Genomic DNA, 69,213 nt, shown 5'->3' with positions numbered 1-69,213 from the left:
CAGGGCCTCAGCCTGCACAGTGGCTACCAAACCCCTGTAGGTGATGCTTTGGTGGTGGCCAAAGACCCCACACTGCCCATTTACACAACCTTGGGATTGGCAGCAGGGAAGACTGGAGGAAAGCAGGTGTCGGATCCAGGGGTCACACAGGAGGAGCCACAGGCTACCAGCCTGAGGTGTCACTGAGGGCCAGAAGGTCCCTGTGCTCAGGTGCTTGGGACAAACTAAGCCCAGGTGTCCAGAGCTCTGCACCAACACACTGAGAACAAAGCCAGAAGCCCCAAAGCTGAAATACCTCCTTATCTGTGAAGTGGGATTTGTCCTTCTCTTGCTCTGGTGTCAAATACAGGATCTTCTCCTCTGAGAAGGGAGAAAAAAATAATAGTATTAGTTTGGATAAGGCTACAAGATGCAGTTTTAAGACAGCAGGAGACTGAGCACAGCCAGCAACAGAGGGCCTGGGCACTGCCACTGCCTTCCCTCCTCTCTGAAGCTCTGTGGGCAACCCAACAGGGCACAGCAGCAGAGAGCAGCTGCAGAGCCACCACAGAGAGGGACAGGTCCTGCTGCAGGCACAGGGGCTGTCTGTAGGCAGAGGTGTTGTGTTTGTGGCCACAACGTCACCTCAGTCTCCCCTCTGGCACCACACTGACACAGCTGAAGCAGGATCCAGGCTGGCCCTGTGCCCAAGTGCCCCCTGGCACTGCAGTTCCCTCTGTGCACTGGAACCCTGCTCGTTCCAGCTTTTCCCCCACAGGGGCTGGGAAGCTGCAGGTCAGGATCTACCTGCAGAACACTCCTGTGATCAGACCCCCTCAGGGAGCTCCTCCAGCAAACCCGTCCCAGTGAGGCACCTCAGGTGTTCAACCCTGAGACCTTTCAGTGTCCCAGAGCACCACGTACCCTCCGTGCCTTGGCAGTGCAGGACGTATCTCATGATATCCAGGTTTTCATAGACTATCAGGATCTCTACTGCTCCCATTTCCAAAGCTTTTAGTGTATCTTCCACACCAAAGCAGTACTTCCCCGTGTCCTGGCTGATCTCATCGAAGTATCGTCCTGCAGGGCACAGAGAGCCTGCCATGAGCACTCAGCACAGCACCCACACTTCAAACAAGCTTCATCTGAATGCAAGCAACTGGGAGAAGCAGCTGCCACCAGAAGGCCTGGAGCTAAGGTGTTCTCTGATGGAGGGACAGAGAAAGTCCAAGAAGTCTGGTGGGGAAAAAGACACCAACCAAACCCCCCCCACCAGCACCTGAGGTGTCCAGGTGACAAAAAGAACCTCACACTCTCAGCCAGGATGGCAGGGCTGGGGCAGCACCAGGGCTCTGCCAGGAGGGTAAGAGCAAGACCAGCACACTCAGTGCCACACGCCTGGCTCGGGAGGAGGCTGCAGGGCATCACGTACCTATTAGTTTTTTCTCTTGGATGAATTTCACATTGGAGAGGACCTCAGTTGACAACTCAATTGCTTGATTGAAGCCATTTTCTCCTCCATATGAAATGTCAACTAGTTTGAGCACTTTGGATTGCAACCGCTGAACGAGAGAAGGAGGAGACATGAAAACATAAATCCACTCCAGAGCAGGGCTGTCAGACTCCTCACCCTGCCATGGGGTCACTGCACTCATTACTGCACTTCACCTGAGGCAGAGGGACCTCTGAATGCACTGTATTGAACCACAGATTAGCTTTACTGGAGTTTAATTGCAGTAAAGCTTCTGCTTTAGATTTGGGAACACAAAGAATGGGAACACCAGTTCCAAACCAGGGAGGACAGATTTCTTATTAGCCCTGTTTTAAGAAAAGGAGTTCTCCGCTCCTTGCAGGAGGTATTAGGAAAGGGAGACCTCTTTGGACACATCACATTTTTAATCAAATCTCTTGGGACACCAGAGTCACATTCCTCTTGAGGAGCATCTCGTATCAGAGCTCCTGCTACAATCACCACGTCACCACTGACACTTAAACACTTGGGTATGCTCAGGAAAGGCCACTCACCTGATCAAACATGTCAGATTGACTTAATTCAGTTTTGAAGTCAGCTGATCCAGCTAGGACGAGCCCAGCCACGTTGACCTTGTCCCCGGAGATGAAGAGCTGCACGGCTGTCTCGGCCACCTTCCGCACGTAGTTGTGCCGCTTCTCCATGCGCAGGCGGGCGAAGCGCAGGGCAGACTGACCTCCTCTGCCTGCAGGGGGGATGGGGCAGCCATGGGGAACCCACTGCATCCCAGGAGCATCCTTAGGACACAGCTGGCCCGGAATAACCAAAGCCAAGAGCAGCTGCAGCCTCCTGAATTACGTTTGCCACGAGCCCAGGCAGGGGCTCTCATGGAACACTCAGGGAATAAAGAGGGTTCATTTCCACCAGATTTTTCTCCACAGAGGAAAATGTTTCTTTTCTTGCTATAAAGACTCACAACTCTGCAGAAATTGAACATCTGAGCACATTCTCTCTCCTGCACCTTCATTAGAAGCTTTCTCTTTGTACACTGCCTCAAACACTGCTGACGCAGCGCGGCCCAGCAGTCTCTGCTGCACAACCTCACTGGGGGCAGTTTTTATTTCATTTTGTCCCATCCACTCTACAAAGGACAGTAGGCCAGGAGTAACCAGCAGACAATCTGCTGAACTCATCAGTGGCTGGCTACAACAGCACCACAGAGTGGAACTCAAATTTTCCTTGCTCCATTAGGCCCTGTGCTTCCTGCGGAGAGCAGCTCGCTCCTCCTCGCTGTGGTGTGCACACACCACCAGCACATCAAACCTGAACGACTCCATCGAGTGGGATTACTACTTGTGCTACTAATATTTAGTTAGAACTGTCCCAAAACCAAATAAAGGGTCAAATGCAGCAAGAAATAAAAAGTGCCACTTCTAAGATCAACTGCATATTACTGTGATTCATTAATTCTGACAGAAGGCTCAGACTGGAGGTTTTGCTGTCAGATTCCAAGGGAGCACAGACTTGAGCAGAGCTAAACCCCCACAGGCCAAGTTCCCCACTTCCACCCTCACATCCCACCCCAGGACAGGCTGCTGCACTCAGCAGAGACAGGCTAGTGTGTTACCATGCTTCTTTGGAAGATCCACAGTGAATTTGTGCAGCACTTCTCGCGTGTTTCCTTGGAGAGTTCCAAAGAGTGCCCCACTCCCATCTATTACAATAAAGCCAAACTTGCTGTCGTCGGAGAGCAGCGCCGTGAGGGCCTGGAACAGAGAGTGAGGCTGTCAGGGTGGGGCATGGCTCACACAGGGCACCAGAGACAGCACAGCTCCAGCAGTCTCAGCTCACAGCTATTGTTTTATAAATGAACTAGAGGAAAAGCAGCACACTCAGGAGTTGTAACTATTCCAGATCACTACAGAATCCCAGAGTTGTTTGGGTGGGAAAGGACCCTAAAGCTCATCCCATTCCACTCCCTGGCTATGGGCAGGGACACCTTCCACCATCCCAGGCTGCTCCAAGCCCCAATGTCCAACCTGGCCTTGGACACTGCCAGGGATCCAGGGGCAGCCCCAGCTGCTCTGGGCACCCTGTGCCAGGGCCTGCCCACCCTCCCAGGGAACAATTCCTTCCCTACATAATCCCATCCCACACGATACTGTCAAGAGCACAAAGGAAAACCAAGTTTAATTCTGATCACGACTTCCCAGCTTTGCCAGTTCCCCACCTGAGGTCATGGGCAGGTGTGACAGCAAAACCCCAGAGAAGGGCTCTGGAGAGTGTGAAGTGAAATGGATCCCACCTCTCTGAGGCGGCCTCTCCGCTCTGGCTGGCACAGCTGGAGGATGATTCTGGCATTCCAGCCAGGAAAGGAGAACTAGCTCAGTTCACTGTCAGTTCAGTTTTGTACTCCACAGCACTGACACAGCCTCCCTACCACAACCACTGGTCTGCTGCACCCACTGACTTCAAGTCCCACAGGCAGAATGATGAAATAAATCTACAGTGCCTGTGGCAAATTCAGCCTTACAGAGCACAAGTAGCAGCAGCAATAATTGTTCTGTGCATAACTGGCTGTGGAGAAGATAGCCAGAACATTTGCTGCAAAATGAAGTTATCCTTCAATTTTCCTCCCTTTAGAGAAGGCGTACGGTCATTTAAGCTGACCAACCAAAGCACTGAGCAGTATCAAGGCTTTTGAGTTGATTTTGCCCAAGCTCCTGCCCAGCCCTGGGGCATCCACAAGCACCCAAACTCGACACTCCTTTCTCGAGGCAATCTCTCAGCTGCTGTTCCCCCAAGGGCTGTCTGAGTGGGCAGAGACATCCAGCACACACACACACTCCTGCTCGCTTACACATGCCCAAAAAAGCAATAGCCAGAATCCTTTCTGGCTGGCAAAACCACATCAGTAGGATGGGGAACTTGTCAAAACTCCAGATTGCTTGAAGTCACCAGTTTAACACTGAAAGTGATGGTGCTGGGTTACTGCACGGGACCTTGAGCTGCCTGCAGGGCTGTCAGCCTGATTACTGGGCTGAACTGAAAGGATAAAACCCATCAGTCATCCTCTTCCAAAATCCACATAACCCAGGCTGCAGCTCTCAAGCTTAGAAGAAACAGAGGCTAAGGTTTAAATGGAATCTCCTGGCCAAAGTAAATATTCTGTATTAATTCCTCAGCAGTGGGATGAATGAGAGGAGGAAGTGGCATATTACACTGCAATCTATTTAACTGGGACAGAGCCAAGCTAAACGTGTGACTGGAATGAATGCTCCAGCCAAGGTATCAAAATAAGTCACTGTAAATCCTACCCCTCAGACACACATCAGGGCTCACAGCCCCCTGGGGGAGTTACTTCAGTTTCACACAGGCCATAAAACATCTACAGGAAATCTTACCACATGCTCCTGCCAGGCAGCAGATGACTACAGCTCTGACACTCCCAATTCCCTTTATTTTAATACAGCACCAATGATCAGTGATTCCCTCAGTGCCCCTGATCAGCTCTGTCAGCGCCTGCACTGTGTGACCTGTCCAGCACCAAGATGGGACTATTGCCTTTCTTCTGTTCCTTCAGCCTGCACTGAGCTTCCTCTCTGCAGCTTTAGCCCAAAGGTGAAGATCACCTCCCTCTCCTGCTCCTTCACACCCCCTCACTTTCCCAGGAAACCTGTGGGTGCCCCAAGCAGCTGCCCTGGCTGTCAGCTCAGCTCTACAGCCAGAGAGAGGGACAAAGCCAGAGCCCAGTGCTCACAGCCCCCAGCAGGCTGCTACAGCTCCAGCTGACCCTGCACTGCAGGCAATCCCAAGCGAAATAACCCCACACTCCACAGACAGGGGAGTGCACAGAGCCCGTGGAGGGAGGTGCTGGCAGTGATCCCATCAGCAGGAGCAGCAATTCCCACAGACTCCACTCAGGCCACTGCCACTCTCACTGAGCAGTGCCACACAGCAGCACCAGTGGCTGTGCAGCTGCTCCTGGAACAGCCTGCTGGGCACTTCTGTGTTGAATCAGTGCCCCGAGGCAGCAGCTGCTGAGGAGACCCAACGAATCCATCTCTTGGCAGGACAGGAGGAAACTCAGCACCCTCCCACTGCCCACAGCAGCAGCGACAAACACGTCCTGGGCTTGGCATCCTGGCTCTCTACTGAATTCTCTTATTTGCCTCTTGCTTTCACTCATCTACGGACACATGGACCCAGCAGAACTCCAGACCTGTGCCTGTGCACAGGTTTTTATTCCTGGGAGGTCAAGGACGTGTTGGGATTTCATCCTTTGGGGGAGAGACAGAGTAGTAGGGATGGACCTCACCTGTGCAACAAGCACACCTGTCCCTGCTGCACTCCTGCCCTCTGGAAGCCACTCATGGATCACATCTCCACAGACCCCAGCAGACAAGCAGAGCTACATCACTGGAGGGCCTGTCAAGCCCACGTCACACGGGTTGACAACAGGCAATTAAGTCTCAGGCCACACATTTATCATGGGGAACATCACAGACGTGAGGGGCACTGCAAACATTGAGACCTCTGCACCTGCCAGAGCCAAAACAGACTCAGAGGCAACACACCGGCTGCTATAATCCACATTTCTTTAAATATGCCTCAAACCATTCATTTAACTTAATTAGATGTTGGATAAAAATAATCCCACTTCCCCCCAGACAGATTAGGCACACGCCAGTTCTCCATCCAGGCTCTCAGTTAACACATCTGATAGCCAAGACTGGCAACACTGATAGTATCTTGGCAGTATTTTAAAGCCTGGCTTGGAATAAGATCTATGGGCCTCTGTGGTTAGGAACACCCTTCCTCCAGCTACAGAGAGGAGCTCCTGTCTGTGGGTCACACAAACTCAGCTGTGGGAGGAGCTGGGCAGCCTCTCAGCTCCTTCCAGCAGGCATCCCCCATCTCTGGCCAGTCCCAAGCCATCCAGTGGCCTCCCCAGGGCATGTTCCTGCTGCTCTCCAGGCTCAAGCACACCAAGGTTGTGCCCAGACCTTGGTTCCTGCAAATAGGTGAGTCCTTACCTCCGTGTGGAATTTGTTGTCACACAAATACAACGACGTATTGATTGGTTTGAAAGGTTCAAAGTCAATGTTGACTTTCTTCTCTTTTCCTTCTTCTGTCACAATTGTTCCACAGTAAACAACCAGACCATTTGGAGGTACTACAAACGACACAATGCAGGTTTAGATCACTAAGGAACGTAGCAAGCTGTACCCATCAAAAACTGACTGCCAGCCCTTGAGACTCATAGCAGAGTTGAAATTCAAGTTCCCGAACTTTTAATTTTCCCTTTTCCCCACCTCATTCCCTCTACAGTGGAAAACAAACTCATTTAGTGCACCTGCAGCAGACATGCACCTGCCTGTTAAACCCATGAGCTTGCAAGCTCACAGCACCCAGAGAAAGGCTGAGCAGCCCCTGAGGCTTTGCTGGTCCCACACAGGGATTTACAGAGTGACCATCCCAGGGAAGGCCAGGGGCTGGTGCAAAGGCAGTAACAATGAACTCTTCCAGGGCTCATCTGACATGGCCTGGGTTTGCTCCCCCCCAAAATGATGGCAGCTGCTCATGCCATGCATAAGGCACACAGAAGTTTCTGCTTGATAGAAAATCACTGCTTTAGTGCAAATGAACTACTGCAGAATATGCAGCTCTTAAATCTGGCCACGTCTAGCAGAGTCAGCACTAAGAACAGAATCATGAGCCCACTCATTAAAGACAAGGACCACCTTACTCTTCTAGTCCCAAAGTCCACCCCTGAAGTAGCCATCCAAGGGCAACATACCTGGAATATCAGTGCAAAACAGCAGCACAGGCCAACAGATTTGATTAGCAGAAAACTGCATAGTGCAGGAACTTAAGGCTGCTTCCAAGAAAGGGAAGTGTGCCAGCATCCATACAAGCTAGAAGTTACCTTTGTTATAGAGTTTCAGTCTTTGCTGTACAGATGTAATGGCTCCCAGTACTGAAAGGCGATTCACTCTTGACTTTATGTTGGAGGCAGTGCCAAACTCGTCCGCTAACATTTTTGCCACTCGCGAGATCTGGTCTTTGGGGGGAATGATCAACGAGATCATGCTGGTACCATTGCTGGGGAGGGAAAAAAGGGATGTGAGCAGGCAGCAGAGCAACAAGCACCCTCACACCATGTTCCCTGTACACAGTTCTCTCCTCCCTCCCCCAAAGATGTTTCTTCACTGCTGCTGGTGTAATTCCCCTTCTGCTGGACAATTATGGGAGAGAAAAGACAAGAAAACAAAACAGGCTCTCTTCAGTGCTCAGCCTCTACCAAGCAAGTCCTCCAGAAGCTGCTAGTTTACTCTGGGATACTGCTCTGGGAAGAAAGAACACACGTACGGACCAAGGGCTGCGAGCAGAAGGAATGGAAGCAGCTCCCAGCAGAGATTATTTAAAACAATGCAGCCACATACTTTAAGGACATCTTAAAGCCCACTCCATTTGTTCTCAGACAGCTGGAGCACTGAGCAGCCCAAGTGCTGCCTTAACATGTTGTTTTCCTCAGATTAATACAGAAAACTGAACTGGAAGGATCCCTTTGTCACAGTGAGTCTTTTCTGCTTTCCTACTATCACTTTTCTCCCCAGAGCAGCTCATCAGCTCTGGCAGCTGCTTTAACTGAACTGTGCTAAGCACACACTGCTGCTTCACCAGCACCAACCCCAGGCACAGAGTCAGGAGATAAGACCCCACAAATCACAGAACAGGCGTAAATTAAAAGAAAATAAGTTTGATATTCGTTTTTCCTAGGGCTTTGGGGTGAGTCCTGCAGAAATCTTAATCCCTAAAGCCGCCTTGTGGTTCAAATCCGTCCAAAGCCAAAAGGAAAATTGGGGAAGTTCCCATTTGCCTTCCAGCAGGTACCTCCCATTTGCCATTAAAGCATCCCAGATGTCTGAAGTGCTGCCTCTGCACTGTCTCAGATTTAACCCAGACCTCACACTTTCCGTTAGAGTAATGGCATAAAAATCAAATCCCTCATCGTATCCTCCAGCCCTCTCAAGGGCAAACCAGCTAAGCTCTGTGAAAAAGCCTCTTCTCAGGATTCTGAGTCAGAGAGCCAGCAAAGTGCTTTTCAGACACCAAACCCCAGGGTTTTGCTCTCTTACATTTCCTACGGGAGGAAGAGCCGAACCCAGCTCCTGCTTGCTGCTGTTCCAGGCTGTCACGCACCAGCGTCCTGCTCAAGTGTTTGGGCTGCAGAGGCAGCAGGGAAGTGCTTTAAAAAGCACCACTTCATTAGCCTCCTTACAAAAGTTGTGCAGCCCTCTCCCAAAGATCCTCAATCCAGGCCAAGTTGAAGCAGAGGCTGGTAGGTCAAATAAGTCCCTGACCTTAAAGACAACTAATTGGTTTTAATATCCGAGCTCCCCATCCACACCAGTCGAGAAAGTCACAAAGCGGCTCTCGCCCGCGTTACTCCCAGGAGGAGCTCTGAGCCACGCTGACAGCTCTCAGGCTTCCAGGTCACCCCAGCCAAGAATACTCCATAGCCCACTCAATTAAAGCAGTTAGCTACCCCAGTGAATGGCACCAGCCTTAGGGGAGAGATAATGGCTATCATTCCCAGCAGGCTCCTTTGAGGAAGAGGCTGATCAGAATGAAAGCAGCTCTTCCCCACTTTTCTGAAAGCAGCACTCCTGAATTATCCCGTCCTCTGAAAGAAGAAAGTCCTAAGACTTCCCAGAGATTAGAAAGCTCTGCCCATCACACCTAACTTCCTGCATCACCTAAGGGCATCCCAGTGTGGCACGTGGGAGGGGGACTGTTATGCCCCTTGGGCACTCCATGGCTCTCCTGCTAAGAGGAGATTTCATACAGTTTTTCCTGAATTGAGGACAGAGGGCGAAGAGCAGGGAGTGAGTCCTGTCACAAGCTGCCTGGAAGAAGAGGCTGATCCCCCCCACCTACAAACTCCTTACAGGAATTTGCAGAGAGAAAGGTCCCCCCAAGCCTCCTTTTCTCCAAGCTGAGCCCCCCCAGCTGCTCCTCACAGGACTGACTGTCCAGACACCTCACCAGCTTTGTGCACAGCAAGGAGGAAGGCTGGGCGTGCACTACCAAGAGCAATTCTTCAGTACAAAGTCATTTGTAAAGCTCCCTTCAGTTTTCAAATGCAAGTCACCCCTCAGATGCCAGCCCTGGCCTTGTGCTGTGTTCCACTGCCCCACAAACACCGGTGCCAGCACTGAGCACCCACTGGATCCTACTGGGACCACTGGAACTGGGGATTATTTATCCTACACACAGCACCTTGCCCACCAGGCAGGGTCACAGCACTGCTCCTTCGGAACACCCCACCCCAGGGAACACAGTGGCCTTCACAAGCCCTGGTGATATATTACTGCAAACAAATGAAAAGGGTCTCTCAGAGGAAGCACTCCTGCTCATTTAAATCTCCAACTGGTTCAACACAGCACACCGCTGTGCCTGGGCCAATCCTTCAGTGAATTCCAGGCTGGATTTGTATCCAAAAGCACCTTGCCCTACCAACATCAAGTGCACCCCTTGGCTTTGCCATGCTGCACCACTGTTCACACAGCCAAAGCTATTTCAGGCTCTAACCAATTCCTGCAGAATCCAGCAAAATAGCTGGCATGCAGCTTGCCAGGGGAGCACCTCATGGCAACCAGGCTGCTGGAGGCCTCGAGCACAAGGAGGAAGCCAGCGTGTCACCATGTCCCCAGGTACCCAGCACCCCAAGGGGTCACTAAACCACCAGACAACCAAAGACTGAGACCAGCAAGACACCAGCTGAAGCAGATGGGCACCAGCACTCAGGGTGGCTGCAGAACTCCCTCACACACTGCCAACACCTTGTTATCCGACCAGGGAAGAGCAGCTTTCTGCTCTCAAAGCAAGCTTGTACCTGTATGTGACCCTAATGCAGCATGGCAGGGTCTAAAAAACCCTGTGGTGCATCTGCTAAATTCACCCCAAGGAGACAAAACGCAGCAAAGAGTTTCTAAGAAAGCTGCTGTTCAAAAACACTCAGAAAAAATAGGTTACTCTGCAGAGTAAGACAATTTCCAGGTCTCCTCTGGGTCTTTGCAGCCTCAACAAGATAAAAGGTATTTCTGCAAATCCCACCGTCCCCTCTGGAGCTGAGGGTTCCAGAGTACACGTACCTGGGAATGAGGTAAGGAATTTCCCCATAACCATCCTAAGGCCTCCCAAAAGGGGGCACAACCAAGTGCTCTACCCAGACCAGGGGCGCTGCTCACACTGGCAGCTCGGGGTCAAACATGCCAGGAGCTAGGTCTTCCCTGAATCACCCACAGCACTCTGGAAGGATCCAGACTACACCCCGATTTCACAGCACTGCTATGGTTTCCCCCCAGCTCAGCACACCCAAGTTCCACCAGAGCAGCTGGGAGCTGATGCTGTCAGACTGAGCTGAGCCAGGGGCTTGCAGCAGCTCCAGCCAGCTGCTGTCCCTGTTCTGGCCAAGAGCTGCCAGTGCCACCCGAGGGCAGGATGCTCCGAGATGTTTGCTCTGGAGGGGAGCAGCACCCTGGCCCATGGCAGCAGCACAACGAGTGCCACTGCTCAGGGGACAGGGGCAGAGGAAACAATCAGGAGCAAGACAAGCACCAGCCCACACACCACAAAGAACCAAGGGGGCAGTTCAGTGCCAGCTTGGAAAGGCAGAAGGCCTGCCCTGCCTGCACTGTGGGTACTGCCAGCCCTGCGAGGAACGGACTATTAGCTCAGATTTATCACCCCCTGCCATGAGCAGCATTAGCTATCTCTAGGAGAGAAGATGAGGATCAAGGCTCCAGCTTTCCCACACCACAGCAGGTGGGCTCTGGCTTTCTCCTACAGCCTGCCAGAGGGCTGTTTGACGGAAGAGGGGAAGCAAAAATAAGCACATTTCACTCTCTGGAGACAGCAAGTTCTTCAGAAAAATCAAGGTTTGTGGATCGGACAGCCTTTCTATTATTAAAATTCCAATGTTACCACAGTTGGAATTTCAGAGAACTGTGCCATGAAACAGCTTTCACAGACACAGAGAGACCTCAGAGCAACTGCTGACAAGTGATCACAGCGAGTGGGCAGTGCTGAATCACCACTAACCCAGTCCCAAAAAGCTGGAGGGGACAGCCGTGCCACTCTTCCTGCAAGCAGCTCCTGTGGCACCCAAGCAGCTCCTGTCCCTGCAAGGAAAGGAGGGATCACCCAACAGCCCCTCCCTGTGCTGTGTGTGCAGACCAGGACAACCGCTGGGTCCCCTCCAGGAGCAGGGATGGCCCAGAGGACGCTGGCACCAGCTGGATCCCCGTTCCCAGCCCACGCCACACTCGGTACCAGGAGCGGGGCCCTCTGTGGACGTGCTCTGTGCTCCAGCACGAGGGAGGCACCAGAGCAGGAGCTGAGTGCACAAAGCAGGCACTGCACCCATCTGGGATGGCTGCCACGTGCACCCCCCTGGCTGCTTTCCATGACAGCTGCCAGAGGAGCCTCCTGCTCTGGGTGACCATCTCCACCTGCAGGCCTTTGTCACCACGTTTCTACTCTCCTGCCACCAGAAGGAACAGCTGAGCAGATCTTCAGACCTTCAGCTTTCAGCTGGTACTACAAAGTGATGTAGGGGTTTTCCAAAAGGCTCCTACCACCTTACACAGCATTGTGCCACCGAAATGGGTCCTGCACTGCCCCACCCCACACACCAAACCAGCAGCACCGACCACAGCTCCCCTCCACCTGGCAGACAACCACCAGCACTGCGAGGAGGAGCAGTCAGTCAACCTGTCTCCTGCAATTTGGGCTATGTGCTGGCACGGGAGAGCACTAATTTCACAGACTGCTATATAAATAGCAGCGACTGGCCTGCCCTGTGGTATCAGAGGAGACCTGACAAACAGCAGCTGAGCCGTAGCTGTTCCACAGTGAAACATTTCACACTAACAGCACACTGTGGAATGTGGGATACAGAGGCAAGGGAGGGCAGTCATGCCCTAGGACACAAAATGGGCTTATTCTCACAGGGCAGAGCTTCATGAGCATCCTGCTCTCCCCAGGAACCAAGGGCAGCATGAGGCCTGTGTGTGACTGCCAGAGACTGGAAGGAGCACAGAGCAAACAGCTCCCACACAATCTGATCCCAGCCACATTCCACAGCTGGGAAGCTTTCTATGAAACAACTGTTGCCACACACTGCTCTGAGCCATGTTACCTTCCCAAGGTAACCTCTGCTGGTCTCCTCCATCCAGGACTCTGGATTACTGGGCAGGCACAACATATTCCAAGGAGCCCAAGCTGCCCGGACAGCCAAGGCTACCCAAGTTGTATGATGGCTAAATGAGTTCCCTGCACAGCCAGCTGCAGGACAGATGCCAGCAATATCTGTGTAACCCAAGGCAGAACTCCATCAGGCACACCCAAAGAGCTGCTTCTGAACCCACATCCACAGCGCTGCAGGCACGTGGTACGTCAGTGAAGGACTAAGTTCAGGGCACAGTCCACAAAATCAGTGATGTGAGTAAAGAATATCTGAGGGGTATTGATGCTGCATCTGAGCAGAGATGTTGAATGCAGTGCTATAGAAAGGGAGTGTCCTTTGGTACAGGCGAGTACCAAATTGCTGGTTTGGGTTCCCTTACAACAGCCAGGCCATCAGACACTCCCCACTCATCCCCGCCCTGCGTGCAAGAGCACTGACCTTGCCAGAGGGAGCTTCTACACACGCTCCTGCAACTTATGAATTATGGCTGTGAAGCAAACAGGTCACAGCTGTGCCCTTTAAAGACTTAATGTCTTTTAATAAGACAAAGCCTTCATCAAACAGAAAATGGCTCAAGTCCACTCGAGATGCCAAATCCAGAGAGGCAACAGCAGATGCAAGAGCTGCACAACTTTTCCTGGAAAACCTGCTAGGAAAGAGCAGGGAATCTCAAGAGTCCAAGATTCCTCGGTGCTTCAGAGGCCACATCACCTGGAAGCTAAAGACTGCATTGCCTCTGAGAGTATCAGCTGAATGCTCTGCAATAAACCCAGCCAACACACCTCAACCTGACTGCTGCTTGGAGGCAACAATGTCTCGTGATGCCTCCACCAGAAACAGATGAACTCCCCCTCCTGCTCAGCCCATGGGCTCCCAGCACAGCTCGAGCAGGACACGAGTACTGCACCCCTGACAGAGCACGCAGCCCTGGGGAGCTGAGTGGGACCCGCCACAGCTCCTCTGAGGTTTCACGTGGAGCTGAGCCAAAAGCCAGGCAGAGCTTTGTACAGCACTATTTCAGCAAGAACCTCACAATCCCCCACAGGCATCCTGCATTTCACCCCAGCATGCAGCAGAACTCTGGATCAGCTCCTAAAAGGCAACATTAACACACACCATTCCTCAAAGGCTCCCACATCATCCAAAGAAGGGTATGAAATATGGAAGGGACCAGTTCCCAAGCACAAGTGAGGCAGAGATCACCTCTCTGATCCACTGACACCTCAGAAGCGGAGAAAAAGGACAAGATGGGGGCAGGGTGGTTATGAGGAGAGGATCTGCAGATTTAGGAGACCAAGCAATTCATTCTTCAGGAATCCTTTTCAGCATAAGCATTAATCGAAGCAATTGAGGCCCCCTCTCCCCTGAATTGAAGAAACACCCCAGACACCAAATTCCTCCAGCAGCCTTTAAATGCCACCTCTCCCCTGGACAAAGGAAAACCACTCAACTGCACAGCGTGAGACCGTGCAGCTATTCCACCATGGCTCACACAATGCCAGGCTCTACTGCTGTAGTCCTGCTCCAAAGCCCAAGACAGGAATCTTGTCCATCATTCTCCTGTAAAGCTGGCAGACTCGATAGAAAAAGCACTTCATGTAACCAGAACCAGCTTGAAGGCAGACACTCAGACGGTCCTGGAAAGGCATCCTGCCCTCCTACCCTCACCCACTGACCTTCTCAGAGAGGAAAGGCCTCCAGATGCCAACCAAGCTCTGAGTGCCAGCCAGGGAGAGAAGCACCCAGCCAGAACCCACCCTGGAAAACACAAGTGAGCCTCATTTCTTCAGTGCACCCCTGGCTCCAGCAGCCAGGGAGAGCTTCCCACAGGGAGGCAGCAAATGGCTGCTTCAGCAAAGGAGCAGAGGCAAGCCTGGCTGGAGCCTCAGCAGGGTCAGGCGAGGCAGTGCTTCCCGCTGAGTAGCCGCCGGCCGCCTGCCAGGAGCTGCCTCCTGAGCTCAGCTTCCCTCACTCCCAGGACACAAAGGAGGTGAGACAAGAATCAGGTCACGGACTTCTACTCCTCCACACAGCACAGTTTGGCAGCTCTCGTGCGTCTGAGGGCTGCAGAGGTAGCAGGTGACAGTGAGCCCGTGGCCCCTGGGCCACCACGCACCACCTGCTCAGAGGGACACATCAGCAGCTCCATCCCCAAACTGGGGCCAGCTCCATCCCCCCAAACTGGGGCCAGCTCTGATACTGCTGCTCAGGCCACCACCAGCACCCACATCCCGAATGAGACGTGCAGCTCCAGGAGCAGATCCCAACTTCATCCCAAGCACTGAATCAGCACAAGTGGATCCTGCGCACCCCACGGGGAAGGTGAATCAATGCCTCTCCAAAATCCTTGGATCAAAGGCAACACACCACAAAACATAATTGCATAGGCATGTTTTGAATAGGCCCTATTGGCTGCATCTGACCTCATGCAGAAAGCCCGGATGCCCAATTACTGGGAAGTGGAACAGACATTTCTGCACTTCAGACATTTGTGACTCACTGGGAGGCTCAGTTTTGCCACAGCTCCCCTGCCCTCCCTCCTCCTTCTCCAATTATTAATGCTCCAAGTTTAAAAGACTTGTTGCATTATGCTAATGGGCCATTTGGGTACAAGATGTACACTGAGGGACTGAAACAAATCCAGATTTGCTTATTAAAATGCTAATGCCCCAGAGCTACATGGGAATAGGTGGCTAACAGTGGGGAAAAGAAATCCAGTTGCCACAAAGCCAAAAAAGTCTGTCCTCTTTTGAGGTGCTCATTCCCATCTCCTACCACGTCATTCCTCAGGGGCTCATTCATTAGCTCCATGTGAATGATGATCTGTGCATGAATCACACAGCTCACTAATGATTCACACGGTTGTAGAAGAGGTACCAGGCTGCCGAACAGCCATGGGCTGTCAGACACTCGCTGCAGTTCTGATCTGGAGCCACTCTTCCAGCTCAGGTCCTCCTCAGCCACTTGCTCGTGAGTACTCTACAAACAGCACTTCCTAACTGTTGCTGTAATTCAAAAGGAACAGGTACAGCAGGCAGGTGAGAGCCCAGGAAGTGTTTCACAACAATTAGACTGAGGCAACCAGCAGGATGTCAACAACCCTTTGGACATCTCCCTGGCTCCAGCTGTCCTCCCACGTGGCACAGCTTTCTCAGACCACCCACTCTCAGCACCACCAAAACACAAGAGACACTGCCTTTGTCCTGAGAGGTCTGATCAGCCCTGCTGACATGAAATCCACATTTGGCTTCTACCCCAGCACTGAGGACACTGGCAGCCTGAAGAGACCCAGCAGTCATAGCAGGGAAATGGTGTGGAAGCAGCTGCTGTACATCCCACGTGGTTTCCTGCCATGGTGCCCTCAGCTCTCCCTTCTGCCCTGGACTATTTCTATTCCAGCCTCTCTGCAAACACCTCCTCCTTCTCCTCACACCACCAGAAGCAAAAGGCAGTATTAACATCATAGCCTCTACCTCTCACAGAAACATGACCTCCTTTGGGAGCTCCCCCTGCCACAGGCAGCATGAGAAAGCACGACTCAGAGGAAGCAATCTGCCTCGGGTAAGAACTGAAACCACAACCTCTTCCCTAAACACTCCATACGAGTGGCAGATCACCAAGTCAAAGCAGAAAACTCACTGTCAGTAAAGCTCAATCTCTGCAGACCCTCCTCCTCCAGCCCCTGTCCCACACCCATGTCTCACATTTCCCACTGTGTGACAGACAGCCCAGCCCAATTCCAGCTGGAGCAGGACTTTTCTATAAGAGAGGTCCACTGCAGACATCAGCTTGCAGGAGAGACCCTCAAGGCCATCCCACAACTGGCACTAGCACAACATATCAGCCCTGCATCCTAAACACCACAGCATGAGCTGGAAAGCCAAGGACCACCTTGGCATGGCTCTGCCCCTCCCAGATGGACCAGCTCATCCAGGCCTGGGGCAAGGCCTCCATCCTACCCCCCGTCCTAAGGTGAAAGCTGCAGAAATAGCTCCTGTATCAACAGTTAAACTGACCCACAGCTCAGATCCGAGGCACAGCCACAATGACAAACAGATCCTGATAAAGAAGGCAGGGAAAGAGATCTGCTGCCAGCCGGGGAGCAGGGGAGGGAGCCTCTGGACCCACACATCTCTAGCAGTGCAGCCAGACACCAGTCACAGTGCTCACAGACCTCACTGAATGCTCCTCTGGGGGTATGACACCCCTCAAGCCAAGAGAGCTGCTCTGGTACCTGCCTGGGCATGGCGGTGGTGTCACACTCACTGAAGCAAGAGCACACCCTAAATCTGCTGTGCTGTGTCCTGTATGGAGCAGGAGAATCCACACTGGAGTTAACACATCTATGCTATTGTCCCACAGTCATCCCAGCACAATTCCACCTTCAGCACCACCAGCAGAACAATCCATCCACAGGAGAGTGCTGCAGGAGCTCTGCCTAATTCAGGTGGGAAATACAGCTCCCTGAGGCAGCAGCAGAGAACCCCAGCACCATGGTTTCCAGGACTTTGCTCACAAGAAATTGGGAACAAGGCAAACTTTTACAGGACACACCTGTCACTGCCCCCAGTCATCCCCGACCGCCCCCAGCAGTGGTGCTGCACAGCTCTCCCCACTGTGGTACCAACTCACAGCAAGGTGGGCTCTCAGGCCACGTCTGCAAAGGCCCACCACCCTCACAGCGGAACAGGCCAAGACTACCTCACTCCCCAGAACCACCAGGTTGTCCAAACACATCTCAGCCCTGCCAGCTGCCTGGTCCCAGAGCAGCACCATCCCAGAGCAAGGTGTGGAGAAGAGCAGCCTCCTGCTCCTGTTCCACGAGGCTGGGAAACAGCAGCAGCTTGTGGCTAATTCCAAGGCTGGGCTTTTCCATCAGGACCAGCAAGACTCTGGACAGACTGCAAGAGAACCCATCTGCAAATGATGCTTTCTGCAACACAAGCTGGGCAAATCTTTTCTGTAAGCAACAGGTGAGCTTGCCCGCCCTCAAGCAGAACTGTTTCATTTTCCAGGAACTCAAGCAGAACTGTGTCTCTCTTTGCAGGAATTCCCACGTATTTCCAGGCCTCCATCCTTCCTGGTGACTTTATTTCTCTCACTTTTTGTTTCTCCCATATATTAGATGTAAGTCTCAACATGGCAGAATCCAAACCCAGGCAGGAACCGCATCACTTTGCTTTCCCAAGGCTCTGGAGACACCAAGACTTCCCCTTCTCTTGCCATTTCTCCCTCGTCCAACTTTGAAACATTTCTTCCAGTTACAACTAGAATAAGTTACTCGTTCAGACTTCGTTTCTGCACTGGCCCTGTTTGACCCACCTTCCAGAGCACATAATTTGGAAAAATGTTCTTCCACACATCAGCCTCAGTTGTGTTTGCAGGCAGTGCCTTCAGAGACACCTCGATCTTCACCTCCTCTTTTCCTGTTCCAGTAAAATAACCAAAAAGGGCTACTGCTCCCAACAGAGCAAGCTCAGGGCAGGGGAGATGTCTCAAGAGAGCTCCTGAAGTTTTCCCATCATAAGGGAGCTCCACATCCTGCACCAGCTGCACTCTCACCTGGGGTCTGGAAGCCCACCTCGCCACGGAGGTGGCAGTGCCATTTCCAAGCAGAGGTGTTTGCAGAAGAAAGTGTTTCTAAGAGCTGGAGAAGTTTCCAAATATGATTCGGATGTGGCATCTCAGGTCTGCTTGTTGTTGCTGGTACTTGATTTTGCCAAGCATTTACAGCTTAGATTAGCAGAAAACTCTGCCCGTAGCCCAGCTAACTATTCAGAACTGCAGAGACCAAAGGAACAAAGAGAGATTGTCAGTTTAGCACTGACACTGGAAAACTGCATGAAGCAACAGCAGAAAAGCCCCGAGAGAGAGAGAGGATAAAGGAAAAACAGAGTGGTTAATGCTGCTTCTACTTGGGCTGCTGCAGCCTCCATGGAGAAAGACACAGCTGCAGCTTCTGGGGGGCCCAGTGTTTCCCCAAATCTGTCCTACAAAACTGAACTGTGGACTGAAAGCAGAATGAATCCCTCAGTAGGAGGGAAGCAGAGATGTCTGATGAAAGTCTGAGCACTCCAAGCTCTCAGAGATGAGTGGCAAGGTTAAACTTCTGACAAGGCCACAGCTGGCTCATGAGCAGCCTTTTACTCCCATCTTCTTCTGGCCACAAAGGTTAATTGCCTGCAGTGCTGAACTGAGCCCCTCTGCTCCTCCTCACACCCTGTGCAGAGCCCAGCTACCGCCCTTCACCTCACCAAATCAGAAACACCAACTCAGCCACCCTGCACAGGATCACACAGTTTGCAACTCAACTTTGGAAGAGCTGGGAGGAGGTAACTTCTTGTTTAGGAAGTAAGACACAGATAACAGCTCCTTCTAGTCCCTGTGAGCAGAGACAGGGTATTGAGGCGGGGTCAGGAAATTAAAAATTATTTTCCATTATTTTGAATTGACAGACTCTTTCTACAGAGATCAGTGACAAAGCCAGCTTTCCCTAGCAGGGCTGGGAAAATAACACAGGGCATTCCTGCTAGGATGTTACCTCCAAGTTTGAGAGGCAGACCTACCCCTGCTGGCCTCCAACTGATCAGCTTCTGGGAAAGCTGAAGTTTTCATCTTTCCCCTGCGTGCTCTGACCAAGCACTGCCCCTTTCCTCATCAATCCATAAAAGCACTTCCTTGCTCTCCTGCCCACTTGACTTTTGTTAACAGCCTGCAGACTCCAAGGAGATTTTACCAGAAGAGCTGGATAAGAGCAGAGGTGCCCCAACCACCACATGCCAAGGGAATGTCTGACTCCAGCTTCCTCCATTTCCCGTCCCTTTGATCCCCTGCCGGAACAGCCGGCACATGAAACTGGGACACTGCTGCTGGGTCACTAATGGAGCACATGAGTAAGGGAAGGTGGAGACGCCAGCGAGGCCCTGGCCCTCCACATCACCCTGTTTGAAGGCTTTGCCCCCTAACCCACCCCAGAACAGGTCTTCCTACTCCACAGGAAGAGGAAGCAACTCTCCCAAAGGCCGGAAAAGCCTGTTCCACTGCCTCACACCTCCTGTGCCGGGGAGCCTGAGCCTTCTGGGGGCTGAAGCTGCAGCACCTCTTCTCCTCACTGGTCCCAAACCAGGATAATTTTGGCTAGAACTCACTGGCAGACACAGAACCAGCATCACCTTGCTGAGAGCAGACTTGCTGGCACCAGCATCACCTTCCTCGGGTGCTGGTTTAGTAGCTGGCACAGATTAAATTAAGGGACAGCAGCATCACCACATCCAGGAGATGTGCTGGGTCCAGGGGGCACAGCAAAACCCCCTACATGGATCCAACTGTGCCTGTGGCATCTATGATGCACAGCAGAGCTGTTCCAGGGAACCCTGAAGGGGATGACAGGGGGGACACCTGGGCTGTGGCCCCAGGAAGCCGATACCAAAAGAGACACCTGCCCTTCAGCCTCCCCTCTCTCAGGAGCTCTCCAATACCTGCTGGAACCTTCTCTGCAACACTCATCTATCCCAAACAACACGAGAGCTGACACTGGACTGGGCACACTTCAAATCAGGGAGAGAGAAAACTCCAACTCTACATTTCCAAAGCCCACAGGGGCTCCCTCAGTGCTCTTGAACAAAGCTATGTCACAAGCTCCAGTGGATGCCTGGAGCTTCCCAAGCCCTTTCAACTTCCTGGGACCCCTGTGAGCACAACCCGTGCTGCCCACACCACACACAGGCACAGCCCAGTGATCAGCTGGGGTAGCCAAAGTCCACTGTGCTGCAGGGAAGAGCAGCCCAGGCTCTCCACTCCCTTCTCCCACCTGCTATCCCCACACAGCTGCATCATAAATCAGAGTAAAATATATTTAGGAAGACCTGTGGCTTGGGTTCCCCTCCTGCCTGGGTTAGCTTCCAGCTAAACGAATCCACAAGCTGACTCTACACACAGAAGAAGCAGCAGCATTAAGGACATGGCAAGACAGCAGCTCAGCCTCTGCCAGCTGGCCCCAAGCTTTTGGGGGGCCACAGAACAATGCCAGTGGTGCCCCAGCTACAGAACACCTGTTCCGGTGAGCCTGTGGAAACTGGAGCCGCAAGGGTGGCTAAGGAGTGACCCTTCATTTTTATTTTATCAGGTTGTCTACCAACACAGACCTTCTTTGCTATTCTACAGCCCCAGAACCTTGAGGTCTCACAATTCCTCAGGCCCAAGAGGGTTCCCAACCGATGGAACCAGCCACTGCCAAGCTGCCCTCTCAAACAGGCACCTCTGGCATGGGGCAAGCTGCACGAACAGACATTCCGGTGGGGGAAAAAAAAATTAAAGTGCAAGGATTAAAGCTGGATTAGAGACTTTAAACTTTCCAGTGTCCAAACTTTGGAAGAGCTTGCTTTCAGGGAAATGGAGCTGAGCACCTTCGCTGGGAGGGGAAGGGGTGAGAAAGTTCAAACAGCCGTCAGTAAGAGAAGCTCCGAATAAGTGCTGCCTCAGCCCCTGCCTCCCTGCCCTCACCCCGCCGCCTTCCCCAGCCCAGCCGCTCCCTCGGGAGAAGCCCAAGGCTGCACGGGGGACAGAGGAGCGTCTCCTCCGGCTGGAATCCGCCTTTCTCCGGTGCCAGCTGGCACGGAGCGGCCGGACGGGCCGGGAGCGGGGCCGGGGACACGCACCTGTGCCACCCCCGCCGGGGCCGGGGGGAACCGCCCCGTGCGGGGCCGGGTGCGGGAGCAGCTGCGGGGCCGCGCCGGGGCCGGCGGAGCCCGGGGCAGCCACGGCCCTTTTCCCTTTTCCCGTGCGGGAAGCGCGGTCACGCTTCCTCTCCGCGCCCCGCACGGCCCGGCCCGCCCTCCCCGCCGACCCCCGGGCCCGAGCGGCCGCCGAGCCCCGCGCGGCCGCACAAAAAGGGCCCCGGGGCCGGGCCGGGGCTGCGCCTCCCGTCCCCCCGCGCCGGGCGGGCCCGGGCAGCGCCCCGGCCGCGGCCCCGCTCCAGCCGGGACACCCGGCGCTCCGGGGCGGCGGTCCCGCGGGCCCGGCGCTCACCCGCGGGCCGCCTCCAGGCTCTTGATGAGCTTCTTGATCTTCCAGATCTCCACGTTGCGGTCGGCAGCGCTGGGATCGTCCGCCATCTTCTCCTCGTCCTCCTCCTCCTCCTCCTCCTGCTGCTGCTGCTGCTGCTCCCGCGGCTGCAGGCGCTGCGGCGGCGCGGGGCGGGCGGGCGGCGCGGTGCGGGCCGCTGGGGCCGGCTGTGTCCCGGGCGGTGCCGGTGCCGCTCGGGCCCCGCCGCTCGCTGCCCGCTCCCCCCGGCGCGCGGCGCTGACGTCGCACGCGGTGCTCGCGCTCCCCCGCGCCGCGCACCATGTGTTGCAATCGCCTCACATGGGGGCCCTGACGTCACTTCCGGGGGGAGCCGGCAGCGGGGCGCCGCGCCATTGGCCGCCGCCCCTCCCGCGCGCGCGCGCGCAGGGCATTGTGGGGCGCGTAGTCCGGGGACAGCCCGGCGGGGCGGGGCGGGAGCGCGCGCGCGCGCGCGGGTCTCGCGAGAGCTGCGCGGAACGGCCCGCGCGCGCTTAAAGGGCCCGTGAGGGGCGGCGGGGCCGGGGTGGGGCCGGCAGCGAGGGGATGGGCGGGAGCGGGCCCTGCTCCGTCCCACAGCACAGAACTGTGCCCACACAGCTCCGGAATGGCCCGGGGAGGGACACTGCACAGCCTCTCTGCAAAATGTGTTCAGGGCTGGGCAATGCCCAGGGCAGCAGTTCCGCCTCCTGTGCGGGGGAATTGCTGCGCTCAGGCCCTGCCCGGTGCCCCGTCCCTCCTGTGCCCCGTCCCTGTGGCTGCCACTGCCCCAGGCCAGGCCCTCTGCCCACATTCTGGCAAGGGCAGTCCCTTGCGGCCTGTGAACATCAACATTTGGAGAAGGCCAAGAGGGGCAGAAAGCACAGGACAAGGAAATGGGGAGACATGGAATGGTTTTTTTGAGCCACAGGGTTCTCTCCATTTCTCCTTTCCCTGAAGTGTCACCTTCCCGCTGTCCCTGCCGGGGTGTCCGAGGGCAGGAGCCACACGTGGTGCCCACAAGGATCTGGGCCAGCGCTGCCTCGGAGGCACCAGTGGAGTGGGGAATGTCCAGGGAAGGGCAGCCAGGCTGGCCAGAGGCTCGGGAGAGCTGGCAGCAGTGCCCAGAGAGCCCGGGGAGGAGGCTGGTGCCCCACAGACAAACAATGAGCTCCCAGTCCCCTGGCACGGCCAGGGCACCCTCCTGCAACCGCGATGGGAAGCGCCGCAGCCATGAGCGACGGTGCCCTCCTGCTCTCTGCACTTGCCCTGCTGCTGGCCACCGTGGCTGTCTGGTGGGCCACTGGCCCCCGGGCACCGCGGCGGCGGCAGGCCGGGACTCGGAAGCTGCGGCAGCGCCCCGGGGCCCAGGCCAGGGGCCCACGGAGGAGCCGAGCAGCCCCTGCGGCTCCCAGGGCCTCCAGGCCTCGGCCGAGCCCTCGGAAGCGTCCGGATGGTCCCGCCAGCCCCCCGAGCGTCCCCTGCAGCTGCGGCCCCTGCGTCAGCGTGGCCAAGGAGCTGCAGGAGCTGATGCTGCTGCTCTGGGCTCCACGTGGGACACCGGCACCGCTGTACGCCGGGATGTGGCGCGCGCTGCGGGCACGGCTGGAGCAGCTGGGGAAGCGAGGCCACCTGCCCTGCTGTGCCTCGTCCCGCTGCTCCAGGCGCCTCCGGCCCCGCAAGAGGCTGCTCCCACCCACAATGGCCATCCCTGGGAGAGCCTCCGGCCCGCCGAGCACATTCCGTCGGAGACCGACCATCCCTCCGAGAAGCTCGGGCCGTCAGAGATCTGCCAGCATCCCGGGAGCCTCCACTGCCTCTGACGGCCCCCAACCCTGCAAGAACCTTCCTGTGTCCGACCGCCTCCCTCCCTCTCAGAAGCTCCCTCCCTCTCAGAAGCTCCCCGTCGCCGAGACCCCGCGTCCCTCTGAGCTCCTCCCGGCGGCCTGCGTTCCCGCCGAGATCCTCCCGCTTCGAAGACCCTTCGTTCTCCGCCAGCTCCTGCCTCCCTCCCAGAGCATCGCTCCTGGAAGCCTTGATCCCTCCCAGAAGCTCAGGAGGCCCTGCCGGCCTGCGGACACTGAGGAAGCCCTGGACAGCTCTCCCTGCTCCCTTGGAGATCATCAGCAACATCCCGTGGAGATCGACACCACCGGCGCATCCCAGAGCATTGACACGGCCAGGGAAAGCCGGCAAGCAGAAATGGGAGCCCAGCTGCAGCCACAGAAGCACTCCCAGGAGCAGGTGGCAGAGCCACAAGTGTCCTGCAGCCACCAGTGTCCACCCCAGGGCTCCCAGGACGCTGCGGCCGAGCCAGCTGGGAACAGCCCGGCCCCGGTGGCAGAGGCGGCCCCCAGGAGACCGTGGAGGTTCACCGGTCTGCAGGAGGCTGCCCCGAGACGGCCACCGCGCCCCAGCCCGGTGTTCCCGGTGTACGGAGAGCCCTTCTGGGTTTAGGGTTCAATAAATTAGGATTCCCCCAAAGAGCCGGCTGAGTCTTCCTGCTGCTCTGGATTTGACTGGGACAGGGCCCCTTTCTTCCCAGGAACTGGCTCAGTGCTGCGTTTGGATTCAGGCTGGGAATGCTGTGCAATACCGAACTACCCCATTGGATTTAAAGTCCTATTTCTCCTCTGGGGCTGAGCAGGTTTCAGTTCCACCCCTCACAGGTATTTTTTCCAAGTGCACCTGGTCCCACAGCCCTTTCTAATCCTGCGGGGAGCAGTAGGACAGTGGATCACACGGGGTTTAGGAGCTGGGCTGCTGCGATGGAGGTGCCTGTGCTCGATGTGCCGGGGCAGTGCACCAGAGGGGCCGGAGAACAACGCACCCCGCGCCTCCCTGGCAGTGCCGCCCTCCCGGTCCCATCCCGGGGCTCTGCTCCGAGGGGCCCCGCTGATGTTCCGCCTCCCCCCGCAGCTCCCACGCTGCCGGGGCGGGTCCTGCTCCCGCCGCTGCTGCCGGTTCTCCCACAGCATTCCCGGCTGGCTGACGCGGGAGCGGCTCAGCGCTGCGGAAGCAGGAGGGAGCAGAACAGCTGAACTCCAGAGAACGTTCTCCTCGTGTCTCTTCGGAGCGGAGTTTTGGAAAGGAGCCGTCCCACAGCACGGGACCGCCCTTCTTGGGAAAGACTCCATCTCTCCGTGCTGCTGTGCGGCGCTGGAAGCACTTCCCGAGGCAGCCGAGCCCCCGGCGGCACAGGCAGCACAGCAGCTCCCGTCCCCACCCCGCACCTGCGGCTGTGCCGAGCTGGGGAAGAGGCTCGCGGGAGAGGGAAAGGAGCCGCTGCCAGCACGGGGATATTCGCGTGCCCGGCTCACTCTCAGCCTCCCCTCGCATCAGTCAGGCAGCAGCTGTGAGCTGCGATCTGCTCAGCCCCGTTTGTGGCACTGACCCGTTTTCAGCTGACAGAGCCCAGGCTGTGCCCGGCCCTGAGCCGCTCCCAGCACAGGGGACACCGAGGGCCCCAGGCAGGAACACAGCACAGACATCACTCAGTGCCTTTTTCCCGGAGTTCTGCAGAACTGTTCTTAATTACTGCCAGACACAGACCAGTAATTTATTGCAGAGGTGCAGCACTGCTGGAGCTACGGCCTTCCTAGGGTATTGGCCTACATGGAAAATGGACCCCGAACAGCCTTTCCCCAGTGCTGGCACTGCCTTCCCAGCGGTGGGAGGGCAGCAGCCACTGCCTCGGGACAGGAGTCACTCCTCCCACCTCTGCCTTCCTGGCGGGTTTTCACAGCAAGATACCGTTCTCAGCATGCCACGCATCACCTGATTTCACTGTTCCTTCCCGAGCTCAATAACTCAGCTTATAAAGGAGGAACTAAGAATAGCACATTAATAAATAAAGAACATCTATGAAAAATGTATTTAAACTGTGACAGGGACAATAATTCATTGAAGAAGTAAAGGCCAAGCCTGATCAATTATTTGGAACCCTGGAGGCTCTACGAGCCCAGCAGACAGGAAATGGCATGGGAGCATCCCCCTGGCCTGGGCTGGCCCTGCTGCAGGAACAGCTGCCACAGAGGATGGCTCATAAAGTTTCACTTAAGGACATTTCCCTCCAGCACCTGAAATAATCACTCGCTCTGCCAGTGCATTCCTTCTCTTTTTCTGTACTTTTATCCAGGGGCTGGCTTTGGCAGGAGCAGCAGCAGAAGGGAATTCAGGACAGAAGTCACCTGCGATTGAGCTTTGCAAAGATCGTTCTCAGGAGAGGCACAGCCACTGCTGCTGCCAGCGGCTGGCCCAGGCCCAGAGCAAAGCACAGAGGCTGCACACCAACACCACACCCAGCTGGATGGCACAGACAGCTCCTGGCAGCAGCAGGTGCCACGGACACACACAGCCTTAGCCAAATGCTCCTCAGAACTTCCAGGGAAGCACCTGGCCACGTGGTCCAGGGACACCTCAGCCTGCCATTACCTGCCTGTGACAAACAGATCTGCCACTTAACACAATGGCCTGGACGCACCCACTGTCACTTTGTGTCACTTGTACACCCCTGGGACATCTGTGCTCACACACTCAGCCAGGTACCAGTCCCACAGGCAGCACTGTGTCCCCCATCCAGGCTGGAACCAGCACCCCTGCTGAAAGCAAAGCACTGAATGCTGGGTTAAACTCCTCAGTTACCTGCAGAGTAAGGAGCACAACACTCCAAACTGCTGTGAAGAGCCAGGGCACTGCCCCTTCCTCCCCCAGGGGCTGCACCAGGCCCCTTCCGCACCAGGCCAGGTTTCCAGCTCCCTCTCCCTTCAGGTAGCTTCTCACTACTCTCTCAAGGTCTTAAATCTTGGTTCCTTCCAGTCTGTAGCTTAACAGAGCTCACAGAATGAGCACTTGTTGCTTTCCCCAACACCTTCTCTTATTCAGGAAACTGTCTTGAGTGCCAGAACAAAACCCATCCTTTCCTCCCTCCTAAATACTTGAGCTGGCAGGACAAAGCAGCTGCAAACCCAGTTTTCTTTCCAGTTGATGAGACACAGAGTAAGACACAGCTACATTCATGCACCGCCCTGGAAGGCTGGGCTGCTGGAAGCCACAGGGGGCAAGTGCTGCTCAAGCCCACAGCCCGTTTTGCAAGGCTAAGCCCAAGCACAAAGCGCCAGAGGGTGAAGTCCCACTGCTACTGCAGTCACAGGACTTGAGGCACCTTGTGAGAGCAGCAGTGACACTCTCAGAAGAGCCCAACCTCAACCTTTGTGCCTGTGAATGAAGCACAAGTTCCAGAAAGCTACAGCTGCCTGACCGTTCCCTCTGCAGCTCTCACAGGCAGTGAAGTGCTCGTGTTCTCCAGCAAAGGCCAGGATACCAGGAACTCCATGTTGGACACTTTTCTGCTTTTATTTTAAAAAAATCCAGAATGGATCCAGTAACAGTTTTATTATCAATGAAATTTTTTTACCATAAGCAGAGAACAGACACAGGATGGAGCAGAAGGCTCAGACAAGCAAAGTATTGAAGTTCCACACTGCCTCTTCTGTAAGAAATAATGTTACAGCTGAGTCTGCTGTACCTTTCCTTCAGAACAAGGGTACCAGCCTAGCTCAGGGCTAAATGGTCTCTAGCAACATCACCAGCCTTGCCCCTGCTGCTCACAGGCCTCCACCTGCTCCCAGGTACTCAGATCCACCAGGAGGGGCCATGCAGGCCTTACTGTCCGCCCCATTCCAGCACAGCTTCCATCTCCACCCTCCAATTTAGTGACATGGTTTCCAAGCTTGGATCTCGGATTTACTACACCATTGTGTCAAGTATTAAATGATCAGCCAGTCCCCAGGTGCTCAGGGGAACACGCTGGGGCCAAACTCGTAACTTTGTCTGGCATGAATTAACTTTCAGCAAGTGACAATTTATCTAGCAGACACATCACTAAGTTTATACATTAAAGAATTTTATATATAGAATACTGCAAAAACACAGTAAGTCTGAATTCTGCCCCTTGCTGCTCAGGAAGGTCCCTTCTCTCCCAAGCATCAAGAAAATCAACCTCTTCATCATTCTCCAGTCAAGGCAAGACAGAAACTCCTTATTGCTTCTCTTCCTTCTGATCTCCTGGACTTCCAGAACCCTCTCGCTCCGAGGCCATCTGTGAACAAATGGGTTTATTACTTGTGGTAACAGCAAACTGCTTCTCCTGGACGTTTTTCCCTGGCTGGCTGCTCCAGTCAGCTCCAGCCTGCAGAACCCTCCTTCAGTGCAATGCGCAGTGTCCACGGGAGAAGGGAAATCTTCATCTCTGCCTGAGCTCTGAGAGGGAGGAACAATCTTCCCATTATTCCCTTTCCCAGGGGATGGCACAGGCAGCACCGAAGGTTTGTTTGGCATCAGGAAAGCAGCTTTCCCCAGGAAAGAGAGCTCAGCACCAGCAAGGTCACCTGGGCAGTGTACCACTGCCAGCCTGGGAGACCTCCCTGCACAGGTAAACACACCCTGGCCAGGTTCCAGTGGCTGGGAGGGCCTTTCACTGGAAAGAGGTGGAGAAGAAAATCCCAATGGTCTTCTACTGTGGCTTCAGGTGGACTGAACAGGATTCACATTTTACAATCACCCTTAAGTAGGTTCAGGAGTTACTTTACTCCTTCAGGCACTCCATGCACTGAGGGGAAAGCCCTCTCCGTGTTCTTCTGGATGCTCATTAGGAGCTTCTCCTTTACCATGGAATGCTGCACAGTAACAGAACACCCAGCCTGGAGGCATAGCCAGATTTCAGGCCTCCACCTCTCCCTGACCTTCCACAGCTGCCCCTTCAGCCAGTGTCAGTCAGAGGCAGCTGCACAGAGGCTCAGCACCACCTCCCAGCCTGGCTCTTACCCAGGTTCAGTGTCCTGACTCCCCCTTCCCCATCCAAGGGCCCTGGAAGTGCACTGACCATGGACCTACCTTCTTGTATGCCATTTCAAAGAGTTTCAGGGAAGCCTGCTGCAGGCTGGTTGCTGCCTGCCTGATGTTCTCTCCTGTTTCACTGTCTTTACGAGCCAGAAGTTCTCTCATTTTAGCAATTTCTTCCTTCAATTTGTTGCACTGCAAAAAAAGACACAAAACCCCAAGGTGAGATGCTGCACTTGGTTCACTGACAATCTCCATCCTGTCACTCCACCACCTACTGGCCACAGCAAAACTACCTTTTCATGCCAGAAGCCATGAAGTTAAGCCTCAAAGTGAGCCTGCAGGGCCTAGGACTGTGCCCAGTTCCCAGTGGGCACCTGTCCACTCCACTAACAGTGTCCCAGTTGGCATTAACGGGGCCTGTGTGCTGTCTGGGCAGAGGCGCCAAGGACAGAGCCCTGCAGGGCCTGACAGCTGGCCAACGCCGTGCTCTGTGCCTGGCACAGCTCACCTGGCACAGCCATGCCAGGGGCAGCGAAGGGAGCAGCAAGCTGGTTTTCATGGATATTTAAGGCCTGTCAGGGAGCCAGCAAGCAGGGCTGCTGTGCCCTGTTAATCCCTGTGCTGCCCATGGGAGCAGGAGCTTGGAGCAGACCAAGAGAGCAGGCTCATCCCAGCCTGGAGCCATCTGTCAGTCCCTCACACAGGCTGGCACTGCCTCCTCTCCTGGCAGGCTGCTGGAGAGACAGCAGGGCCCCACCTCCCCAGGGAAGCCATAGGGAACAGTCCCTGCAGGGAACAGGGATTTTGGCTCCATACTCCTGTGAGAAAACTCCAGTGATCATAATTCCAAACAGAGCCAGCCAGTATCAAGGAATCACAGAATAGTTTGGGTGGGAAGGAACCTTAGAGATCATCTCATTCCACCCCCTGCCATGGCCACTCAACCAAGTTCCAAGCCCCATCCATCCTGGCCATGGACACTTCCAGGGATGGGGCAACCACAGCTTCTCTGGGGCCTCGCAGGGGAGAATTTCTTCCCAATATCCTGCCTAACCCTGCCCTCTGTCAGTTTAAAACCACTGCCCCTCGTCCTGTCCCCATCTGCTGGCAGAGAAACAGCCTTTAACTGACCAGAGGCTGCTACCAACAAACCATAATCGTGTTCCCTCAGACACCTCAGAGACCCCAGGAGCCCTCTTATTCTGCTTCCCAAAGTTGTTAAATTGGTAATTGGGCACACGCTCTTCTAAACTTGGCTTTTGAAATTCACAATACACTGCCTCAGAGTGGTGTGAAAAGCACTCCTGGATATTAAATATCCACTTCATTTCAAAGAGAAAAACTGGAGTTAAGTGGACACTGACTTCTGTTGCCCCCAAGTTCTTGGGTGCTGTGCATGCGCTGCCAGGAGAGCACAGCAGCTCTGCCCCTGTCCCTGTGCTGACATGGACAGGCACTGTCCACAATCTCCAGCCTTGAGCAAACCCTCCTCTGAGGAGCCAGCCACAGCACAGCCCTTATCACAACACTGCAAGGCCATGCAAAGGACACAGCTCTTGCAGAAACCTCTCATCAGCAGCTTCCCAGGCGCTCAGATCCTCAGTGACACCAACCCTGCACTTTGAAATGGATTATTTGCCATCACCCAAACCCTGCTCCTCTAAAGATGTCCATCCTCCCCTCTGCCACACCCACCCCTCCCATCGAGGGCCACATCCAGAGGTGCAGGGCTGTGCCACCTTCACCCAGCATGGAAACACAGCCAGAGCTGGTGCCACTGGCCAGAGCCAGCTGGGAGTTACATGGGATGTGAGCAATGATTTCATAAGGGATTTAGCTTTAGCACTCCAGGATCAGGAACCACCCACCTCATCTGCTGGCAGCTGATCCTTGAACTCTTCCATCTTGGACTCCGTGTCGTGGATGATGCCCTCGGCCATGTTCACGGCCTCCACACGTTCCTGGGGAAGACAGCTCATGAGGGCTGCTGCCACTGGTGACACAAGTGGTGACATTCCATGCTCCAAACTGCCAAGCTCCGCCCAAGTTCCCACCCAGGGTCCTTCTCCATGGCAGCAGGGCAAGAAGAAACGCAAGCAAACCATTTCTAGGGGCACTGTGGCCCCACAGGGCCCTGAGAGGAGTCAGTGCCAGCCTGCCCTCACGAGTGGTCACACTCACATGCACTCCCCTGAACTGCAAGTGACCAATGCAGCACCACTGCTGGCACATGGGCAAGGACAGAGACCTTGGGGACAGCGCAGCACACTCAGCGCCTTGGGAAAGCACCAGAGCTTTTGGAGAGTGTCCTTAAGCTTCTTCAGCACCAGGGGCACTAGAGACAACTCAAATGCTGGGTGGAACTCATGTTCCCTTACTACAAAAACTCCCATTTATGCATTCCTGATACTTTCATGGCAGTAAAACCAGGATCAGAAACGTCTAATGAGGCAATTTTGAAAATTACAGTTACACAAGTCAAGTCAAAAGAAGTGTTAGGTAAAATAACCTCATCAACCTTCCTCTGAGAGTTCACTGGACAGGGGTGAGTTCCACTTCAGGACTACAACAGAGAGGAACTTGTCCAGCAATTTAAGATACAAAGTAAGGCAGCAGGACAGTTTCCAGTGCAGCCTCTTTAAATGCCAGACCTCCCCTACGCTCCATGGAAACGATGAGGTTATTGAAACAGTGGGACTTTCAGAGCAAGGTCTTTGAAGGTTCTCCAGATAACCTACAAATGCCCATCAGCCACTGCTTTGTGGCTTTAGAGGTTTTGAGGCAAGGCAGTGCTGCTTCCCGAGAATTTATTCCACGCCTTCTCCCCCCTTCAGTCCTCTTCTGATCCCTTCCCTACTGGGGGCAAGATGTACAGCACGGCCTGGACACCTGAGAAGGCTCCTACAGACTGAAGGACACAAAGTGGATCAATTCCATGTGCCAGTTTCAGCAATCACTAAACATATGCTGCTGCCACATCCCAGAGTCAGCCTGTGCTGTGTCTGCTTAAAAATCAATGCTCTGTATTTAGTTGCATAAGTCATTAGTACTACCCTCATTAAACCAATTAGTTCCAACCATTAATCCTGTGTGTATCACAGGTTCAGTTGCTCCCCCATGGTAAGTGCCAGTCTTGGGAAGATTTCCATCACCTCCTCCTGGCCTCACCTGCACCGAGGGCCAGCACTGCTCACATGGACACAGCATTCCAGGTGCCACACTGAGACCTGGCCCACTGTGGCAAGCAACTTCCCACTTATGAAGGAAGAGGCTGAGGTGCTGCTTTGTCTGGCAGGTTCTATAAATTAAGCTTTAAGCTCAGAAAGAGTAGCTTAACTAAAACACTGCTCCATTTAACCCGAGCACGGCTGTGAGCACCCAGGCTGGCTGCAAATGCACAGCTGAGGGGGACAGTGGAGAGCAGCGATGACAAAAACCCTCAGCAGAGCTGCAAAGCTGTTTGCCATGAGCAGCATGGCATGGGTTTGCTCCCTGCTGCCTCCATGTTCCAGGAATTCCTCAGGGAGCAGTAAAGTGCAGTCACACAGGGCAAGGTACCCAACCCCAAGACCCAAATGCCTCTGCAAACACTTTCCTGCAACCCTGGAGTGTCAACTGAACGTAGGGAAAGGAGCAGATGCTTGGGTAAGAGCTCAGAGAGAGAGCCCAGAGCCCCCCAGGGGTGGGCACAGCTGAAAGCACAGAATGGTGAAAGCAGCAGGTCCTCTGCACCCTGGAAGACCCCAGAACCCCCTGTTACCTTTCTCCGCCTGTCCTCCTCCGCATATTTCTCTGCATTCTTCACCATGTTCTCAATTTCATCTTTGCTGAGGCCGCCAGAGGACTGGATAACAACTGCAGCAGAGAAGAACATGAATAAAGGATCTGCTCTCACCTTTGAGAGGAGGATTGTTCCCCAACCTAACAGCAGCAGCCTCGCTCAGAGACTCTGCACCTGGGGAGGCCCCGTGGGAAGGACAAAGACAGCCACTCTTCAAAGAGCCACTGATGCTGCTGGCAAGGTAAAAGCCTCATCTCTTGGATCTACAACTCCCCAGCTCTGCCAGACACTTCCTGCCTGCTGGTCTGCAAGTCACTTTGGCCAGTCTTCAGTTAATCCTCCTGGAAAGGGAAGGTGCACCAAAGTCTTCAAACCAAAGGAGCATCCCAGATTAAAACCACAGAACTAAAAAAAAAAAATCAGAACTAAAATCCCTCAAACAAACAAACCCTCCAGCAAAAACCCAACCAACAAAAAAACGCAAGGAGAAGGAATGGTTTCACCAAAGATTCCTTTCCCTGTTGGAAAGCAGCCCAGGCTGGTGGCAGGGTAAGACAACATTCCCCACCCCGCTCCTCACATTGCCCTTAATAAGGAAATGGAGCACGATTCTATGGGCCAGCTCTTACACGTCCCCTTCTTGGTCTTTTTCCCTCTATTAGTGTCAAAAAACATAGTCTAGACTTGGGCTTTACTGCAAGAATTAGTGTAATTTCACTGCAATAGGAGCATCACAATGCCCATAAAAGTGCATGCTACAAGCACCATTTAAAGGAAGTTTTCTGTGGAATATCTGTCAGTGGTACAAAACCCTGAACAAAGATCCACGGAGAGGTGTCCTTTGGATACCGATGTGGGATGAGCAATTCAGCTTTGTAATTAGGACCACATTTACATAGAGGTAGGCAGCTAAAAGTAATTCTGGTTGCCTGTTACCAGGAGCCTTTTACTCAGCAGTAGAAGGCTGCCACACATCCAAGATCTCCAAGGAAATCAAAGTAACAAGCAGGGTGGGTTTGGTACCAAACTGCTGCCAAAAAGCCAAGCAGTGTGATGAGAAGCAGCACACACCTTCCAGATGTGCATAGTTAGTACTTCTGCTAACTGGAGCATTTCACTGTTCAAGGGTTCTCTCCAAGAAACAGCTGAAGGGCAGTACAGAGGCTTCCAGTTTTAAGGGAGAAGAGAGATCTATTCTCTATCAGGGGAACCTGTAAATGCTTCAAATTAATCTCCTGAACCCACCACAGAGCTTTAGAAACCATCGACTGTGTCATTAATTACCCCAGCACACAGGGCCCAACACTGCACTGCACCACAGAGCAGAACACACTGACAGCTTGAAGTCCCTGAGCCTCCTGCCAGCTGGAGACACTTCCAGCCTAAGTGGATGGAAATGAACAAGGTGGTTACAGGGAAAACCTGCTGCTTCAAAATATCCCAATCTCCAGACCTTTATAATGGAGTAATTACAAACAAACAGGGTCCTGGCACAGGGCTGGTCTGCTCAGGTGTACATGGCACACCCTGGAGTCAGAGATCATCCTGATTTGACTCCTCCCTTAAAAGCTGGCACCTTCATGCAGCCAGGCTCACTAACAGCAATCCCTGTGTGCTCCCAAAGGAACAGCTCTCTCAGCAGCACAGCTCAAGGACAACTCATACAAGGTACTGCATTCCCAAACCTCCATTTCTGTCCCTTCAGAGTAACACAGGGCACATGTGACTACCCCAAACACCTCAGTGACACATGACACCCCTGTGAAGCAGCAGGAGCACAGCCCACCAACACCAGCGACCCTCAGTAAGCCAACCTGTGTGCCCAGCATGTGGGCACTGGGACACAGCTGATCCATGCAGGAAACCCTGCACTCTGCTCAAATGTTGCTGCAATTATTCCAGATGGCAAGACCAAGGCAGGACTGTCACACAGGGCAAAACCACTTGGCATGTGGTGAAACTGTGCCACTGAGGGCTGCCTTGACTTGGCATAGGCAGGTGTTCATCTCTGCCTAACATGCAAGGAGAGCATCCACTGGCAGCAGCCTCTGTCAGGAGGTTACTGGGGAAGGCAGAGGCTGTGAGCTTACAGAAGCTTTACTACCTTAGGACACACCCACAGCTCAGCTCTCACCTCTCCCTTTGCCCACCTCATCAGCCTTTCCAGGGCAGACAGGCTCAGATGACTTCAGCTACATCTGTGCTGCACTGGCAATAGACTGAAGAGTAAGGGCTACCCAAGCATCGAGCCCCAGGCTCCATCCCCACCCCCGACTGTGGGATGCCATCCAGGCAGCACTGCACTCCCCCAGAGTCACTCAGTGTCACCCCAGCGCTCCCTGCTCCCCTCCCTGTCCCGCCCAGAGCACTCACTCTGCTGCTCCCGCCCGGTGCCCTTGTCCTTGGCTGACACGTGCACGATGCCGTTGGCGTCGATGTCGAAGGTGACCTCGATCTGGGGCACTCCCCGTGGCGCTGGAGGGATCCCGACCTGAGGAACGACAGGGACAGAGCTCAGGGGACGAGGGCTGGGCACATCACCCTGGGGATCTGCTACTGAATGCACCACTAACCAACCCTCGGAGCTGAGTCCTCTAAGTACCTGGTGGCACCATGTGTGCATTGGTATCCTGACAGATTTAATGCGATACAGGTTTCTGCCCTGGACAAGTGCACAGAAACGACAAGAGAGAACCCCCAGGTCTGGTTCCAAGGTGGTACAAGTTCTGTTTTATTGCTACACAAGCCCCTCTTCCATAGCTGTGGCAGGATGCTCTGTTTCCTCAGCTCTGGACACAGACTTCACTGGCCACCTCTGAGGAACCATTTTAAGACACTGAGAGGCAGCACAGCTTCCTCCAAACGTACAAAAGAAAGGCGAAGCCCTTCCTTTCTGCAGGGCTCTTCCTAGGAAGTTCAGACAAACTTGAACAGTTTAACAGTGCCAATCTTTGCCAGCACTGACCAAACCCATTCTGCTCAGGGAGCTGGTTGGGCAGCCCCCCTCTGCTCCCAGCAATCCTGGAGCACAGCTGTTCCCCAGGGAGCAGGGCTTGGTGCTCAGTTCACAAAGTCTCCACAGAATTCTTCAGAATGATGTGTTGACAGTTTAACATCACAGCACACACCCTGCAATCCCAACCAGGCCACAAACACCCTGGGATACCACAGCTCACACTGGCTCCACTCCCAGGGGGTCACTGGGCTTCGAGTTCCCCTGGGGACTGCAGGTGTCCTGGAGCCTGCTCCATGTCCCATCTTTGCTACACCAGAGGAAAGCCCAGCATTCAGGTTATCTGCTGGTACTGGTACTGCCCAGGGCTTTTTATACCCAGAGAGTCCTTCTTGGTGACCAGGCCCTAAAGCTGCAGCAGCCCCAGTGCCACATGAGACTGCTCAGAAACTCTGAGCTCCATCTTCAATGCCAGTTGGTCCCCTGCCACAGAAAGGCGGCCCCAGGGCCAGGCCGTGCCTCTGGAGGCTGCTTTTGTACTAAAAACAGGGTCAAATGTCTTCTGTAAGATGACACTGCCTCAACACTGCCTTCAGGGAGCAACTGAAATGGAGAAGGCCCTGAATGTCTCCAAGAAGGTCAAGTCTAAGGTCATGAATAGAGAAGGCAACGCACCAATGTGAACTGGCCAAGCAGTTTGTTGTCACTGGCCATCTCTCTCTCTCCCTGGCACACTTTGATCTCCACTTGTGTTTGCCCATCAGCAGCTGTAGAAAACACCTATGGAAAAGGAACAGGAAGTTACTGTACAGCTAACTGGAACACACAAACGTCTGCAGTCACAAGCTGACTGAACAAGGAATAAAAGGAAGCTACTTAGAAGGGAAAATCATGAAACGCTTGCTGTTCTCATGTTCCTCTGACAAAACTCCAAGGCATCAAGGCTAGCAAGAGCCAAGCTCACCGTAATCTTGTCCTGTAGGCACCCAGGCACACAAAACCTGCCCCTCCATGGCAGCAGCAGGTTCCAGGGTAGCCACACAGCCCGAGAACATCTCCCCCTGAAGCAGCAGGCTCCAGCCCACGCCCCAGGCAGCTCAGGTGTTATCAGAGAGAGCACACAGCAGCAGGCCCAGACAAGGCCAAGGGAAGGAAAGGATCACACCCAAGTTACCAGGACATTACAATGCAGAGAAAAGATAACCCCTTCCGAGGCACAGAGCCAAGCAAGGCGCTCTCCCACGGGCGTGGTGCTCAGAACCCGGAAGGTCTCCACACAATTCTTCTTCAGAATGATGTGTTGACAGCTGGCATCACAGCACGCACACTGCAACAACCCTGACCGGGCCACGAACAGCCTGGGATATCTTGGCACCCATTAACTCAGCTGCCCTCCCCTCCTAGGCACACCAATAATCAGAGATACTCAGTGGCTGACATCAAACCTGATTTCTCCACCGCTTCTCTTGCCATCTACTTGGGATGCTTTGGGTGGCCTTTCCTGAGCTGTCTGAGAGCACCAGCAAAGTCCCACCCACCCAGAGTCAGCTCTTACCTGGCTCTTCTTGGTGGGGATGGTGGTATTCCTGTTGATAAGCTTTGTGAAGACACCTCCCAGGGTCTCAATGCCCAGGGAGAGGGGGGTTACATCCAGCAGCAGCACATCTGTCACATCACCAGCTAACACCCCACCCTGGATAGCTGCTCCAATAGCCACGGCCTCGTCAGGGTTGACTGCTTTGCTCGGAGCACGGCCAAACAATTCCTGCACAGTCTGCTGCACCTGAACAGAGACACAGCACAGCTCATCCGTGGGGGAACCACCATGGCCAGAGCTGCCATGGAAGCCTGTGGCATGAAGGAAACCCTGAGCCTCAGCTCTGTGCCTCTCCCTCCGTGCCCATCCTCCTGCACAGCACTGAATGCCCTCACTCCAGCCCAGACAGCCCCTTCTGCAGAGGCTCTGTCTGCCAGCTGCAAGGCAGCCTCCACCAGTGCCTCCACACAGCCCAACCACACTCAGAGGGGATCATTCCAGGCTTATCTAGGAGTCAAGGACTGCTCCCTGGGAACGGTGCAAGCCAACACAGAGCAGGACACAGCTGCCAAGGACAGCACAGATGTGGAGGCTGAGCACAGGGAAGGTAAAAAATCCAGCAGCACAGTTCATGGTGATTGTGTGCAGTAAAGGAAAAAAAAAGGGAGTTGTATGTAGAACAGTACTTTCCAACTCTTTATTTCGTGGGCTGTTCCAGCAGAGGTGTGCTGTGTCAGCACTCTGAGCTCTGCTGTCAGCTCTGCTCGGCCCATTCCCAAGGACTGTGCTTATGATCCCAACAGATTTCCTGCCGAAGCACCCAGACAGGAATGCACCGAGGGTCTGCCCCAGAGCACAGCTCAGAACTGCCCTCCTCTGCCCTACAAGGGAAGGCTGTGGGCTCCTCTCTGAGTACAGGTATTGGGCACCCCAGCACAGGTGAGTGAGATGTGCCTGGAAAATTGCTGGAAGCAAACACCCAACTGTGCACCACAGCCAGGAGACACCGGCCCAGGGTGCTCACTAGAGAAGAGGACTCTATGTGTGAGCACGTAATTAAATCCAAGTCTTTCCCTCTGGAGGTGTATTTTACAGTACAAAACAATACTTGTAACCACCCACGGGCCATCTCCTGCAGTGCTGGCCATGGGAGTGCTCCAGAGAAGCCACATTCCCTCCTAGGGGGGGGAAGAGAATAGAACAAGGTGCCCCAAGAGCAGGTTTGGGCTGTGTCCAACACGCTGGCACATTTCAGAGGCAGAGCTGTAACTCAGGAAAGCATTCTGCCAGCTCAGAGCCACACATGCTGGGGGTTATGAGGGGAAGAAGGAAAAATAAAAATCAGTATTTAAGTCCTGTCTTCCACCCCTAAAGGATACATAATGTTTCAGGAAAAGGCTCTGTGTCTGTCAACACTTTATATGTAGGTAATCACACCATTTTTCCTTCATCCAGCTGGAACATCAAGGACTTTGGGAATGTATAGCAGAGTTACTTCACTTGAGCTTTGGCCAGAGCAGGAGCTTCTGTTTATCTTGCTGCTCTGGCTCCCCTGCCTGGGTGACCTTCTGCTCACACCAGTATCACCTCCAGCCACCAGGCTCATCGATACAGGAAGGAAAAACCCTCCCACCAAACCCCAAAGCAACAAACAGTCCAAACCTGACTGATCCCTCTGGAGTGAGATTTTGGTGCTCTCTGTAGGAAAGGACAGGCTGTAGCCCTGGAGAGAGCAGTGTACATCCATGTTCAGCTCTGGGATGGGGAGCAGCAGCAGGCATGGCTGGAACAGGAGCAGTAAATCACCTGCAGACAGCACCTTATCGGCAGGACTGTGCATGTCAGCACAGAAGGCTTTAAAGCTACCTGCTGCTGCTTATCTCCACAGAATGTAAGGGCCAGGCTTCAGATAAGGAGTGTCTGGAAGAGCCAGGTAAACAGGCCTGCCAACAGCAGCCTCCAACAGGTAGCTCTGAATACAGAACACCTCTGAATACACACAACCAGCAGGTATCAGTGCTTCTGCTCGTCCAAGTTCTTCACAGCTCTACGTGCTGGAAATCCCTCAAAAGGCACAGATCACTGAGAAATGGCTGTCATTGAAGTGTACCTTTACCACACACTGAGTCCACAACAAGAGGAAATGCCCTGTACTTCTCAACAATGCTGCTCATGTCCAGTGCACACCAGAATGTCAGGCTGCAGCTGGACTTTCAGCTCCCAGCATCTCCCACTTGACTCCATAAAGTGCAACTCTGCACCAGCTCCCAGCTGAGCTAAGTAAATGGAATGAGAGGCCCTGGGCAGTGCTCCCATGGGATCCTCAGCGCTGAGGCTGCTCTGAGCACTCCCAGCTCTTCTGTCCTGATCCCTGAGACAGCAAGCACGGGGCAGCTGTGCCAGCCCTGCCTGGAACAGGCACTGAGCTCATACCTTTGGCATTCTGGTCATGCCACCGACGAGGATGACTTCCCCAATGTCACTCTTGCTGACTTCAGCATCCTGCATGGCTTTCTGGCAGGGGGCAACTGTCCTCTTGATCAGGTCAGCCACGATGCCCTCGAACTGCGCCCGACTCAGCTTCATGTTCAAGTGCTTTGGTCCGGAGGCGTCCATGGTCAGGTAGGGCAGGTTGATGTCAGTCTGTGGCACGGAAACAGGCTCACAATGAAAACCAGGAATGGGCTTTACATCAACTTAGAGGTTCTGCTTGGCCTGTACTGAAGCATCTGCATGGCTGTTCACCCTCCAGCCCAGTTTAAGTGGCAGCAGGCACACTTTTATGTTTGACATTTCAGAGAAAAGACAATTATTTTGTTCCACACCTCATGGGTACAACTGTTAAACCCGAATTTTAATACTTTGTTATTTCAAGGTCTTTCATTGTTGAGAAAAACAATTTGTCATAGCCAGGAGGTAAGAGCAGAAACACTGGAAGTGACAATCTTAATCTTCTTCCTTCAGCACAACCCAGAAGAAAGCCCATCCTCAGAGTTCCAAAGATTCTGCCAACTAACATTCCACACCAGGTAAACTCCTTTGAAGGAAATAACTAATGGCTGTTTTCTAGATGCCAACAAGTCACATTCAACAGCCAGTCTGCTGCCATTTAACACAAAGTTAATTAGAGCATCCCCACTTCTTATGGCTGTTTGTCACATGCTGGATTTTTAAAGCAGATCTTACAACTGAAATCATCTGATTTGAGTGCTGAGTCATTCAGACATCAAGAGACACTACAATCCAAAGCAATTAAAACATTAGTGCTTTAAGATCTAGAGATTACGTTTACACATGAATTAAAGCCATGCTGCTGACTAGAGGTGTGCACTCACTTTATAAACAGCATGGTCAAAAGTATTAGGGGAAAATGGGGCCAAAAGCAAGTTGTTTTCCCTTCACTGCTAAAGAGTTAAGGAATTCAGTCTTTCCTGGTATGAGCAAACTGCATTTGCCAGCTCTTGAGCTCATAAAACAGAGCTTGCTATGTCTCTGGCAGAACTGTGCAGCCATTGTGACTGCCCTCAACTCCGTGCTATGAGCTCCCCACTGGCCAGCAAAGACCACCATCAGATAAAATTAAAGATGCTTATTCAGAACCTAGAACTTGGCAGAGTCCCCATTTCAATTACTATATAATTGACCTTAATTTCACTTAGCCAGGACTATTACACTCCCAACTTGCTGCCTCTCCAGTTCCTTATTCAGTAATGAATAAAAGACACGCTTGACTGCATTAATATACAAAGCTGATGGAAAAAAGGAAGGAGAGTGTCTGTTGCCCATCGTCCAGACAACTCATCTATAGGCAAGTAAGTCAAGATTCTTTATAGGCATTACTACACAAATTAGCTGTTTCAGTGCAATGAGTAGCACCAAGGTTTTGGAACTGCTTGCACAGAGCTGTAAGTGGTTCCAGCAATCCAGCAGCACTGGCTGCAGCTGAATTCCCTGATGCCCATCACACTTCTGAAGTACAGAACAGGTTGGGAACAAGGTCACATTCCCTGCAAGATCAGAAGATGTGGTACCAGAAAAAGGGAAAAATGCAGCACCCAACAACTCAGCTTCCACCAGCTCCCTGTGCTCTGAAAGCCCACCCTGCTGAGTGATTTGCTGTGCCACTGATGCCATTGGGTCACAGAAGCAAAAACAATGTCAAGAGCTTTGTAAACAAACCCAGTGCAGAACTCAGTGTCTCCCAGGGTTGTACTGGATGCTTTGGATCCAGGCACGTACCTGCACAGATGACGAAAGCTCACACTTGGCTTTCTCTGATGCTTCTCTCACCCTCTGAAGGGCCATGTTGTCTTTAGTCAGGTCCACACCCGTCTGAGTGACAAAAACAGGGTTAACAGACTCTCAGCACCTGCTCAGGAGTCACTTCACCTTCTCAGAACTCTTGAGTGTAAAGCTATTTCTAGAGCAGACTGCTACGTGCACTGCGCTGCTCTCTCCCTGCTGGCAGAGGTGGGGAGCATTTCCAATCTGCCAGGCTCTCTGTTCTGCAAGAGATCATGCAGTGAGTTACAGAGTAAAGCCTGGAAAGGCTGCTGCACCACAGAAAGAAAAGACAGCACTGAATTAGCAAAGGAGTTGGAATTACGTTGCAGTTTCCTCGCAGCAATCCTTGTTTGCATCTGTCCTGTCACATTCAATTGGACCACAGGTGTTTGCTTTTAAAAGTAAGCAGACTGCGTAAAGGATAGTCCTGCTACACGAGAGAGAAAAAAGGCAGAAGTTCTGCTATTCTGTGTCTTCCAGGAGAGGGATGGTCCACCTCAAGAAAACAAGTGTAAGACGTAGAAGCCAGGCTAAAGAGTGTCTGCCTAATCCTCTTAAATTCCAACTGTGCCAGAGGTGACAGATCAAGTCCTAATAATTTAAGAGAATTCCCATTCTTCTACAGAAGTGAGGTTGAAAAGCAGTGTAACATAGGACTGCGTTCTCAAAAGACACCTTACCTCTCTCTTGAACTCCTTCACAATATACTGTAGCAAAGCCTGGTCAAAATCTTCTCCACCCAAGAAAGTGTCACCATTGGTGGACTTCACCTCAAAGACTCCCTTCTGGATTTCCAACACAGAGATATCAAAAGTGCCACCACCCAGGTCATAGACTGCAATACTGCAGGGAGAGAGGCAGGACAACATTACTTTCAAGGCAAAGCTGAGTGACTCAGAACTCCCTCTCCTCAAGAGATGATGTGCAGAACTCATGCTGCTGCCCACAAAAGTTAAAAGCCTCTCTAAAGACAGCAGTGAACAACCTCAAAGTGTCCATACCCCCTGAGCACCCAGAGTCCATGTGGGAGTCCCTGGAAGATGTGCTGCACAAAGCCTACCCCTGCCCATTATTTCAGAGAGGGCAGTTCCTGCCTCTTCAAAACCACTCTCACATCCAATGACAAGAGCAGGGACACCAAAACTATTACGGTTTTTTTCAAAATGTGAGGCTTTCCCAGCATTATCATCTACCTCAGACATACAGAATGTCTTAACAAAAAGCCTGTACTTCTGTAAGCACCTCTGACAGTGACAGAGGGCTGAATGCAGGCAGGGAAGCTGCAAGCCACTGACAGCTGGCACACCTCAGCACAGCTCCCGTGCTGCCCATCAGCACCTCTGGTGACAGCCTGTCACCCAGCTGTCCTTAGCCACACCCACCACTGCCACCAGAGTGAAAGGTAATTAAATTGACACTCAGGTTTGATAATTAAGTTGTAGGTGCAAGTTATGAACTCTGTCTCTCCCAAGGTTGGTTGGCACAGAACAGAGGTGACATTACAGAGCTCTCACTCACAGCTCTGAGCCCACCTTGGCAGAACTCCAAGCAGTGCTCTAAAGCCCAGTAAGCAGAAGAGGCAAATCCCAGCAGGTTTATCTCAGAGGGTTGGTGTTATGCACAGGCACTTACACTTTGTCTTCAGACTTGTCCAGCCCATAGGCAAGTGCAGCTGCTGTTGGTTCATTAATCACCCTCAGGACATTCAAGCCAGCGATCTGCCCAGCGTCTTTGGTAGCCTGAGGAGGAAAGAGGAGAATGCTGACTGCTGAGAGAAACTGAATGCAATTCATAAGCCCCAAAATCTCCCAGCTTGATGAGTACCTGTCTCTGAGAATCGTTGAAGTAAGCAGGGACTGTGATCACGGCATTCTTTGCTGCATGTCCCAGGTAATTTTCTGGAAGAAAAAGGAGACAAAACAGAAAGTTATTCTTGTATGAACACCAAGTTCATTCACAGAATCACAGAATGGTGGGAAGGGACCATAAAGCTCATCCCATTCCACTCCCTGGCCATGGGCAGGGACACCTTCCACTGTCCCAGGCTGCTCCAAGGCACATCCAGCCTGGCCTTGGGCACTGCCAGGGATCCAGGGGCAGCCACAGCTGCTCTGGGCACCCTGTGCCAGGGCCTGCCCACCCTCACAGGGAGAACTTCCTCCTACTGTCTAATCTAAACCCACTCTTTTAGTGTGAATCTATTCCTCCTGTCCTGCCCTTTCACGCTTTTGTAAATAGTCTCTCTCCATTAGTACTTAGTTTGAAATTATTTTTCTGAACTAACAGAAGTCAGGCTTCTGGGGAAGATGCAGAGGGAGCAGTGCAGAATTCCAGTCCTTCCACAAAACATGGAACAGTCTGTATACTTCTGACAGCACAGCAATGCACCTCTGCAATTCCATCAGTGACTGGATGCCACTAGTGTGAATTTATCTGAGAACTTGTCTTTTTAGAGTGTGAGACTGAAGCTGTTCTCCATTTTTTTGCATGTGATGCACTTAGAAGTTGCTCATTTTCATCCCATTTATAGAACCTGCTGTTGCTAACACTTACACAGTACAAATAATGTACATATACCAACTTTATCAGTGTTTGAGACAGCAAGTTAGAAGATGATGTATTACACCCTATTTTCAGGTCTCAAAAAAAGGGAAGTCATCAAATGCACATTGAGAGCTGCTAAAAAATACAAATGTGCACGATGCAGTGAGGATGCACAGACAGGACTCATGCCTATGCACCAGCACAGAGCTTACACACTGCACTGCTCTCTGCTGCTTGCAAAACCATGGCTGAAGTCAGGTAGCACCCAGGCCAAAAGCCAACACGCCGGCAGGAAGCAGATCCGTGCTTAAGACACAGGAACATCACCCTCAAAGTAAGTCAGACCTATCATCTCTAGATGCTCCCACACCACATACTTCTATTTTACTACTGGGTGGAGCTTTAGCAAGTGCACAGGACCTAATACAGAAAACACAGTAACCTTTGGATGAAGCTTCAGTCCTGCCCTCCTCACACTCACTGGACACACGGTATTTAACAAATGAGGCTGCAGAAGGCACTACTGACTGCTCCCCCTCTGTACTACACTCCCAGAAACCACTTTAGGAATTGAGAAAGAGAAGAACATTTCTCCAGGCCAATGGGTATTTTCCCCTAGTGAAGATTTAAAGTCACCACTGGCTAATTAGATATTAGAGCCCAACAATGGGGTCCTTTGAACACTCCCTCTCTCCCTAAGTGCCACATATCCAGCAGCTGAGTAGGAACAAAGCCACTCCAAGCCTGGCTGCCTCAGCCTGTGCAGCCAGGGAGGCACAAGGACTGCAGCTTCCTAGGAAACAGAGCTCCCCCTTCTGAGTGAGTGTGAATTCAGTTAAAATCAGAATCAATTCAATCAGCAACCAATTCTGGTACGAGTACCTTTTAAGTAAAGCACTGATATTTTGCCAAAGATCCAAGACTGAGGCAGGCACCGATCTTCCTTGAGGCTTCCTAGGAGCCCGCCCTGTTCCCTTCCCCCATCCACAGCCCTGCTCCACATGAGGGTTTGGTACCAGGAAGCACCTTTATGGCTGCAGCACTTCCATGCACAAAGCACAGACACAGCAAAGAGCAGCTGTACCAACCTGCAGTTTCCTTCATCTTCATGAGGACAAAGGCACCGATCTGGCTGGGAGAATAGAGCTTCCCATGAGCCTCCACCCAGGCGTCCCCGTTGGAGGCACGGACGATCTTAAATGGAACGTTCTTACTGAAAACCACAAGAATTCCACTCAGTTTCTGCAGCAGCACAAACCCCTTACAATCATCAGTATCAGCAGATGAACATGTGTAAGTTCTAAACAAAGAGCACTCAACTTGCCAGCAGCAGCCCCAGATCCAGAGTCCCAGAAGTACCAACTACAGAACCTGCTGTTGCCAGCACTTACACAATACAAATCTGTATGCATACCAACTCTGTGTTTGAGACAAGTCAAAAAAATATGTATTACACCCTATTTAAGGTCTCAAAAAAAGACAATTAAGTCATCAAATGCACATGCAGATGCATGGACAGGACTCATGCCTAGGCACCAGCCGTGCAGAGAGCTTACACACTGCATTGCTCTCTGCTGCTTTAATCAGATACATCATTTAATCACAAGCCTGAGGTATGATCACACAGCTTTGTTTGCAAACACCTCTAAGAATTAGAGAAGTCTGCACTGCAAGCACCAGCAAGCCTTTTTACTTCTTCTCTGAAAGCCTTAATGTGATAGCAATGAATGCAGCTGAACACAGCCTGGCCCTCAGACAGAAGCACTGCAGCCTTGAGAGCTGAGGGCAGAACAACTTCTCCCAGAGCAGAGCGGTGTTTTCAAACAGAGCAGGTTGTGCCAGCCCCATGGTGTTTGCTGCCCTGGGGCTGGCAGTGGCACTGTCCCCTCACTCACATGTCCTTCTTCACTTCCGAGTCGTCGAAGCGGCGCCCGATGAGGCGCTTGGTGGCATAGAAGGTGTTGTGGGGGTTGGTGACCGCCTGGCGCTTGGCTGGCATCCCCACCAGGCGCTCGCCCTCGGCCGTGAACGCCACCACTGACGGCGTGGTCCGGGCACCCTCCGAGTTCTCCAGCACCTGGGGGACAAATGGAAGTGTGACATCAACACAGCCACCTTGGGGACACCACTGGGGACACCCCACTTGGAACACTCCTGCTTTACTCACTTTCGCTTGCTTCCCTTCCATGACGGCCACGCAGGAGTTGGTGGTACCCAGGTCAATCCCAATAACGGCACCTTTAATTGCTTCTGAGCTGGAGAGCACATCAGGGAAAGGTAAAATCACCATTGAAGGAAAATAATTACATAGCAAAAAAATGTTCAGTCCTGAAGACAGAACAAAGTAATTTTTCACTCAATGTTGAAGTAAATCCGTGCTGTATCCTGACCTAAGGTGTTTTCTGATTCTTACCCTGCAATTTAAGCTTGTGCCTCTGTTCTGAACCAGATAACTTACAGGTAAATCCTGCTTGTTAAAATAAACATATATTATTCTTCCCCAGGATATCTTTACTGCATACATATACTTAAGTTTTCTCAACAACCCTTATGATTTTGATATAAAATAGAGTCATAACTAACTCTGTCCCTACAGACAGGACTTATTTTGGGTTACTTTTGATCACAGAATCCCAGAATGGTTTGCGTTGGAAGGGACCTTAAAGCCCATCCAGTCCTGCCCTTGCCATGGGGAGGGGACATCTTCCACTATCCCAGGTTGCTCCAGGCCCCATCTAACCCAGCCTTGAATACTTCCAGGGGCGGAGCAGCCACAGCTTCTCTGCATAACCATGGTGTTCAGACTTGTTTGAAAACATTCACCTGGAGTTAAAACACTAATAAATTATACTTATTTATTTATCATTGCTTAGCATGGGGAGAAGAATCCACAACGATACATCACCTGGCCTATGCAGGGTGCTATGGGCCAGAGCCAAAGCAAACCACCTTTCTGGTCCTCAGGAGCAACAAGTGAATCTAATCCTCAAAAATGGGACTGGTTCTCACACAAGACAAATCTGAACCTCCTCTCCAGGAAGAGTGTATTACCCCTTCTGAGGCTCAGAGAATCTCTGAACCACAGCTTTGCTTAGAAACAAAGCCACATTCTGGGATGGAGAAGGCATTCTGCAGGCAGAGCAGGACTGTGTTTATCACCAGGAATGTCACCCAAGCTGCCAGGGGCTCTAACTCCAGTTCCAATAACAAAGCAGTAATCTTGGAACCAGACAGGTTCTGTACCAGACAAACCCAGCTTTCCTAACACAAACAGATGTCCCAGTCCATGGCCTGAATCAGCACCAGCCACAAACGTCTGAGTAAGTCACACAACCAACTGCTCCCTTCTCCCATTATCCTGCAACAAGGAAAATTAGTGATTCAAATGCACGTTTATCTGCAGCGGAATGGATGCAGGCACCACTCATTCCATGTCAGTGTAAAACAGTTTGTTCCATCAATGTTGGGATTACTTTTTGTTTGGCTGGCTTTAATCAAACAAATCTCAGCAATCCACATTTTGTGGGCACTGCTGGTGGTGCGAGCAGCAGGGAAGAGCAATTCTCAGAGCTCCCCTGAAGAGAAACAAGAGATAAAGAAACAGCCTTAGAAAAAGTACGTGCAGAGTTTTATTCAGTTTTATTCTGCTGGTTTGGCTTTGTTGCTCAATCCCTGGCTCCAGTAATCAGTTGTGGTATCAGAAGAAGAGTAAATGTAAACACCAAACAGCCGAACATGACCACCCCAAGGAACACTTACGCATATCTCCTGCTGGATGCTGCTCTGAGAACGTTTTGGCTGAGGCCATTCCAAAATGTCTGTAAAACAGAAACAATCTAATCAGAATTTAGTTTAAAACATCGAGAGGTCTTCAAACCAAACTTTATTTTAACTTTCAGAGGCAAACAACGTGTGAAGTCACACTGTCCTACCACAGTGTTTCCTCTTTAATAACTTAACATTTAACTGCAAACTAATGAAGAATTTCAGAAAGATTCAGACTGACACAGCCGCCCCTCCCCCAATTACTACACTAATTAATCTGCCATAACCCCGATTTCTATGACCAGAACCAAGGTATTTCCCTCATATAGAATAATCTATGAGCATGTTACCAGGCAAAAGAGATTTCAATAAATCAACACTAACCCTTCAGCGTTCCATGAGCAGAAGCAGATAAACATTAACCCCATTTCTCAGAGCTTTGTGCCTGGTCAGCAACAAATGCCCTATTGCATCCCCTGAGGAACCCGCAGCTGAGGTTTTGCTGCACAACTCCAGCTACGCGCCTGGCCCCCCTCTGCACCGCCAAAGCAGCATCCTGGAGAGCTCCGCAAGCGTGATGCCTTTTTCTGATTAAGAACGACCTTCTAACAAGATACCTTAATGGGAACGGGACCGAAACACGAGTATTTTGTTGATATTTAACGACGTAAGGCCCAGGCACAGTGCATGGGTGGCTCGGGATGCGAGGGGCCGGTCTGAGCAGAGCCAGCAGGGCCAGCACAGCGCTGGGGGATTTGCGGTCCCCGCCTGTCCCAAAATCGCCTCGACGTGCCCTCCCCAGCCCGATCCCCCCCGTCACCGTCACACGGACGGTAAGGAATCGAGCAACCTTACCACAAATCTCCTTAGCAGAACACAGGCCCGAGCACGTCAAACAACCTCCTCTACACCCCTAGGACCGCTTCGCCCCGCACCCACATCAACCTTCTCCTAACAAAATCCGAGCACTGAAGGGCCGCGGCTGGGCCGGAGGCGGCCCGGGGTAAACCGGGACTCGCCCGCTGGCAGCGCCTCTCGCAGTGTGCTCCCCCGTCTCTCTGCCCCGGAACCCTCCAACCCTCAGAACCCCGCAGTGTCCCCCAGGCCGCCCCCCGCTCCCCTCACGGTCCCCGCTCCCCTCACGGCCCGGACCTGCGCGGGGCGCGCGGGCGGCGCGGGGCTGGCGCGCGGCAGCAGCAGGGGCAGGCGCGCGGCGGCGCGGCTCGCGCTCAGCATGGCGGCGGCGGCGGCGGACGGGGCGCGCGGGGCCGCGGCTCTTCTGGAAACCTCCACCCACGTGGGCCGCGGGGGGGCGAGACGCGCCGCAGGACCCCCGCGGCGGACTGTCCCGAGCACGGCCTGATCCCGCCGCTCGCTTTCGGCGTGCCGCACGGAAACCGGCACCGACAGGAAGCTGCGCGCTGCCCTCCCGACACTGATACGGAGCTCGCTGCGCCGGCAGACGCGCGCCAGGGCGACACACGAGTGCCGAAGCGGCGCGGCGCACACCGGCGGAGCTAAGGACAGCCCGGGTCCTGCGGCGGCCGCGCACTCAAGGTCGGACAGGATAAAGCGCAGGGCGATTGCCGCGGCCTTGCGTCAGGCGGCGTGCTGCGCATGCGCAGCGCGAGCGGGGCGCCGCATGCGCCAAGACCCCGCGGCCATCCCGCCTGTGGCCGCGCATGCGCCATGCGGCGGCTGGAAAGGCGGAGCCGCCCGGGCACCGGGGCTGAGGGAGGGGCGGGCCCGGGCCCGGGCACCGGGGCTGAGCTGCCAAATACACTGTGGGGAATAAAGGAAACAGACAAAACCAGCTCCTAAACCCCGTGTGATCCACTGTCCTACTGCTCCCCGCAGGATTAGAAAGGGCTGTGGGGCCAGGTGCACTTGGAAAAAATACCTGTGAGGGGTGGAACTGAAACCTGCTCAGCCCCAGAGGAGAAATAGGACTTTAAATCCAATGGGGTAGTTCGGTATTGCACAGCATTCCCAGCCTGAATCCAAACGCAGCACTGAGCCAGTTCCTGGGAAGAAAGGGGCCCTGTCCCAGTCAAATCCAGAGCAGCAGGAAGACTCAGCCGGCTCTTTGGGGGAATTCTAATTTATTGAACCCTAAACCCAGAAGGGCTCTCCGTACACCGGGAACACCGGGCTGGGGCGCGGTGGCCGTCTCGGGGCAGCCTCCTGCAGACCGGTGAACCTCCACGGTCTCCTGGGGGCCGCCTCTGCCACCGGGGCCGGGCTGTTCCCAGCTGGCTCGGCCGCAGCGTCCTGGGAGCCCTGGGGTGGACACTGGTGGCTGCAGGACACTTGTGGCTCTGCCACCTGCTCCTGGGAGTGCTTCTGTGGCTGCAGCTGGGCTCCCATTTCTGCTTGCCGGCTTTCCCTGGCCGTGTCAATGCTCTGGGATGCGCCGGTGGTGTCGATCTCCACGGGATGTTGCGGATGATCTCCAAGGGAGCAGGGAGAGCTGTCCAGGGCTTCCTCAGTGTCCGCAGGCCGGCAGGGCTTCCTGAGCTTCTGGGAGGGATCGAGGCTTCCAGGAGCGATGCTCTGGGAGGGAGGCAGGAGCTGGCGGAGAACGAAGGGTCTTCGAAGCGGGAGGATCTTCAAGGGCTGGCGGATCTCGGCGGGAACGCAGGCCGTCGGGAGGAGCTCAGAGGGACGCGGGGTCTCGGCGACGGGGAGCTTCTGAGAGGGAGGGAGCTTCTGAGAGGGAGGGAGGCGGTCGGACACAGGAAGGTTCTTGCAGGGTTGGGGGCCATCAGAGGCAGTGGAGGCTCCCGGGATGCTGGCGGATCTCTGACGGCCCGAGCTTCTCGGAGGGATGGTCGGTCTCCGACGGAATGTGCTCGGCGGGCCGGAGGCTCTCCCAGGGATGGCCATTGTGGGTGGGAGCAGCCTCTTGCGGGGCCGGAGGCGCCTGGAGCAGCGGGACGAGGCACAGCAGGGCAGGTGGCCTCGCTTCCCCAGCTGCTCCAGCCGTGCCCGCAGCGCGCGCCACATCCCGGCGTACAGCGGTGCCGGTGTCCCACGTGGAGCCCAGAGCAGCAGCATCAGCTCCTGCAGCTCCTTGGCCACGCTGACGCAGGGGCCGCAGCTGCAGGGGACGCTCGGGGGGCTGGCGGGACCATCCGGACGCTTCCGAGGGCTCGGCCGAGGCCTGGAGGCCCTGGGAGCCGCAGGGGCTGCTCGGCTCCTCCGTGGGCCCCTGGCCTGGGCCCCGGGGCGCTGCCGCAGCTTCCGAGTCCTGGCCTGCCGCCGCCGCGGTGCCCGGGGGCCAGTGGCCCACCAGACAGCCACGGTGGCCAGCAGCAGGGCAAGTGCAGAGAGCAGGAGGGCACCGTCGCTCATGGCTGCGGCGCTTCCCATCGCGTCTGCACTGGCAGCAGTGGGGCTGGCCCGGCTTATGTAGGGATGGCACGGTGATGTCACAGTGCCAGGGCCAGGACACCTGTGCCATCACAGCCCGGCCTCAGGCCAGCGCTCAGCCCCTTTGTGCCATCACTGCCCCGCCCGCCTCGGGGGCAGCAGGAGCGGCTCGGCTCAGCCCTGCGGGTGCTCATGGCCAGGAAAAGCCTGGAAGTGAAAATGGGGGCCCAGCCCGCGGCAGTGAAGCGTTCCCAGGAGCAAGGGGCACACCAGGAACAGGCCTGGTGCCACCAGTGTCTGCCCCAGTGCTCCCAGGATGCTGTGGCAGCGCCAGCTGGGCCCCAGAAGATGCTGTGGACACAAAGGGAGCTGCAGTTCCCCCATGTCCAGGGAGCTCTCTGCCCTGGCTGCCAGCTCCAAGCACCTCCAGCAGCAGGAGAAGCCCCAGCCCCGGGGCATGGCTGGGGCACACGGGGAGCTCTGCTCCCCACCCTGAGCCACGGCTGGCTGGCGATGGCCAGGGTGGTTGAGTCCCCATCCCTGGAGGTGTCCCTGCATGTCTGGATTTGGCACTGGGTGATGGTTCAGTGGTTTAGGAGTTACAGAGGTACTGATGGGTGGATGGTTGGACTGGATAATGTTTAAATTTTCTTCCAACCTTATGGTTCTGTGCTTTGACAAAACAAGCCCCTGGTATGTGGGTCAGGGCCCTCAGTGAGGCCTTTCCCTGCATTAGGGGGTGAGCCCTGGGCTGGCCAGTGCAGATGCCCAGCCCACACACACCCAGCAGTGCCAGAGGCACACCAGGAACAGGGCTGTGCCACTTTGGCACACAGCAGGCCTCTCTGGCTGAGTGCATCCTCATATCTTCCCCACTTGGGCCTTTTAAATGTCCTTTTCCCAAGGGGACAGTCAGCCTGACACCTGCACACAAAGAACCTGGAGCCCAGCACTGATGTTCCACAGGCACAGGCTGCCTCATACAAGTGACCTTTGTGTTTGTCAGAGACTCCTGGGACTGGAAAGATCATCTCATCCCACCAGAGCAGGTTGCTCAAGGCCTTCTCCCGCCTGGCTTTGAACACTTCCAGGAATGGGGCAGCCACAACCTCCCTGCGCAACTTGTTCCAGTTTCTCACCACCCTCACAGTAAAAGACTTCTTCCTAATACATAACCTAAATTTCCCCTCTTTGTACCTGTAACTCCTTATCCTATCACTATAATTCCTGATGCAGAATCCCTCTTCAGCTTCCTGTAGGTCCTTTCAGACACTGGCAGGTGCTGTGAGGTCTCCACACAACCTCCTGTTCTCCAGGCTGAGCAGACCCAACTCTCTCAGCCTGTCTCCATAGGAGAGGCGCTCCCCTTAGCAGCTTGGTGGCCTCCTCTGGGCTTGCCCCAGCAGTTTCATGTCCTCATGTTGGGGACACCAGAGCTGTAATTCCTGCCCCAGGTCTGGCCCTGCCTAAGCAGGATCATTCCGCAGGGTCAGGATCCTTGACTGGCCGGTCAGTCCCAGCTGCTGTAACTGGGCAGGATTAGCGCTCACCCGGGATCACCGGAGTGTTCCCCATGGCTCTCAACAGCCTGACCCCATCCCTCGGGCATCTCAGCTGATGTCAGTCCGAGTCGTGCAAGGGCCACCTCCAGCCTGGCAAGAGGGTGCCCGTGCCAGCCTCTCCTGCCGCCAGGCAGGGGCAGCAGCCAGCCGTGCTAGCGCTGCTTCCAGCCTGCTCTGAGTCACTCGCCGGCAGAGTGACAGCTCCATTCCCGGCACTGACAACTCCCAACTCTTGGCAAGGCAGCGATTACAACGCAGACACCCTGGGAAGCGGCTCCGGGAGCTCTGCTGTTCTTCCCCTCCCAGGGGAGAAGGCCGGTGTCCCCTCAGAGCCCCGGGCTGGGATGGGAGCAGCTCACACTGCTGCCCACAGAGCAACAGGCAAAGGTTCCAGCAGTCTAGAGAGGGGGTAAAGAGAGGAGTAAAAGGAAATTCTGCTCTGAAGGTCACAGAATCCCCCTGTGGCTGCTTCTAAGTAAGATGTGACCTGCAGTGGCCCTGGGCACAGCACCTTGGGGTCTGGCTGACTGCGGGTGTCAGTGCCCAAAGCATGTCCATGTTCCAGGTCCCTCTGAGCCCCCAGCAAAAGGCCAGCACACACCTTTAGCCTCCACTCCTCAAGTGCAACAAGTTCACCTTCTGCTCACTTTGGGCTTCAGGCTGCCCTCAGGTGTTGTTTTCAACTGCCCCCCTTGCAGTGTCCTGGGCCCTCCACTCTGCCCCTCTTCCCACACACACGGATCCCTCAGGAGGGGCCTGCCTTGTCTTCCCCTCTTCTCCCCGAATGTGCTACACAGCCCACAGTGCTGGCAAAGCACTTGGCCATACCCCTTGGTGGCAGTGGGGTGACACCCCCAGCACCCCTGCAAGAGCCCCTGAGCTGCCGCCCACCGCCTTCAGGTGACCCAGAGCACGCTCTGCAGTGCGCAGGATCAGCTCCTGAGCCTGCACTTCCCTGCCCTTGGGCCTTCCTGGGGAAAGGGGAAAAGCTGGCAGGGAGGGGACTGCAGGGCAAGGCAAGTGACTCCTCTTGGACAATCCACAGTGAGGCCCAGGCAGCACCTGCCTACAGCATGGCACAGGCACGGTGACACAGGCACGGTGGCACAGGCACGGTGGCACAGGCACGGTGGCACAGGCACAGCCCCGTGGGAACACGAGTAATTTCCTCCCCATTACCTGTTGCCAGACACGAGGCTGCTTTGAAGCACTGCAGAGGCTGGTCTTGCAGTGGGGCCCTGGGGCAGGCAGAGCTCCACGTGAACGTCCCGTCCCTGCTCCCACAGGGATCAGCAGCGGAGCATTTGTAGGAGCAGAGCGGGGCCATAACTCTGTCCCTAAAAGGCCTCCAACCACTTGGCTGCATTTGTCAGCTCTGTAGGCATCTGTCTCAAAAGGGTGTCACTGGAAATGACAAAAATGCAAGGAGTTACCCCCAGTTTTCCATAGAAGCAGCACATCAGAGGTATCTGGCAGTGCCAGGGCAGGCCAGGGCTGCCAGCAGTGCTTCAAGGCCTGTGGGGAGCTGCACATTAACTCCTCCACCTTCCTTGTTCCCCACGGGCAGGGATTTGAGGGCAGCTCCTGCTGTCTGGCCCCAAATGCACTGAAGTTACCATGAGTGATGCCAGCCTGACTTCAGGTGACCGGGTGTGAAAAGGCTCGTCGAGGCAGCTGCCAAAACAGCCACACTTCAGCTGCTTTCCTGCTCGCTGGGGTGGAAGGTAATGGGAAAAGCAGTGATGGATCAAACACAGCACGACATCAGGCTGCACCCTGAGTCAGGCTGAATCACACCGCCCCACACGCTCCGTGCGCGGGAGGGGAGAGCAGGCTTGGATTCCAGGGTTATCCTCAAGGCTTAGTGAGGGCTGGCTGGGGGAGACGGGGGCTGCAAAGGACAGGAGCAGTGGGAAGGGGCAGCAGGGCAGAAACAAACCCACTGTAGGGGTGGGAGGGATGCAGGTGTTTTGCTCAGGTATTTAATTGCTCCAGTGATGCAATGAAGCACCAGCCAGATGCTTGGCTAAATAATCATCCCAGGGGAACCACAGCAGGAACATGAGGGCTTGGGGTGGGCATTCAGCACAGAGCTGGCCACCCCCCAGCATCCTTCCAGGCTCCCCTGGTTTCACCCCCATGATTCCGGTGGGGCTGGCAACAAGCATCAGCCTGGAGAGCATCACAACGTAGATCAGAAAGCAACCCCGAAGCAGTAAGGCAGCAAGAAGGCAGTTGGGAGGCCGCCAGCAGCTCACCACACCTTCCTACAAGTGGCAGAGGCCTGTCACTCAGCGAGGATGCAGGAGACCAGAGGGAGCACAAACCACATCTCACCCCTCCACGACTGCAGCTGCCTTAATAAGGACCCGAGGTGCCTCCAGGAACCATAATAATCAGGGCAATTAGTGCAGTACAAACGAAAACTTCCGAATGCTGCACTCTGCAGACTTTTTTACCCTGATCTGAAGCAGCTGAGGTACAAAGACAGTGGTTTTGGGAAGGCTCTGAAGGCTGGTCCCAGCCCTGCTGAGGGGACCAGCTGGCTTGAAGGTCACCAAGCTGTGCCCAGTGGGAAGGCTGGCAGGGCTCAGCCCCCCACGCCCTGGGGACCCTCTGTCAAGGGGTTGTGCGCTGGCACGAGTCTCCCTCTGCTCCTTGCTGGCCTGGGCTGGACCCACTTTCCCTGGCCCATGGAGGGGTTTTCCAGCACACCCCAGCCCTCTGCTCTGGCCTGGAGTCTCAGAATAGGCTCATCCACTCTCCCACATACCCTGCAGCACCCCAGCACGAGCCCCAAACATGTCCCTGTTCCTACTTCCCAAACTTTTCCCTTATCAAGTGGCTTTGGAAGGATCACGTTCCCCTGCTGAACAAATCTCTCCCTCCCTGCTGCCCCTCCTGTTCTCCCCATTCTGGTATTTGAAGAACCACCAAATTCACAGCTGTGGCAACTCCGGGTGCTCCATGCTCCCTCCCCCAGGCTGTCACTAGGGTGTGTCACTGTGTCCCCACGCCCTCCCCTTTGAGCCGGTTCCTCATGGTGCCCATTCCCGCTGTCCTCTCACCTGTGCTGGTTTCAGCTGCTCTCTGAGTTTCTGCCACCAGCAAGAACCAGCACTTCCCATTCCTGACACAGCTCTGAGGATGCAGAACTCCCCAGCCAGCATCTTTGTCTTCTGAGGAAGAACACAGCTTTTTGTTCTGGAAACAATAGGAACCACTCCACTCATCCATACCTGTTCTTCCCTTTGTGATTCCTCAGTACCTGTCCTTCCCTTTGGAAGCCTCAGTGCCGGGAGCCTCATCAGCTCCTCTGCAAACACACTTTGCTTTGTGCTGGCTGTCTGAACACAGAGCCAGGAGAGAGAGGCCAGGGAGCTCCTGTCGGATCAGCTGTTGCCAACACACGTGGCCCAGGTAGAGCCTGTGATTTATTTAATACGTACAGTTACAATCATTTCACTTTGGAATCAGCCTCATGAGACAGGTATGAACAAAAGGGTAACATTTGGAGTAGAAGAATTCCTGATTTGTGCTCAGACAGAAGAAATTCTCCTTCTCTGCTACCTTGGCAATGACACAATGAGGGAGGAAAACAAAATCATTCATGTTCCCAACTCCCTCCTCTCCAGTAGCACCAACATATATTTTGAAGAGCCTCAGTGCAGGTTTTTACTGCGGCAAATAAACAATGAATTGTGTCCCCCCCAAAGAGCAGCAGGAGAAACATCCTGAGTGCCTCCAGCCTCAGCTCCTCACCTCCTGCTGAGCTTTACCAAGCCACAGCACAGACACATTTGGCACAAGCCACCCCCTTCACTGCTGAAGGAGGACACACCCAAGACCTCCACATCTTGAATTCCAGGAGCTCCTGCAATCCCTGCTTAGCTGGGGGCAGGGGGTGCTTGGCTGGTGGGCTCTGGGGATTGCTGGAACCTCCCTTCCCCAAGCCAGTTTCCTGCACTGCCAGAGGCAGCCCAGGGTGGGCACGAGCAGCCAGACCAGGCATGGAGGCAGCTTTTAATTGATTTAAACAGTGTTGCAGCCAATTACAGACCTCAGGGCTTCACACATGTTTTTCCCCTGCAGGAGAAGCCAAAGCCCCTGGGCTGCAGCCCCAAGTGGCTGCAGGGCTGAGGGACAGCTCAGGGGCCGTGTCTGAGCTGCTGCTCCCACGTCTCTCCCTTCCCTCAGCAGGAGCTGGCTCTGGTGAGGCTGTGGGGACGGAGCTGCCTGGCAGGGTCACACACCCACGTCAGGCTGCCCTGCTGTGTTGTGCCAGCCTGATGGCCCTGCTGCACCCCTTGGCCTGCCTGTGACACCCAGCCAGGTCCAGGAGCAGCCTGAGGCTGGCAAAGCCACCTTGGCCCCAAGTAGCGATGTCTCTGTGGTGACCCATCCCCTCCACGACCCTGGAGACAGCACAAACAGCCCTGTCCAGCCTGTGGGAGCCCCACTGAAGCCAGCCAAAGAGGAGGTGTCCGTGTCCTTTGCTGCCCTGGGCATGCAGGGGAAGCCCTGGGCTGGGATTTTCCTGCTCTCAGCACTCTCCAGAGAGCTCCAGGGCCCTCTGAGAGCCCTTCACAGCACTGCCCATCACACTGCAGCAGCACTGCTCTCTGGGTGCATTGTTAGAGCAAATGAAGAAATGAGGACACACAAACCATGCTTCACTCAAACTCACGCAGTAGATTGGGGTGAATTCTGCCCCAGGGGGTTTTCTCCTTGGATTGTGTCACTCATTTTTCAGTCCATCAGCCCTGCGTGTTCTGCAGCCTTTCAAATGCTCTCCTGACCTGCAGCGAGGGAGTCCAGCTGTACCCAGGGCCCACGTGGGTATGTCGCTCCTTCCTGGGGGCCATGAGCTCCATCCTAACCTGAGCCACAGTCTGGCCTCTTCCAGACCGAAACTCTCCACTCCATGAAGCCAGGAACCTGTGTCCTTGGGTGAGAAGGATCAGGAGAGGACAAGGCAGGGAAAAATACGAGCGGTGAGCTCAGCACCACGTGTGTGATTTCCATGGGGGCCCCTCAGATGCTTCCAATCCTGGTGTTTTTTGGAGGGAGGGCATCGTTTGGAGTATTGATTCAAATGACCTCCACCATTAATCTTTGCAAGGTTGGGTTTTTTTATTCCTCCAAGAGAACAGGCAATTTTAGCCACAGCATCATCCTGGGGGGAGAGAGAGGGACGTGGACAGCTTTGAAGGCACCCAGCTCAAAGCCCGAGTTATTCTCCCTGCTTTTCCCTCACCACCTCAGCAGCAAGAACACATAAATTGTGTGTCATAGCTGCCTTTTCATCTGTCCCAGGAGTTATAGACTGCACACATAAGACAATTCATGTTCCTCTGCATAATGAGGTGAGTTTTATAAATCATAAATCTTCACTTAATATGCAGGTGGTGTTTGCTGCCAGGTTTAGGAAAACTGATGTAGTTGCCAAGTTCATGAATGTCATAAATCATTCATGCTAAGGTAGTCTGCAATTGCTCAGTCCTTTGAGACAGACCAATTTCAAGGTGGTTGTTCAACACACAAACACGATCTTCATTGATTGTTTATACAAATATATATTTTCATTAAGTTTTTCCCTCTCCATTTTTTTTTCCTTCTTTAGGTGCCAAGAGCGATGCCCTGAAGAGTCCCTGCTAGTGGCTTCTCTCCAGTTTCAAAATTCCGTCAGAAATCCATTACCAAATGCATAAAAATCCATGGATTTGTAATAAAACGAGCCCCCTAAAGCTCAGAAAACAGCCTGGATGTCTCCATAAATCCCGATGCATGTGATTAAAGAAAACAGAGTGCAAGAGCGCGCCTCAATCCGTCACAGGGTCATTTTGGACATCCACTATTTTCTGCAAAATTGACATTAATTAAAGGCTTGCTGATCCCAGCAGGGTTCTCATCGCTGCTCCGACTGTAGCTGCTGTGTGCACAGGAGCAGGTAATGCACTTCCCATGGGGAATACCCCGTGTGCTTCTGGATTTAGCTTAGCCTACACACCCCGGAGCTTGCTGGGTGCTCTGCAGCCCCCTGGGATGTGCAGGATTCCGTGGGAAGTCTCATGGGAAAGCAGCTTTCCTGGAAGATCTGCAATTTTTAGTGGGGTGGAAAATTAGAGCTGTGTAAATCCTGCAGGTACCTGGCAAGAGCCTTCCCCCAGCGCCAGTCCCGAGGGGCTGAGCATGGACATAGCTGCCCAGGGCTGTGGGAGGGTCACCAAGCCCAGCCCTGCTGGGAGATGCTCCTCTTGGCCTCACACCTCCCAGCCCCAAACGTCCCCAGGAGCTCCCAGCTCATGGCCTTTGTGCCTCGTCTTCCCCTCCCACCACCTTTGCTCTTTGCTGTCCGGTTTTCTATGACCACATTATTTCTAGGCTGGTCTAACAAGGTGAAGGCTCTGCCCTATCTTGAAGCGTTCAGGGTCATCCAGGGAGGGCTGTCACCTCCCCTGCAGAAGCAGGCACTGGATTATTGGAGCCTTTTACTTCCCCCCTGATTTACATCTTGGAGACATCCAAAAAACCAAAGCACAGTACTACTGGACAGAGTAGTAAATCAAAAAATGCTCAGGCTCAGACTCACCCAGCACTTGAGAGGGTCTGATATTGAACTCCACATTAATTTTGAGTGGATCTGAGAAAACTGCGTAGGTGGGAAAAGACAGAGAATTTTGACTGCTCTTCTGTCTTCCATCATCCTTTTCCAGCGTAATTAACTCATCACAAATAATTCAGGCACCGAGTTCTTTCTCTTCATTTTCCCTGTGATCAGCCAACAAGTGCTGAAGTTTCTCGAGTTTTTTCCTTGTTTCAATCTACTCACTGAATAACTGTTGCAGATAACTCCCCAAAGGGAGGAGGAGGCTGTTCCTCAGCATCTCACTGTGCGTGCCAGCCAGAGCTGGAGATCTGGGCCAGACTGGTTAATTCTGGTCAGATTTGGATTTTCCTCCCTTGATTTGACGAGCATGAAACCTAGGGGAAAAGATGGCTTAAAAATTTGACTTGCCACTAATGTGGCATTGGATTGGCTCCCAGCTGGCCCTGAGATTTCTGTGATTTCAGTGTTGTTCTTCCCAATTCTCCTCTGGTCTCGTGGTTCTCAGATTGGTGTAACATCCTGGTTTTCTTACACTCCTGCCTGCAGACCAGTTCTCCAGGATTGAAAACTCAGCCCTGGGCATCAGCACGGCCAAAGGGAACATCCCCCTCCATTCCAGGAGCTCCAAGGTTTCCACCTCCTTGTCATGAGGTGCCCTTCAGAGAAGCATCTTTCTCGCTGGAGTGGCAGCTGATGCTTCCCACTAATTCAGAGCTGAGATAAAACCTCAGGGAAGCTCCGGAGCTGCAGGACCTTCACAGCCATAACTCTTCCCTTTGGGAGTATTTATGTTCTTGAGACTGATTAAGCTGGGGTTGAGCCATCCCTCACACTCCTTGAGGGGCTCTCCTCCTGCAGAGGGTGACATCTTCTGGGAGCAGCAATCAGGGATCCGGGATGTCAGGGAGTGAAAGCTGAGAGCCCACCAGGAATGATCTGAGGTGAAACCTTGTGAGCAAAGCTCTGAGCTCGCCAAACTCCAGCACAGTTATTTCTACCCCGTTTGCCAAGGGAAGGAGCTTTTGGGGTGGTTTCTCTAAGGATGTGGAGGGGGCACTCGAATCCTCCTTTGATTCTTCCTCCTCATCAACTAGAGACAGGGAAGATATTTCTGTGGCAAACACCGCTGCTGGATGTGTCACCTCACTCAGGACAGCCCCTAGGGACAGGGCAGGGCAACAACAAAATGCAGTTAGAATTGGGGAAAGGGAGAGGAAAGGAGTTTAAAAAGTAGGGAAGAGAAGAGCTGCAGGGTCCTGCTCCCTCGGGTCCCTGCTGCCAAGGCAGCATCCAGGCAGGCACAACAAACTGGCTGGGGCTGCCACATGGGATATGATTAACAGGAAACTGCCTTTTCCCCTAACATTTTGAGTTAAAGGAGAAACCTTCCCACAGCCTGGGGAGCTGCTCACACTCAGAGGGGTACCTGGGGCTGCCCTGGGTGCTGGCTGGGGCGGGGGGCTCTGAGGAACACTGCTGTACCCCAGGGATGGAGGTGCCAGGGACGGGGCCAGCCCTGAGAGTCAGGCTGCCAGCAGCCACGGGCAGCAGCGCTTCTCCCTTCCCTCTCATCCCTCTGTACACGTCCTACTTCTTCAAAGCTCCTGACCACCCCAGCTCCTGTTTTCCCTCTCCTTTCTCCGAAGTGTGACATTCCCGCCATCTGTAAGGCTGCCAAACAAGTGACTTTGCATTTCCCTGCAGGGCTGCGCTTCAATTAAAAGCCTTTCTTGATGTTTTAACTTTCACCTCGCTTAATTGAGGTTCCCTTTCCCAGCCTCCTCCTCCTTTTTAATGAGAGGCTAAAATTCTGGTTAATGGTGTTTGCAACGGGCAGCGCCAACCGCGCTTTGGAGGGCAAAGGCTGCTCCCGGCCTGGCCAAGAGCCATGGAGCCTGGGAGCAAAAGCCAGTGGAAAAATATAGGATCCAGGCCACATAACCAGTGATGCTGCCCTTGTACAAGCTCCCGGGCTTCCGCACTCAGCACTTCAGCAGCAGCACTGCACCTTTCCCTGTTGGAAAAGCAGGAACCCAAGTGATGGAGCCCAGTTGTGCACAGCCGGGTGCTGCTCAGCCCAACTTTCCCTTTGTGGAGCACCACTGCAGCACTACCACCCCCAAATATTTTAGAAGCATGAGCTGGGTTCAGTAAAAAAAAAAAGACTGTACAACCTCTTTAATTTGCTGCTAATTTATGAGCAGGTAAGCACTCCCCTGCCAAGCTTTTCTTCACAAAAAAAAAAAAGGTTGGAAACGCTTCTTGAAAAATATTGAGCACTTCAGAAATTCTTCAAGTCCTTGTGCAGGGGTGGGGACAACTTTTTTGTGAATTACTCATTTTTTTTAAAAGACAATGTGTGTGAAACAAAGCACACCTTTATTTCATGTCCAGCCTTGGCTGGGGTCGGGAGGCTCCCATTAGGCACACCCTGATGAAACCCAATATTCTCAGGAAAGATGGAATTGGAGGCTTCCAGGGAATTTCGCTCATGCTGCTGGGAGCCGCGGGGTGACGGAGCCCTCGCTGAGCTCTGCAGGCCGGTCCCTCCCCGCCTCTCCTGGCACAGCCCTGCTGGCTCCTGCCAGCGGCCCCAGGCTGCCGGGAATGGAGCAGCTCTGGACTGGGATGCACGGGAGCTTTTGGGGCTCCTTCCAAAGGGTTTCCTTGCTCCAAGGCTGATCCCTGCTGCAGGCACAGCCCCATCTTCCTACAGAAGGCCCCCCAGTTCCTCCCCAGAGCGGCTGCGCTCACTGAGCCGCTCCCATCCAGGTGGTGCCAGATGTCCTTGAAACGCTGCCAAGGGAAGGGACAAATGTCTGCAAAATCACTCATCTCTTGCTGTCCCGACCATTTTATTTCTTCCCTCATGCTTGTAAAAGCTGGGGCCCTCCTCGCCAGCTCTGCAGCAGTTTGAAACCCGAACTGCTGCGCTGCAACACTTCCACAACTTCAGGTGCCGCTTTTATTTCTGGCCTTGGAACAATGTAAGAATTTCCGATCGTGGGTGCTTGGCCGTCTCTAAAAATCATTCATTTGCAGCATTGCATCTCCTCACAGCGCCGTGGTGAGGGATTTGGGAGGGGAGAGCGGGAGCTGGAGCGGAAGGGCGGCTCGGAGCCCCGCAGATGGACGAGCAGACGCTGCCACGGGGGGAGCCGGCGCCAGCTCCGGGCTGGCAGCGAGCGGACCGGGGCCAGCAGCGATGGGGGAGCGCGGGAGATGCAGCCAGGAGCAGGATTTCCCAGCCCCGAGGGCTCGGCACTGCCCGCAGGGAGCCAGCACAGGCAACTCTTCCGTGCCAGTGCAAAGCCAGGGGCGAGCTGGCTGGAGGAGCCGGCCCCCGGCTCATCCGAGGCGCGGCGATGTGAGCACACAGCTCCAGCTTTGGGTGCACCCTGGAGGAGGTGCACGCATATTTTTGTAGACAATAATTTTGGTTAACAGAGAGAAAGTCAGTTTTATTGGGGCTTTTAGGAAGACGTCTGCCAGCATGAATAAATGAGTGCTCTCGCCGGGCTCTGGGGACGGGCTGGGGATGGGGCTGGGGGCACAGCGAGCCTCAGTGGGCTCAATGGACCACATGCCCAAAACCCCCTGCTCCGTGGGGGCTCGAAGCCTGGCCATCACCAGAGCCACTGAGAAAAATGCTCTTTTACCTTTTACAGATCATTTAATGCTCTAATGAGATGCCTTAAAAATACAAACGAGCCGCCTGATACAGCAGGATGCAAACCTGTCTCCATGGCAGTGATTTTCCTGAAGACGCTTTTCATCTCTGGCTGCTGGAAGCTTCGATGTAAAAATTTATCGTGCGCCCTCCCCTAATAAAATGTGATGGTTTTACTGTATTTTTTATATAAATGTACATTTAGTTGTGAATTATACCAAGAGGCAGGCGCTGGCTGTGGTCGAGCCTGCGACACGCGGCATAAATCACAGCTCCCTAGCAACTTCCCAGGACCACGGACTGGTGCCTAAGGGTGTGAGTAACTTCTATTGACTTCAATGAAAGTTTCTGGTGTGCTGCCGTGAGAGAATAGGCCTCCAGAGACTCATTTGCTGTTGATTAAAAGCAGGAGACTGATAGCACCGGGCGTACGGTGCAGCCGAGCGCTGTCGCTTCCCCCGCGCCGCTGCCTCGCCTCGGAGCGCGGCCCTGCTGCTCCTGGGAGCCCCAGAGCTCTCTGAAGTGCATCTTGTTTCTGACCCAGAAAGTGCCTGTTTCAGCTGTTACAGCCCCAAACACGCCCAGTGTCACCTCAGTGTCACCCCAGCCGTCCTGCACTGGGCTGGTCCCCGTGTGTCCACCACAGGCTGCCCGTTCTCGCCCAGCCGCTGCCTCCCCGGGAACATCCCACCCTCTGCCTGACTTCCATGAGCTCCTGGGGCTGCCCCAGCAGCTGTGCGAGGCATGGAGAGAGGGGACAGGGCCTTCGGGGGTCACAGCTCCCCCTGCCCATAGCAGCCCAGCCTGGCTGTTCGTTTCTTGGCCAGCGTGTCCTGTGGGAGGCGGGGAGTCAGCAGGGCCGTGGCCGGGGCATCAGGTGCTCGAGCAGCTGCCTTTGATGTGATTGAGCTTAACGAGCAGCGCGGGACCTCGGGAGCTGCACCATCAGCACGATCAGCCGAGCTCTCCGGGGAAAGGGCTGCGCCCGGGAGATGGGGAGATGACTGGTGATGGAGGAGTAGCAGATGGTGTCTCTCAAGGAGAACGCTGGGACAGTAATTACAAGAGACAAGAGGAGAGCTGCTGGCTCGCGCACAAGAATTTGTCCAAGCTATCATGGGAAGCACAAGTCTCTCCAGAGAGCACCGTGGGGGAGGAAGACTTTTGCCATCAGGCTCGCAGTGCTGCTGCCAGAGCCCACCCAGCTCTCCAAGGGGGCACGGACGTGTCCGTGACTCCCTCTTCACCACAACAGCCAGGGGTTCCTGTGCTTCAAGCTCGCCTTCGCTTCCTCCCGCTCTGCCTTGTCCGCAGGGCATCCCAAACACCATCCTGCCTGTCCCAGCTTCCCAACAAGGCAAAGACATCACTTTGGTTCGTGTGTGGGATGAGCTGTGCCAGGAGGGATGGGCTGGGAGCATCACTTCCCAGGGCCACTCCACTTTTCCGGGGAGGGATAAGCAGAGCAAAGCTCACAGCTTGCAAGCGCTTTCTCTCCTTCTTTTGCCCAGCTGTGATTTTACGCCTTATTGCCCCTCTACCCCGTGCCCTCATTTTTCTACTCTACCATGACTCCCGATTCCCCTCGGAGAAGTTCCCTGCCAGCCAGAGGGGGTCGGGAGGAGTTTAGTTAGCGCTGCTGTCCCTCGCTGCCCGCCCGTGTCCCTGTCCCTGGAAGCGGAGGGTGAGGCCAGCCCGGGGCTGTCACCGGGAGGGATGCCCCGCCCGTACGGCCCCATTGATGCTTTAGCTCTGCAATGCAGCCCGAGCAGGAGCGGACACCTGCAGGTGACACGGAAATCGAGGCTAATTAGAACTGCTAATTCGATCTCTGCTGAAGCCCCGCCTCTGCCGTGTGCCCGTGGGCTGTGCTCCGGGACGGGTCCCTCCTGCTCCGGACGGTCCCTCTGCCGGTGCCGCCCCATGGGCTGCAGGCACGGGAGCCAAACAAGAATAATAATTTGTAAAAAAGGCACTTGGCAAGACTGAAGGATTTCACGTCATGCTGCTGCTGACTTGGGAGAGCCGCAGCCCTGGCACCGAGGGCACCGAGCCAGGAACATCCAGGGGAGATCCACTGCACCTCCCCTTGCTCCAGCTCAGGGCGCAGCTCCGGGTGGTTGGGATGGCTCCGGGCACGGTGAAGAGAGCCCAGCGATCCACTGCTCCAGCACTTGCCAAAGTGGGGCTACCGGTGGTCAGGGGATGCCCCCTGCCAGGGCACCCTCAGCCTGGGGTTTCGCAGGGAGCAGAGGTGGGATTTCATCCCTGCACACTTTTCCAAAGGGCTCTGCAGCACGGCTGCCCAGCTCTGGCACCAAAACCTTTCCCAGAGAGCTCCATCTCCTCCGTGGCAGAGGAGCAGCAGTGCCCCGGTCCGAGAACTGCTCCTGGCCCGAGGCAGCTGGCAGTGCCAGCTCCAGCTTTGTACTCAAGCTTCCCTGTCCTGTTCCCGCAGCAGCAACCCCCCAGCTCATCCCCCTGCTCTGGAAGGGCGCTCAGCACCCGTATCCATCCCCTCCTGGCAGTAGGGGACTCCCTCCCTCCTCACAGCGGGGTTTAAATGAAGCCCCCCAGCACCCCAAGGCACAGCCCCGTGCCCGGCAGCGCTCTGGGGTGTGCCCGGCGGTGTTTGGAAGTGGGGCCGTGCCACGGATCCGCTGAGGACACGGCAGGAGCCACACACACATTTGAGTTTGGTGCTGTCCCCACCAGGGCTGGTGTCAGTGCCCAGAGCAGACACTCCCCAGGGCAATTTCTCTGGTGATGGGGAGCTGGGTGTGGAGTTGGAGCTGTGAGGTGCAGGCACAGGATGGAGGGAAGGGATGCCAGAGGAGGGACCGCGCAAACTTCATGAAGTTCAACAAAGCAAAGGGCAAGGTCCTGCAGCTGGGTCAGAGCAATCCCAAAAACACCTACAGGGTGTCTGATCAGGTTTTCCTGCTTTTGGCTCCCTCCATGCATCACCATCTCCTTTGTTTTTCTGACTGAGGGTAAAATCTGCATGTAAGACCCCAGTTGCAGAGCTGCCCCAGCCCTGGGGCCCAGCACAGGAAGGGCCTGGAGCTGCTGCAGCCAGGCCAGAGGAGGCTCCAGGATGATCCGAGGGATGGAGCAGCTCTGCTGGGAGGAAAGGCTGGGAGAGCTGGCATTGTTGAGCCTGGAGAGGAGAACGTTGTGTGGAGACCTCACAGCACCTTCCAGTATCTGAAGGGGCTGCAGGGAAGCCAGAGAGGGACTCTGCATCAGGAGCTGGAGTGACAGAACAAGGGGGAATGGGTAAAACTTAAAGAAGGCAAATTTAGATGTTTGGAAGAAATTCCTCCCTGGGAGGGTGGGCAGGCCCTGGCACAGGGTGCCCAGAGCAGCTGTGGCTGCCCCTGGATCCCTGGCAATGCCCAAGGCCAGGTTGGACGGGGCTTGGAGCAGCCTGGGATAGTGGGAGGTGTCCCTGCCCATGGCAGGGGTGGAATGGGATGATCTTCAAGATCCTTTTCAACCCAAACCATTCCATAATTCTAACAGCGTTTGCCAGCACCCCCCAGCAGCAGGGCCAGGGCAGGCTGCACAGCCCTGATTTACTGCCACACTTAAGCCTGTGCCTAACTTTAAGTGCAGAAGTAGATCCATTGACTTCAGTGGTTTAAGGTTCGACATTTGTAAGTAAGTTGCAGAACAAGGACCTACATTATTCATCCAAAACCCCGGGTAATGCATTCGTAGGAAATAACTACCAAGCTCCACAAATCCCTGCTGAAAGGACATCCTAAAGCCCTGCCTGGATAGAGAGATTAGCTGGGATTGCTTTGTAAACACCGCACATACATACATACAGATATATGCATTCCTCTACCAGGCACTGCAATTCAGCCTTGCCACGATCCCAGCTCTGCCTCCGCGGGAGGAGATGGGAGAGGGGCCACAGCAGGCAGCAAAGCAGCACAGCACAGAGCAGCCCTCCCCACAGCGCAGCCAGAGAGGGGACAATGCAATTAAGCGAACTAATTGGAGTGCAAGCGTAGGTGCTCATACCACAGACTGCCAGGCAGCGTCGGCCGTAACCACAGCCGCAGCTCAGCTCCTCTCATCGCGATATCAAGATGATATAAAGCCGTGTCGAGTTAAGACACAGGCATAAAATGCTGCAAGCAGAGGGTTTTATGTCCTTTATTCTGCTCCAGGGACCCCCTGGGAGCAGCAGAGCCAGCCCTGGGGTGCAGACCTGGGCACCTGGAGGTGAGCAGAGCCAGCCCTGCTACAGCCCAGCTCCCATGGAGCAGAGCAAAGGCCAAACCTGGGCACCCTGGCCACAAAGCAAGGAGCCCAGCTTATATCCCCTATCCTCCCAGGATGGGGGGGAGGTCCCCAACGAGGCTGCTCCCACCTCCTCAGCACCTCCTGCCCCAGCAGCAGCAGCCCTGGGCACGGCTGTACCACATCAGGACATGCATTAACCCCCCTCTTGGCCCAGGATGGGGAACATATTCCCTCCAGGATGGATTTTGGGTGCTGGGAGAGAAAGCAGCTGTGCCATGGCAGGATGCACCCCATTTGTGGGGAGCAGAGCAGGGCACCCTGTTTGCAAGGAGAGGCAGGAGCCACCCAAGGTTTTCCAGGTCTGCAGGAGCCACCCAAGGTTTTCCAGCCATGGGCAGCAGCCTGGCACAGGCAGGGCCAGCACTGCGCATGCCTCGCTGCCGGCGGCCAGGAGCTGCCTGGCAAAATGAGCTAAAACGACACGGGTTTGAGCCATTTCATAAAATGTAATCGAGAATTATATCCCTGTTGTGCAATTCCAGCTGATAGTTGGAAAAAAACCCAAAACAACAGAACTCTATCGAAAGGATCTCATTCTGCATTCAGCCTGATGAGCAGCAGGAGAAATCCCTGCCGCATCCATGCGTGTTCCGTGGCATCCCGTGGGATGTGCCTTGCACTGCGCACCTTTTCCATGCACTGTGCCGTGTCTGTGCTTGTGGGTGGCCCGGAGATGCACGGATTGGGGTGTCTGTGCCTGTCCCTGTCCCTGCCCCTGCCAAAACCGGGAGCAGGTGGAAGAGGGCCACAAGTGGGATGGATCCATCTTCCTCGCTGTGCTGCTGCTGGGGAGATCCCAGCAGCGGGAAGCAGGGAAAGCCAAACGTTATGGATCCCTCAACCACTGTTATTTGTCCCCTTGTGCATTGCTGGTATTTTACATTAAAATATATGTTGTTAAATTTATGCCTTAATATATATATATATGTGTAATGTGGCTGAGTTACAGTTGCTGTGGGAACTATAACTTTCTCTTTTCCAAGGGGCTGTTATCTGTCTTATTATGTTGTATCATCTGGAGGGTGGCTGGGAACAAGATTGCTGCTGTTAATCCTTCAGCACGGAGGGCGAGCAGAGGCAGCAGAGCCGCGCTGCGAGCCGGGCTGTGCCTGCAGGTGGGCAGCGCCGCACGCCGGCTGACTCCACTCCTCTGGGGCGGAGGATCCGGGCAACAGCATGGCGTGAACCAGGTGTAAATCACCTCCGTGAGCTGCTTTCCTGCTCGCCTGGAGCTCTGCTGGGCTGTGGGCTGGGGCTGGGACCGGCCACGCTGCTGCCACCTCCCCCAGGTGACAAACAGGGTGAAGCTCCTGCTTTCCCCACAGCGGGGGCTTGGGCAGGGTGTGGATGGGTCCCATCGCTGCCAGCCTGAGCCATCAGTCTCCGCTTGGGAGCTGGGAACCAGGAGAAGGGCAGATCCCACACCCCTCCTGCTCCCGCCCGACCTCCATCCCGACCAGCTGGCACCCGTGGGACCTATCCAAGCTCCGCTCCACAGGGGGAAAAGCCTGTCCATGGCCCCTTCCGCACCCGATTCCAGCACGGCTCCATGCAGGACGTGTCCTCCCGTCTCACTTGGGGATCAGCTTCATCCTCGGCCGCAGAGACAGGGCAGCACCCGGAGATCCCGCTGCGACACCATCCCACCAAACCCCGCTGAAGGCAGCATTCATTCCCGAAGTCCTGGCGCCGGGTCTCCCCAGCACCTTGGCGGGTTTGTTTGTGCTCCGGCTGCCGCCGAGGCGGCCGATTAAAGGCTTTAATGGCCCATGGAGCGGCTGATTTGTGGGGAGAGCCGCGGCCGCGGCGGGGATGAGCAGAGGGAGGATGGGTTTGGTACCACGCTCCTCGGAACCGAAAGCAAATTGCTCGCCGAGAAACTGCCCCGGGGTACTCGTGTTTGTGAGAGGCTAAATGGGCTTCTTGGCCTTTAAAGATCTATTCCTTTTCCCCGTTTGTTTGTTTTTTTTTTAATTTGCAGAAGCCACCGGTGTTCAAAAGCTTCAAGGCGCGGCATTTAAGGGAAAGGGAAGTAATTTCTTGCTGTTAAAAGCTGCCCCACCAGAGCCCGCCCTGGCTGCTGTAGCAGCTACATCTCCTATGGCTCCTTGAGAGATATCTGGGTGCCAGGGATCCGTGGGGATGAAGCTCCCTGGCATGGAAAGGTGGCACTGGCTCCAAATGCCAGCAGTGGCCCAAGGAGCAGCCCCTGAGCGGGACCTGGCAGTG

At 54.4% G+C, this 69,213-nt stretch overlaps 2 protein-coding genes, 1 long non-coding RNA gene and 2 other non-coding genes across 7 annotated transcripts in view; 1 reads left to right on the top strand and 4 right to left on the bottom strand.

Moving 5' to 3' along the window:
- ETF1 (eukaryotic translation termination factor 1) overlaps nt 1–22,048 on the bottom strand; it is a 26,426-nt gene extending 4,378 nt beyond the window's left edge. The window contains exons 1-8 of one of the 2 annotated variants that reach the window (XM_039559652.1): nt 21,735–22,048; nt 7,380–7,555; nt 6,487–6,626; nt 3,078–3,216; nt 2,005–2,195; nt 1,412–1,541; nt 904–1,059; nt 296–360 (exon numbers count right to left, since the gene is read on the bottom strand). In XM_039559652.1, coding sequence (XP_039415586.1) covers nt 296–360; nt 904–1,059; nt 1,412–1,541; nt 2,005–2,195; nt 3,078–3,216; nt 6,487–6,626; nt 7,380–7,555; nt 21,735–21,820 — 1,083 coding nt within the window. In that variant the 5' untranslated portion in view covers nt 21,821–22,048. Of the gene's footprint in view, nt 1–295; nt 361–903; nt 1,060–1,411; nt 1,542–2,004; nt 2,196–3,077; nt 3,217–6,486; nt 6,627–7,379; nt 7,556–18,269; nt 18,442–21,734 lie in introns of those variants that run through there. The other variant, XM_010410147.3, reaches the window with a different exon arrangement.
- A 5,028-nt stretch (nt 22,049–27,076) lies between these two features.
- On the bottom strand, nt 27,077–48,704 carry HSPA9 (heat shock protein family A (Hsp70) member 9). 2 transcript variants are annotated; one of them, XM_039559647.1, is made up of 17 exons: nt 48,621–48,704; nt 47,448–47,524; nt 45,856–45,943; nt 45,584–45,765; nt 44,777–44,901; nt 42,969–43,042; nt 42,777–42,883; nt 41,825–41,987; nt 41,100–41,192; nt 39,294–39,503; nt 36,879–37,106; nt 35,999–36,103; nt 34,744–34,861; nt 32,350–32,444; nt 30,458–30,550; nt 28,641–28,781; nt 27,077–27,846 (listed from the first exon to the last, which is right to left on the bottom strand). In XM_039559647.1, exons 1-17 carry the CDS (start codon nt 48,687–48,689, stop codon nt 27,787–27,789), a joined length of 2,028 nt encoding a protein of 675 aa, XP_039415581.1. In that variant the 5' UTR covers nt 48,690–48,704; the 3' UTR covers nt 27,077–27,786. The 2 variants fall into 2 exon arrangements, with proteins under 2 accessions (XP_039415581.1, XP_039415580.1); XM_039559646.1 differs by having other exon boundaries at nt 47,448–47,506; nt 48,606–48,642.
- On the bottom strand, nt 35,426–35,494 carry LOC120410773. The gene has a single exon (XR_005603096.1). It is a non-coding gene; the product is annotated as a small nucleolar RNA SNORD63 (small nucleolar RNA).
- Nucleotides 36,573–36,645, bottom strand: LOC120410774. Its single transcript, XR_005603097.1, has one exon. It is a non-coding gene; the product is annotated as a small nucleolar RNA SNORD63 (small nucleolar RNA).
- Nucleotides 48,705–61,815: 13,111 nt separating the features above from the next.
- LOC120410712 lies at nt 61,816–62,848 on the top strand. Its single transcript, XR_005603029.1, has 2 exons — nt 61,816–61,984; nt 62,666–62,848. It is a non-coding gene; the product is annotated as an uncharacterized LOC120410712 (long non-coding RNA).
- The last annotated feature ends 6,365 nt before the right edge of the window (nt 62,849–69,213 follow it).

The sequence above is a fragment of the Corvus cornix genome, chromosome 13 (genome assembly GCF_000738735.6).
Source record: "Corvus cornix cornix isolate S_Up_H32 chromosome 13, ASM73873v5, whole genome shotgun sequence".
Taxonomy (NCBI): Eukaryota; Metazoa; Chordata; class Aves; order Passeriformes; family Corvidae; genus Corvus; species Corvus cornix.
The sequence above is the reverse complement of the archived record's forward strand: the minus strand, read 5'-3'. Positions and strand labels throughout refer to the sequence as shown.

What these genes read in the sequence shown, in the direction of transcription:
- HSPA9 (XM_039559647.1), bottom strand. Translation starts at nt 48,689, where the DNA reads ATGCTGAGCGCGAGCCGCGCCGCCGCGCGCCTGCCCCTGCTGCTGCCG. An exon ending in TCGGAAGTGAAGAAGGACAT is followed by an intron (nt 44,902 to 45,583) that starts GTGAGTGAGGGG and finishes TGTGGTTTTCAG; the next exon opens with TAAGAACGTTCCATTTAAGA. An exon ending in AGGAGGACAGGCGGAGAAAG is followed by an intron (nt 30,551 to 32,349) that starts GTAACAGGGGGT and finishes TGTCTTCCCCAG; the next exon opens with GAACGTGTGGAGGCCGTGAA.